The sequence below is a fragment of the Tasmannia lanceolata genome, unplaced genomic scaffold (genome assembly GCF_043159265.1).
Source record: "Tasmannia lanceolata isolate RefF3 unplaced genomic scaffold, GAP_Taslan_0.1 ptg000029l, whole genome shotgun sequence".
Lineage (NCBI taxonomy): Eukaryota > Viridiplantae > Streptophyta > Magnoliopsida > Canellales > Winteraceae > Tasmannia > Tasmannia lanceolata.
Window position 1 is genome coordinate 10113336 of NW_027518706.1, and position 72089 is coordinate 10185424.

Sequence of the window (72089 nt, forward strand, 5' to 3'; positions counted from 1 at the left end):
TTCAGGGCTAGCTTTTGCATGTGAGAACAGCCATACAGGTTGACTTTTTAACATTGTCTTATTCATTTAATTCATCTGAGGTGGCTATTCTCTCATTGAGAAGCCAGCTGTGAAATGGCTTTCCACGAAATTGCCTAGCAACTTCCATGTTATATTTATTTATTATGTTTAAGATGTTATAATAAAATATCAGCTAAAGGTTTCTGAGCGATAACTCTGATAGCTAGCTTATCTGAGCAAGGCACTATAAATAGGGTAGGCAGCTATGTTGTTTGGGTTATGTTACATATTGATTCTATAGGACCTAATATAGATAGGGTGTTCCTAGCTAAGAAATGATCTCCATAGGATCATGGTAAGCGTTGATTTGTGGAGGTTTAAAATGAATGGCTAGAAAATGGATCCATTTTCTGGTTCTACAGATCAAATGGTTAGGATGATTGTATGGAGATGGTTTGTTGGGAACACCCTATCTATGTGAAGTTCTATGGAATGAACAGGTTGGATGATTCAAACAACATGGGAGATGGTGTCTTTATAGCATGGTTTGAAATTTCGCCAAAATTCCAAAATTTCAGACCGAAACCGAAATTTGGCGAAATTTCAAATTTATCGTATGCGGTGACTATTATGTTTCTTTGATTTTTATGATGGCATTTATTGACTACTGATCTCTCTTTATATTTATATTTATATTGAGGGATTTGCTAGGCAATTTTGTGGCTAGCTTTTGCAGGAGAAAACAACCACCATAGATGAATTAAATGAAGGAAAAATTATTAAAAAAATGCAAAGTTTTGTCTAAATTGTGAATAAAGGGTAGTGAATTGAAAATTATAAAAATGGTGTTGTTAGGTGAGAGAATATGGCTTTTAGGACAAATATACTCATCCTACCTCTTTTTTCCCTCCACCTTTTTCACCTATCCCTATATACTTATTACCTTCTCACCTACCACATTCTTCTTCCTCAAGGCTTTTCTAACGTGGAAAACTCCATGAGAGGGTTTTTAAGGTTGCCATTTACCTACCACATTCTTCTTCCTCAAGGCTTCAAGGAAGGTTTTTGAAGCTTGCCATTGCCATTGTAGTTTTGGAAAAAAGCTCCATTGCCAACGTTTCCAAGCTCCATTACCATTGTAGTGTTGAAAAAAAACTCCATTTGCAACGTGATAAAGCTCCATTGCCATTGTACATTAGGAAAAAAGCCCATTGCCAACGTGATATAGCTCCATTGCCATTGTAGTTTGGAAAAAGATCTACATTGCTTATTTGGGTGATAAACATAGCTTCGGTTAGGTTTAACATCTTCTCTTCATGTTTTCATGTTTATTGTGCTTTGGTTTTTTCACCATATTTATGAGACTCTTTGTTTGGTTGCCATGTTTATCTTGACCTCTCTCTATCTCTCTCTATGTATACAATCATGTTTGGTTACATGTTAGAACCTAGTGGTTCCGGGGTATAAAATGTGATTCTGTAGTAGTTCCAGGGTAGAAAATCTGGTTCCCTAGTGGTTATGAGGTATAAAATGTGGTTCTGTAGTGGTTTCGGGGTAGAAAATCTGGTTCCCTAGTGGTTCTGAGGTATAAAATGTGGTTCTGTAGTGGTTATGGGGAATAAAATGTGGTTCCGTAGTGGTTCCGGGGTATAAAATGTGGTTCCCTAGTGGTTCCGGGTTATAAAATGTGGTTCCGGGTTATAAAATGTGGTTCCCTAGCTGTTCCGAGGTATAAAATGTGGTTCACTAGTGGTTGCTATGTATAAAATGTGGTTCCCTAGTGGTTCCGGGGTATAAAATGTGGTTCCCTAATGGTTCCGGGGTATAAAATGTTTTTCCCTAGTGGTTCCGAAGTAAAAATTGTGGTTCCCTGTAATTCCGAGGTATAAAATGTGGTTCCCTAGTGGTTCCGGGGTATAAAATGTGGTTCCCTAGTGGTTCCGAGGTAAAAAATGCGGTTCCGTAGTGGTTCCGGGGTAGAAAATGTGGTTCCCTAGTAGTTCCGGGGTATAAAATGTGGTTCCCTAGTGGTTTCGGGGTAGAAAATGTGGTTCCCTAGTGGTTCCGGGGTATAAAATGTGGTTCCCTAGTGGTTCCGGAGTAGAAAATGTAGTTCCCTAGTGGTTCCGGAGTAGAAAATGTGGTTCCCTAGTGGTTTCGGGGTATAAAATGTGGTTCCCTAGTGGTTCCGAGGTATAAAATGTGGTTCCGTAGTGGTTCCGTAGTGATTTCGGGGTAGAAAATGTGGTTCCCTAGTGTTTCCGGCGTATAAAATGTGGTTCCGTAATGGTTCCGGGGTATAAAGTGTGGTTCCCTAGTGGTTCCGGGGTATAAAATGTGGTTCCCTAGTGGTTCCGGGGTATAAAATGTGGTTCTGTAGTGGTTCTGGAGTATAGAATGTGGTTCCGTAGTGGTTCCGAGGTATAAAATGTGGTTCCCTAGTGGTTCCGGGGTATAAAGTGTGGTTCCCTAGTGGTTCCGGGGTAGAAAATGTGGTTCCCTAGTGGTCTTGGAGTAGAAAATGTGGTTCCCTAGTGGTTCCGGAGTAGAAAATGTGGTTCCTTAGTGGTTCCGAGGTATAAAATGTGTTTCCCTAGTGGTTTCGGGGTAGAGAATGTGCTTCCCTAGTGGTTCCAAGGCATAAAATGTGGTTTGGTAGTGGTTCGAGGGCATAAAATGTGGTTCCCTAGTGGTTCCGAGGTATAAAATGTGGTTCCATAGTGGTTCCGAGGTAGTTCCGTAATGGTTCTGGGGTATAAAATGTGGTTCCGAGGTATAAAATGTGGTTCTCTAGTGGTTCCGGCGTATAAAATGTGGTTCTCTAGTGGTTCCGGGGTAGAAAATGTGGTTCCCTAGTAGTTCTGGGGTATAAAATGTGATTCCCTAGTGGTTCAGAGGTATAAAATTTGGTTCCCTAGTGGTTCCGGGGTAGAAAATGTGGTTCCCGTACGGGCCGGGTCGACCCACGTGTCACCCGGATTTTTGCCGTATTATTTAAGATGTTTTTGGGAAATGTTATTGAAATTCCACTTAGCTACCCAAGAGGGGGTGAATTGGGTTTCTTTTCAAATTTTAAGAATTTGGAAAACTTAGGTTGCCCTAGTTTTAGATTGAATAGGAAATCAAAACTAGTATTTAAAGCAATAGTGAAAACTTACCACACAAGAAGAGGTGAAGAGGCAAAGAAGCTTTGACACAAAGATTTTTATAGTGGTTCGGTCTTAGCTCAAGACCTACTCCACTCTTCTCAAGTTACTCTCCTTGAGGATTCCACTATCTTCTCCAAGGAACTTAAATACGGCCTTCCTTTCGCCTTGTACAAATCGAGCTCCACGCTCCAAGGGTCTTCTAGGGCGCCCTTTGTGCCAAATACAAAGAAGATGAAATGAAAAAGCTTGCTTGCCTCTAGATAGGCTAATTTAAAGTAAAGCTCACACACTCTCACAAGAACAAGATGAACAATGAAGGTCCTAAGGTCTCTCAAGAATAATCTAAGGTAAATGGCACAAGAGAGAGATGGAGAGTGAAGATCTTCAAGAGAGGGAGAATAAATGACTTTTAGTGCTCTTGAAATCTTGGTAAACTCCTTTGGTGAAAAGCCCAAGAGTCCCTAGGTTCATATATATAGAGGGGACAAAAAATTTTTTTTTTTTTCGCTCCCCAACTGTCGTCTCGGACTCCGGGCTCGGAGCTCCGAGCGGCATTATTTTTTGAACCTGGAACATTTCTCGGAGCTCCGAGAAGCCTACGAACAGCAGAATTTCTTTATGTGTTTGCTGTTTTTGTTTGGGCTTTTGGAACTTTGATTTTTCAAGATAAATGGAATGTCATGAGGGTCCAACAATGTTGAGACACCACTATGAACATTCACAAACTCATTAAGTTCTACTTAGTTAAATTTTATCTCTCCTTTGTGCCATAGACCTAGACTAAACATTAAGGACCATTTACATTATAACTTTACTTGGTCTTCGATCTTGTTGGCACCTTATAGGGCTTTGACAAGTCTTCACTCAACTCCATTTGCTTGAGCCAAGCTTGAACTTTTAAGTTGATTTGCCATTCCTGAGCTTGAGTTGATGTTCCATTCTTGTGCTTGAGTTCAACCTTGTCATTGAATGCCATTGAGATGGTGATGCCTTCTTCATGCTTTTGATATCACTTTGAGCTTGAATGATTTGTCATTTGTCATGCACTCTTGAGGATGCTACACTGTGAACATAATAACTTTGCCAATGGAAATCATTAGTGTATAAAACCTTTATAACAAATTGAGTTTGTTAATCATCAAAACAATTCAATAGGAGTACTTGTTGAACCCTTGGGCTAACAGTTATCCGCACTACCGTATTTTGATGAGGACACTCCTCACTTTATTAAAAGTACGGTATGGCCCGCACCATAGGATGATCCAAACCGTCCATTAGATGGGCCACAGCCTAAATAGGTTGTGCCCCAAAAAGCATTTCCGTAGGTTTATCCTAACCCTCTGATCAGAATGTTAGAGGGTTGGTCCTAACCCTCTATAGATTGGAGGGTTAGGATCAACCTATGGAAATGATTTTTGGGACACAACCAATTTAGGCTGTGGCCCATCTAATTGATGCTTTGGATCATCCTATGGGTGGCCATAACGTACTTTTAATAAAATGAGGAGTGCCCTCATCAAAATACAGTAGTGTGGATAACATTTCCCTTTTTTGTATGGGAATTTGCTAGCTACCTTTGCCGAAGCAACTTCTCGGCTTGTGGCCCATCCTTTGATGCAAAGATTCGCAGAAGTAAAATGGGTGCAAAGGTGGCTAGCAAAAGCATAATTGCAAAAAATAGTAATCATTACTTGCAAAAAATAGTAATCATTACGGATTTGTGGCTGAAGTGCTAAGTTTTAAATGAGAAATTACGAAAAAATGGAAGCAAAGTATTAAAATTATGAAAAAAGTAACAAAAGGATGCACTAACATATGACAATTACCGAACTACAAAGTTTGACTGTCTTCTGTCGGAAGTTCGAACGTTTGTTCGGAAGTCCGACTCGGAAGTCCGAACAAACCTTCGGACTTCCGAATGGAACCAATATTTTGGTTATGTATACTGGCTTCCATTCGGAAGTCCGAAGTTTTGTTCGGACTTCCGATGGAAGCTAGTAGAATAGGGATAATTCCAAAGATTTTTATTTTCAAATTGAGTAAAAATTCGAAGGATGATAGGGATATACATTGTGATCTTAGTGTCATGCAGGAAACCATAAATTGAAGCTTGATTTTGGTGTTTTAGAATAAAAAAATACAAAGAAAATGGATTTATCTTGAAAATGGGGAAAACAACAAAATTCAGTTTTAAGCTCAAAATTCATTTTCTTTGCATTTTGTAACACTGCTTCGATAAGTTTATCATGAATAAACCCTCACGATTACCAAATCCTGTTGTAAATGGAAACCTTCAAAACCCTTCCATGGAGTTTTCCACGTTAGAAAAGTCTTGAGGAAGAAGAAGGTTAATAAGTGCATATGGATAGGTGCAAAAAGGTGGAGAGAAAAAAGAGGTAGGAGGGGTATATTTGTCCTAAAAGCCATCTTCTCTCACCTGACAACACGTTTTGTATAAATTTCAAATTAATACCCTTTATTCACAATTTAGATAAAACTTTGCATTTTTTTTATAATTTTCCCTTTTATAAAAGTAAGTGGATATCTCTATGTCACGTGAAAGGGGGTATCTCTATGTCTTGTGAGAGAGACATAAAGATGGGTCTATTCATTTCTTGTCAGTGAGATGACAAATACATGTAGTGTGGGGGTAAGGGGTGAAGGTTACAAGAGTTTGGTCTGATTTTATATATGAGAAATTATACGGTGTAAGCCCTTGATAGTCCCCGTATTTTTCAGAAAGTATTGTTTGGCCTGCACCATAGGATGATCAAACCCTCCATTTGAAGAGTCTATATAACAAACCATCTTACAGGAAGAAGCTTGCAAGATATCCTTGTGATTCTACTTGCTCTTTGCTCTAGAATTTTTTTTTTCTGTTACCAAGGAAATATGGCGGGTGCTATCGTCACTATACTGCTTAGGAATTTGAACTCTCTAATCCAAAACGAGGTTGATTTACTCGGGGGTGTTAAGGATGATTTGGAAGAGCTTAAGAAACAGTTAGGATTGATTGGTGATATACTCCCAAACGCAGAGGAGATGGCCATGAAGAATGGGCAGCTCAAGGGTTGGCTCTCAAATCTTATGGATGCGGCCTATGATGCTGATGACATCTTATCAGACTGGGCTGTGGAAGCTCAGGGATTACACTCAATTGGGTTTGGCAACATCCAGGTAAGTAATTCCTTCTTACCTAGTTTTCAATTCCAACGCCATAAGATAGCAACCAGGACCAAAAAGATCCTCACGAGAATACAAAATATTGCACAAGACAGGAACACGTTCAAATTGGATGTAACAACTACGAGTCCTGGGAGTCAAGAGAGAACACATACTGTGTCCGATGTGCATGAATCTGTGTCCGATGTAAATGAATTAGAAGTTTATGGGAGAGATAAGGATAAAGAAGAGATTGTGCGGCTATTGCAAGCCGATGTTAATAATAATGAAAATGAAGTCCCGGTTATTGCCCTAGTTGGCATGGCGGGTATGGGGAAAACCACATTAGCTAAATTGGCCTTCAATCATGAGATTGTAATAGGCCATTTTCAGCTAAGCAAGTGGATTTATGTGTCTCAAGATTTTGATGTTACTGGAATTGTAAAAAATATTTTAGAATCTGCAACTGGAACTAAAACAGATGTTACACAGTTAGAGGAGATGCGAATAAAACTACAAAATATAATATGTGAGAAGAGATTTTTGCTTGTACTTGATGACGTATGGAACGAAGATGAAGGAGCATGGGAGAAACTGAAGCAAATCTTAAAATGTAACGTTAAAGGGAGCAAAATCATTGTGACTACTCGTAAAGAAACGGTTGCATCGATGATGGGTGGGCTTCATGGATCCCTCCTCCACTTGACTGGTTTATCATTCAGTGATTGTTGGTCTCTGTTTGAACGTCAAGCATTTGGATCAGGGAGAAGTGAAGAGCATCAAAATTTGGTTCCAATTGGTGAACAGATTGTCGAAAAATGTGGGGGTGTGCCATTAGCAGCAAAGGCATTAGGAAGACTCCTGCGTGGCAAACAGGAAGCACGGTGGGAGTGGGTAAGAGACAGTCAGATATGGGAACTAGGAGAAAATGAAATTTTGCCGGCTCTAATATTGAGCTATATTAATTTGCCATCTCATCTAAGGCAATGCTTTTCGTTTTGCTCTGTATTCCCTAAAGGCTTTACCATTGAGAAAGAAGAACTTATTCTTATGTGGATAGCTAATGGCTTTGTTACCCCTAAGGTAGGAATGGAGTTGGAAGACATTGGAAATGAGATTTTCAATGATTTATTATGGAGGTCTTTCTTCCAAGACATAGAAAAAGACGATGCTGGAAATATAACAAGTTGCAAAATGCATGATTTGGTTCACGATCTTGCACGGTCTGTTATTGGGAACAAGTGTTATATTTTGGATCGGGAAAAAATTGTAGATATTCCTACATCGACCCGATATGTCTATTCTCATTTGGATTCACTATTAGAAGAGCAGAGGTTGTACGAGGCCAAAACCATACGAACAATACTATTGGGCCATGTTTATTATAATTCTGTCCCTAGCAACATAAAGAAACTTAGATACTTGCGATGCCTAGATCTTAGTTACATAAATGTTGCTGAGATCCCCCATTCAATATGCAATTTGAAACAGCTAAGATACCTCAACCTCTCCACTAATTATCGCATTGAAACATTACCTGAATCGATTACCAAGCTACAAAATTTGCAAACATTGAAACTGAGAGATTGTCTTAGCCTCTGTAATTTGCCTAGGGACATGAGAAAAATGAGGAGCCTCAGACATGTAGACGCTTATGGTTGTACGTCATTAACTTGTGTGCCCATTGGGATTGGGGAGCTGAGTTGTCTCCAGATGCTATCCATTTTCATTGTGGGTGACGAGGAAGGACGCCGCCTCAGTGAGTTGAGCAATTTAAAGCTTAGAGGTGAACTATCAATAAAACAACTTAACCTTGTGAGAAATGCAAGTGATGCGAAACAAGCCAACTTGAAACGCAAGAAAAATCTCAGAGAATTGAAGTTATCATGGTGGGGTGATCGTGGTGATGTTGAGATGCAGGAAAAAGTGTTAGAAGGCCTTGAACCACACTGTGATTTGAAAGATTTGTGGATAACAGCCTATGAGGGTATTCGATTTCCAGGATGGATACAGAATTCATTGCTCACAAATCTAGTTAATGTTTCTCTTTCAAATTGCCGGAGATGTGAAAATCTCCCACCACTTGGCCAACTTCCCTCGCTCGAGAATCTTGTGATATCTGGAATGTCTGCATTGAAGCAGATCAACAATGAGTTTTACGGTAATAGCACATTGAATGGATTTTCCTTTCCATCTTTGAAAAGCCTTTCGCTATGTGAAATGGAAAATTTAGAGATGTGGGCATCAGCGGAGGAAGAAGGAGCTTTTCCTTGCCTCAATGGATTGGTGATTAAACGCTGCCCAAAGTTGATTACCCTGCCATGTTTTCTGCATCTTACCTCCCTTTATATTGATCATCTTGTTGAGATGTCTTCCTTTCCAGAAAGCTTTCTTCGAGACGGCTGTCACGCCCCGAACCCATAATTCTAGGTAAGGCGCACGTGACAGCCGCCGCACGCCCATAGGGTCGCCCCCACAAGCATGCAAGGCTCCTTTTTCGATCAACTATTCTCAACAATCAGAGTAACTAATAAATGCGGAAATTTTAGTCTCATAATGAAATACAAATATAGATTAGGTCCATAAGTCTAAATCCAACAATAATTATTTCAAGACAATCACCTTAATAAAATATCAAAGGTTTCTAAATTGGAACAATGAAATAAAGAACAAATCTCCTAGGCTCCAATCCAAGTGCCTGATCTCAGCAAATCTACTGCCGCTCCTCTGTATCTGAAATTTGTTAAACCACATAATGAGCTAACAGCCCAGCCGGTTTTCCAAATCCAAGCCAGCTAATAGGAAAACAAAAACAAACTTGTGCGGAAAAGACGTAGCATGCCATAAAATTTAGCCAATGCAGAAATTGATAAGAATTAAAAAGATCATTTCTACATAAGCTATATAAGAAAAATACATGTTTTTACAAAACAGTTCCAACCACTCGGTTATGCAGTTTTTCACTTGGAAATCAATGACAAGAATATATATTTTCAAACACTTGATTTTTGCATTTTTCCACTTGGAAATCAAATACTTAACAGTAATATATTTTCAAACATAACAGTCTTCTCTGTGGCCAATTTCCAACCTTATTGGCAAGTAGCGTAACCCAAGGCGAACACTCGTTCGCAGGACTCACAGGTCCAAAAGTGCGCAATGTCACAATATCAATAGCCAGAGGACTCCCTACTGGCCGCCCGAGATCAACCTTACGGGTAGATAAAATTTGACCGGTCTACGTGATCACGTCCAGTGTACTCACCCACTGGTAGGTTGGGCACTAGATCCCCACCAGAGATCAACCTTACTGGCGGAATCCATTCCATACCAAGACTGTATGCAATTATAGAGAGAAGCAATTTTAATGTTTGCAATACCATGCCATAAATTTGTAACGCTTCAAGCCATAGGGAACTTCCCTCATTTCAAATCTACGAAAACATATCGTAAACAAAGTGCTTTTCAAATTGTTGCTTCATGAATTCTAGTTTTCTAAATCATGTTCTTCATAAAGCTTTTTATGTATAGGGATGAAAACATGTCAAGACTAAAGGATACCATGCATAATGATATTCAACTATGTAGAATGACATACTAAAAAAAACGTTCAGTAAAAATCTTCTCCAAAAGAAGTTCCAAGTCAAAGTAGATATGCAAAAATTGAAATAGAAAGCTTTCAACTTAGCTAATGTAATTATTTGATAATACACTGACATAGGGTAGGATCACCTACCTCTTGCACGAATTTCTGAATTTGTTTTGTTTTCTCTAGGACGACGTTGATCTGAAAAGAAAAGAAATTAGGACGCCTCTAAAAAGAAAAGAAATTAGGACGGCTCTAAAAACTCCTTTCTAACATATCGCACCTAAACTCCAATCCCATTTGCCCAACCAAATTTATTTAATTAAGACTACTCTTTTCCTCCTTTTTGTTCTTGGCAAGGAAGGGAATTTGCAAAGCTGAAACTAGAAGGGAACTGGGTAAGAATATGAACTTACAGAATTTTGGCAATTGTTCGTGATGAAGATCCACCCAAGATTTTGGCAATTGTTCGTGATGAAGATCCACCCAACCGTAGTTGATCTCAAGAATATGAGGTCTTGTAGGCCTTGATTCTTGGACACAAGGTTATGGCAACAAGATGGTGGAAAGTAGTTTATTTACCGGCCGCAATAACAGTTTGCAGAGGTTTCTAGGACTGTTTTGCAATGGCTTCTAGGACTGTTTTGCAATGGCTTCTAGGACTGTTTTGCAATGGTTCTAAAGTGGTGTAGAACTTGGTCTTGTAGGAGAGTTACAAGCATCCCAATGTAGGAGAGTTACAAGCATCTCAATGGCCTCAAACACCACCTATATTCCCTCTTTCTAAAGCCCACAACAACTACATCCAACACCTATATTTCTTCTTTCTAAAGCCCACAACAACTACATCCAACACCTATATTTCTTCTTTCTAAAGCCCACAACAACTAACCTTCATCAACACCACCCCTTTCTAAAGCCCACAACAACTAATCTTCATCAACACCACCCCTTTCTAAAGCCCACAACTACTAACCTTCATCAACACCACCCCTTTCTAAATCCCACAACAACTAACCTTCATCCAATGAGAGAAGAGAGTGGAGAGAAAAAGTTGTAGGCAAGAGAGTGGAGAGAAAAGGTTGTGGTGAGAAAGTTGTAGAGAAGAGAGTGGAGAGAAAAGGTTGTAGAGTGGAGAGAAAAGGTTGTAGCCTCGCAAGGTTCCAAACATCCTACACATTTCTTTCTTTTTCAATATTGAAATGATTGCTACCTTAAGATAAAATATTGAAAATGATTGCATATTTGATTCCTAATTTAACCAACTAACCTTCATCCAATGAGAGGAAGAGAGTGGAGAGAAAAAAAAGAAGAAGGTTGTAGTCTCGTAAGGTTCCAAACATCCCACACATTTCTTTCTTTTTCAATATTGAAATGATTGCTATCTTAAGATAGAATATTGAAAATGATTGCATATTTGATTCCTAATTTAACTTTAGTCATTGATGATAATAGCACATGATTGTTACCTTATGATTGAATATTGAAAATGATTGCATATTTGATTCCTAATTTAACTTTAGTCCATTTGATATTATTACCCATATCAAAGAAAATTCACAACTTTTATTTGATACTAACACCCATTTCTAACAATTAATCTTGGCTTAATTTTTTATAATGACACCCATTATAAAAAAAAATCATATGTTCACTTTGATAAGGATAATTACCCAAATACTTGGGACCGGGTATTACATCATACCCCCCTAAAAAGAATTTCGTCCTCGAATTTCACATACCTGGTGCTTGAAAAAGCTGGGGGTATTTTTCCTGCATCTCCTCCTCAAGCTCCCAAGTTGCCTCTCGCTCAGAGTGATTTCTCCACTGTACCTTGACATAGGGAATGGTGCGTTTTCTAAGAACTTGGTCCTTTCGATCAACGATACGCACCGGGTGTTCCTCATATGACATATCCTCTCTGAGTTGCAAAGGGGCCAATTCTACTACACGGTCCGGGTCCGGAACATACTTCCTCAGCATAGAGACATGGAAGACATTATGCACCCCAGCCAAACTGGGTGGTAGTGCAAGGCGATAGGCAACTGTCCCGACCCTTTTAAGAATTTCGTATGGCCCAACATACTTGGGATTCAACTTTCCTCTAATGCCAAATCTGACCACTCCTTTAGTGGGAGACACCCTCAAGAAAACACGATCTCCAACTTCAAATTCAAGCTCACGCCTCCTGACATCAGCGTAGCTCTTCTGCCTGCTTTGTGCTGCTCGGAGACGCTCTCTGATCAATTGAACCTTTTCTTCTGCCTGATGCACTAGCTCCGGGCCCAAAATTCTGCCTCTCACCAACCTCATCCCAATGGATGGGAGACCTGCACTTTCTACCATAGAGGGCCTCATAAGGGGCCATCTGAATGCTGGATTGGTAGCTATTGTTGTATGCGAACTCCACCAAAGGTAACTGCCGATCCCAAGAACCTCTAAAATCCAAGGCACATGCTCTCAGCATGTCTTCCAATATCTGGATCGTCCGTTCTGACTGGCCATCGGTTTGTGGATGATACGCTGTACTGAAGTTCAACCTAGTTCCCAAAGCCTTATGGAAACTCCTCCAGAACTGAGACACGAACCTTGGGTCTCTGTCAGACACAATCGACACTGGCACTCCATGTAGCCTGACAATCTCCTCCAAGTACCACTCTGCCATCTGATCCAATGTCGAACCCACTCTATAAGCCAAGAAGTGAGCCGACTTAGTCAACCTGTCGACTATAACCCAAATGGCATCATTTTTCTTCAATGTCTTTGGCAAACCGGTCACAAAATCCATAGTGATGTGCTCCCATTTCCACTCTGGAATAGGGAGGGGCTCTAACTTCCCGGCAGGTCTCTGATGCTCTATCTTGACCTGCTGGCAGATTATACAACGAGCCACAAACTCTGCAATCTCTCGCTTCATGTTATTCCACCAGAAAATTTCTCTGAGGTCCCTGTACATTTTGGTGCTTCCAGGGTGCACTGAATAAGTAGAACTATGGGCCTCATCCATAATCTCCCTCTTGAGATCCGCATCAGCAGGCACACACAACCGAGTTCCGAACCTCAAGGACCCATCCTCATGGACTCGAAAATCTAATTGGGATCCTGCCTCAACTTCTGCCCTGATCTTATGGAGTCTCTCATCAGTACTCTGAGAAATCTTTATTTTCTCTAACAAAGTGGGCTGAACTCTCAGGTTCGCAATTTGCAGACCAGGCTCGTGCTGTCTTACCTCAATACTCAACCTCCTCAAGTCCTCAATGATCTGCCTTTGATTAGTTATCAAAGATGCCATCTTACCCTGGGCCTTTCTGCTCAAAGCATCTGCTACTACATTAGCCTTCCCTGGATGATAGCTGATGGTCAGGTCATAGTCCTGTAGCAATTCAAGCCATCTCCTCTGACGCATATTTAGCTCCTTTTGCGTGAACAAGTACTTTAGGCTCTTATGGTCAGTGAAGACCTCACATGGCTCCCCATAAAGGTAGTGTCTCCAAATTTTCAATGCAAACACTACTGCTGCTAACTCTAGATCATGCGTCGGATAGTTCTGCTCATATGGCTTCAACTGCCTGGAGGCATAGGCCACTACCTTTCCGTGTTGCATCAACACACAACCTAAACCACTCTTAGAGGCATCACTATATATGGTGAATCCTCCACTCTCAGATGGTATAGTGAGGATTGGGGCCGATACTAACCTTCGTTTCAACTCTTGGAAGCTCTCCTCGCACTTATCAGACCATTCAAACTTGGTTCCCTTATGCGTTAGACGGGTCAGTGGTACGGCAATCCGTGAAAATCCCTCTACGAATTTCCTGTAATATCCCGCCAGACCTAAGAAACTGCGAATTTCGGCGACATTAGACGGCCTGCTCCAATCCACTACGGCCTCAATCTTTTGGGGGTCCACAGACACTCCATCCTTAGAAATCACATGCCCCAGAAAAGCCACTCTATCAAGCCAAAACTCACACTTCTTGAATTTCGCATATAGCTGCTCTGCTCTCAATACCTGCAACACCTGCCTTAAGTGATTTTCATGCTCTTCATGGCTCTTTGAGTAGATTAGGATGTCATCTATGAACACTACTACAAATCTGTCTAAGAATGGCTTGAACACCCTATTCATCAAATCCATAAATGCCGCGGGTGCGTTAGTCAAACCAAATGGCAACACTAAGAACTCGTAGTGTCCATATCTAGTCCTGAAAGCTGACTTGGGCACATCTTCTGGCTTGATCTTCAACTGATGGTAACCCGAGCGAAGATCGATCTTAGAGAATACTTTAGACCCCTGTAACTGATCAAATAGATCCTCGATCCTGGGCAATGGATACTTATTTCTCACAGTTACCTTGTTTAGCTCTCTATAATCGATGCACAACCGCATACTCCCATCTTTCTTCTTCACAAATAGCACTGGTGCACCCCAAGGAGAAACACTAGGTCTGATCAACCCCTTATCAAGAAGTTCTTGCAACTGCCCACTCAACTCCTTAAGCTCTACTGGAGCCATTCGATAGGGAGCCTTAGAAATGGGACCCGTGCTAGGTACAAGATCAATGGAGAATTCGATCTCTCTATCTGGAGGCAACCCCGGCAAGTCTTCAGGGAATACATCAGGGAAGTCTCGTACAATTGTGATGTCCTCTAGCCTGAGGGCCTCCTGACTGACTTCTGATATAGAGGCAAGAAATCCCTCACAACCCTTCCTTAACAATCTGCTAGCCTTGCAAGCCGAAATGATTTGGGTGGGCGCACCACCAGGACTACCAATAAAACTGAACCTTCGCTGTCCTGGCATCTGAAAAGTCACTAACTTACTGTGACAGTCTAGGCTGGCATGATTAGCAGCCAGCCAATCCATCCCAAGAATAACATCAAAATCCTTCATCTCCAAGACTACCAAATCAGCGGGTAACTCCCTGTCACCGATCTTCACTGCACACGACTTGCAAATCCTGTCGGTAATCAGGCTACCTCCTACAGGTGTGTCTACACATAACTCTACATCTAAAGGCTCATGAACTAATCCATGCTTCACAACAAACCGGGATGATATAAAAGAATGTGAGGCACCCGAATCAAATAATACACATGCATAGACCGAAGCTATTGGAAGGGTACCTGTCATAGGTTAACCCATTCCCACTATTAACTAAGCAAACATAGGTTAACCTATTCCCACTATTAACTAAGCAAACATCAAAATGCAATACGTTGAAATTTTATAGACATTTATATGAATAAGAATATCAACAACTAACTAATGACATACCTGTCACCACTGCATTAGAGGCCATAGCGTCCTGCTCGGTTAGTGCATAGACTCGGCTTGGGATCCTCTGCTTCTTATTCCATGCCTGATTCTCTCCTGTGGGCGGGACTCGCACCGCTGGAGGTGCCCGATTCTCTCCTGTGGGCGGAACTCGCGCTGCTGGGGGTGCTCCTGAAAACTGAAAATTTCTCTTCCGAGGACAATCTGCTACCTTGTGACCCAACTGGCCACACTCAAAACATGCCCCAGTGATCCATGGGCAATCCTTTTCTGCATGATGTTTCTTGCATTTGGCACACAAGCTAGACCTCTGACCAGCACTCTGATGCTGCGGGCGATGGTCGCCTGACCTCTGCTGTGATCCACCTCCCTGGCGGTAGGAATTAGGCCTCTTAGATGGCTCTCCTGAAATCTGGCCATCCTGCTGACCTCCTGCCCTGAATCTCTTCTTCTGCTGGTCCCTATGCTGTTGGGACCTGATGACTCCTTCCTCAACCTGTAAAGCCTTACTCAACACATCTGCATAGGTTTTAAGCTGGAAATCTTTTACTCGATGCCTGATAGGCTCCCTGAGTCCGTCTTGGAAACGGCGAGCAAGAAGCCCGTCGTCCTCCATGACCGATATGGGTGCAAACATCCCCAATCTCGTAAACTCTGCCTCATAATCTATGACAGATCTGTTCCCTTGCTTTAAATTGAAAAAATCATTTTCCTTAAGAATCCTCACACTATCAGGAAAATATTTGTCATAGAAAGCTGTAGAGAATTCATCCCATGCAATGATAGCGCTCCCCCTGACACGCTTCTCCATCTTCCACCAAGCATCTGCACTTCCTCTAAGCATGAACGTGGCAGCTACTACTTTGTCCGGCTCTGCCATCCCCAGAAATTCAAAGATTTTCTCGGTCTCTTGCAACCATTCATCAGCCACGAGAGGATCAGTGGTCCCTCCAAATGTATTGGCCATCCTCCGAAACTCGGTCATCCTATTCTGCTGACGAGGCTCGACCTGTGGCGGATGATGCTGAGGCTGCTGCTGCTGTTGGGTCACCACCCCAACCAAAGTCTCCATCATCCGCTCTAATCGGGGTAACCCTTGCTCTTCCTGATGAGTCCCTCCCTCTGCAGTATGGATGATAGGGGTGGGAGGCTCCTCCTCTTGCGCCTGATTTGGCTGCACTGGAGCCGGTATAGGGTTTCGCTGAAGTCGGGTCGTGCTACGAGCAAGGTCAGTCATTCTCTTGGTACGAGCCATACCTATCCCAACAATAGCAAACACTAGTAAGGCTCTAGATTATAAAATACCTACATCTAATCGGAAGGTAAGTAGTAAAAATTGTAAAAATACAATTTGCCTTTACCTAAGTAGTAAAAATACAATTTGCCTTTGCCTAAGGTCCTGTAGTAAAAATACAATTTGCCTTTGCCTAAGGTCCTACCGGTTCTTAAACCTATTGCTCTGATACCACTTTACTGTCACGCCCCGAACCCATAATTCTAGGTAAGGCGCACGTGACAGCCGCCGCACGCCCATAGGGTCGCCCCCACAAGCATGCAAGGCTCCTTTTTCGATCAACTATTCTCAACAATCAGAGTAACTAATAAATGCGGAAATTTTAGTCTCATAATGAAATACAAATATAGATTAGGTCCATAAGTCTAAATCCAACAATAATTATTTCAAGACAATCACCTTAATAAAATATCAAAGGTTTCTAAATTGGAACAATGAAATAAAGAACAAATCTCCTAGGCTCCAATCCAAGTGCCTGATCTCAGCAAATCTACTGCCGCTCCTCTGTATCTGAAATTTGTTAAACCACATAATGAGCTAACAGCCCAGCCGGTTTTCCAAATCCAAGCCAGCTAATAGGAAAACAAAAACAAACTTGTGCGGAAAAGACGTAGCATGCCATAAAATTTAGCCAATGCAGAAATTGATAAGAATTAAAAAGATCATTTCTACATAAGCTATATAAGAAAAATACATGTTTTTACAAAACAGTTCCAACCACTCGGTTATGCAGTTTTTCACTTGGAAATCAATGACAAGAATATATATTTTCAAACACTTGATTTTTGCATTTTTCCACTTGGAAATCAAATACTTAACAGTAATATATTTTCAAACATAACAGTCTTCTCTGTGGCCAATTTCCAACCTTATTGGCAAGTAGCGTAACCCAAGGCGAACACTCGTTCGCAGGACTCACAGGTCCAAAAGTGCGCAATGTCACAATATCAATAGCCAGAGGACTCCCTACTGGCCGCCCGAGATCAACCTTACGGGTAGATAAAATTTGACCGGTCTACGTGATCACGTCCAGTGTACTCACCCACTGGTAGGTTGGGCACTAGATCCCCACCAGAGATCAACCTTACTGGCGGAATCCATTCCATACCAAGACTGTATGCAATTATAGAGAGAAGCAATTTTAATGTTTGCAATACCATGCCATAAATTTGTAACGCTTCAAGCCATAGGGAACTTCCCTCATTTCAAATCTACGAAAACATATCGTAAACAAAGTGCTTTTCAAATTGTTGCTTCATGAATTCTAGTTTTCTAAATCATGTTCTTCATAAAGCTTTTTATGTATAGGGATGAAAACATGTCAAGACTAAAGGATACCATGCATAATGATATTCAACTATGTAGAATGACATACTAAAAAAAACGTTCAGTAAAAATCTTCTCCAAAAGAAGTTCCAAGTCAAAGTAGATATGCAAAAATTGAAATAGAAAGCTTTCAACTTAGCTAATGTAATTATTTGATAATACACTGACATAGGGTAGGATCACCTACCTCTTGCACGAATTTCTGAATTTGTTTTGTTTTCTCTAGGACGACGTTGATCTGAAAAGAAAAGAAATTAGGACGCCTCTAAAAAGAAAAGAAATTAGGACGGCTCTAAAAACTCCTTTCTAACATATCGCACCTAAACTCCAATCCCATTTGCCCAACCAAATTTATTTAATTAAGACTACTCTTTTCCTCCTTTTTGTTCTTGGCAAGGAAGGGAATTTGCAAAGCTGAAACTAGAAGGGAACTGGGTAAGAATATGAACTTACAGAATTTTGGCAATTGTTCGTGATGAAGATCCACCCAAGATTTTGGCAATTGTTCGTGATGAAGATCCACCCAACCGTAGTTGATCTCAAGAATATGAGGTCTTGTAGGCCTTGATTCTTGGACACAAGGTTATGGCAACAAGATGGTGGAAAGTAGTTTATTTACCGGCCGCAATAACAGTTTGCAGAGGTTTCTAGGACTGTTTTGCAATGGCTTCTAGGACTGTTTTGCAATGGCTTCTAGGACTGTTTTGCAATGGTTCTAAAGTGGTGTAGAACTTGGTCTTGTAGGAGAGTTACAAGCATCCCAATGTAGGAGAGTTACAAGCATCTCAATGGCCTCAAACACCACCTATATTCCCTCTTTCTAAAGCCCACAACAACTACATCCAACACCTATATTTCTTCTTTCTAAAGCCCACAACAACTACATCCAACACCTATATTTCTTCTTTCTAAAGCCCACAACAACTAACCTTCATCAACACCACCCCTTTCTAAAGCCCACAACAACTAATCTTCATCAACACCACCCCTTTCTAAAGCCCACAACTACTAACCTTCATCAACACCACCCCTTTCTAAATCCCACAACAACTAACCTTCATCCAATGAGAGAAGAGAGTGGAGAGAAAAAGTTGTAGGCAAGAGAGTGGAGAGAAAAGGTTGTGGTGAGAAAGTTGTAGAGAAGAGAGTGGAGAGAAAAGGTTGTAGAGTGGAGAGAAAAGGTTGTAGCCTCGCAAGGTTCCAAACATCCTACACATTTCTTTCTTTTTCAATATTGAAATGATTGCTACCTTAAGATAAAATATTGAAAATGATTGCATATTTGATTCCTAATTTAACCAACTAACCTTCATCCAATGAGAGGAAGAGAGTGGAGAGAAAAAAAAGAAGAAGGTTGTAGTCTCGTAAGGTTCCAAACATCCCACACATTTCTTTCTTTTTCAATATTGAAATGATTGCTATCTTAAGATAGAATATTGAAAATGATTGCATATTTGATTCCTAATTTAACTTTAGTCATTGATGATAATAGCACATGATTGTTACCTTATGATTGAATATTGAAAATGATTGCATATTTGATTCCTAATTTAACTTTAGTCCATTTGATATTATTACCCATATCAAAGAAAATTCACAACTTTTATTTGATACTAACACCCATTTCTAACAATTAATCTTGGCTTAATTTTTTATAATGACACCCATTATAAAAAAAAATCATATGTTCACTTTGATAAGGATAATTACCCAAATACTTGGGACCGGGTATTACAACGGCAATGCACTCCAACGTTTAGAAATTTCAGATTGCTACAAGTTGAGTAGTCTTCCTAGGGAGCTCGACAATTTCGTTGCTCTCGAGTCATTGATCATTGTGAGTTGTAATAACCTGGCATCATTACCCGAGAAGGAAGGGGTAGTAAGGGGCTTGAAATCTCTTCAATCATTGGTTATTGACAGCTGTAAAAAGATGGTTTCTTTGCCGGATGACTTGCGGTACCTTACTGCCCTAAAAAAACTGAAAATTGGTGGTTGTGATGAGTTGGCATCATCGCTAGATGGGCGGCGTTTGAAATCTCTTCAGTCATTGGAGATTTCTTGCTGTGAAAAGATGGTTTCTTTGCTGGATGACTTGCGGTACCTCACTGCCCTAAAAAAACTGAAAATTCGTGGTTGTGATGAGTTGGCATCATTGCCGGATGGGATGCGTTTGAAATCTCTTGAGTCATTGGAGATTGATGGCTGTAAAAAGATGGTTTCTTTGCCGGATGACTTGCGGTACCTTACTGCCCTAAAATCACTGCAAATTCGTGGTTGTGATGAGTTGGCATCATTGCCGGATGGGATGCGTTTGAAATCTCTTGAGTCATTGGAGATTGATGGCTGTAAAAAGATGGTTTCTTTGCCGGATGACTTGCAGTACCTTACTACCCTAAAAACACTGCAAATTCGTGATTGTGATGAGTTGGCATCATTGGCAGAGTGGGTCGAAAAGCTCACATCACTTGAATTTTTGTGGATCGATAATTGTGGTAAAATGACTTCATTGCCCGCCGGACTACAATGCCTCACCGCACTCCAAGAATTGTATATTTACAATTGTCCAAATTTGGGGAGACGATGCGAAAGGGAGAGAGGAGAGGATTGGCACAAGATTGCCCATGTACCACGTGTCATCATTTTTCCGCCACGTCCAACAAAAAGCAGATGCATCAATACCCTACTCCCATGCTACCGTGGCCACTGAAACGGAGATTTTATCTCTCAACCGTACTCTTCTCCGACTCACTCTACCATCCCAGGTTCGTTATTTCATAATCCCCTCTTTAGCTTTAATTATATAACGTACTTTCTTTCTTTAATTTTCCTTCATCTATCTAACCAATTACCAAATTTGGAGGATTTTCTGCAGATTTGTGGCTGAGTTTGGGGGTAGAATTCTCTGTTCGGGATTTGCTCTTTTCTATGGTGGTTTTTGTATGTTTCTTGAGGTTGTGGTCTGCTCTTGGGGCGCAGGGGATTGCTATTTGGTTTTTGCTTCTATTTTCAGTTATATGTACTAAGCCTCTGTTGTGGTAGTTTTAATAAGGGTTGCCTCTTTCTATCTGATTCTTGTCCTCTTGTAGTGTGTTTGCCCATGTTATGTCCGAGCCAAGCTGGCTAGTCCTCCTCCTCTTGGATTTTTCAATAGATTTCAGATGTGGATTCTAGTGTGGAGATTGTGATTTATGAAGGCTTTCTTCATCAAACTTTAGTGAAATGTATCTCTGATAAACATTATCTCTGTTTCAAATTATCACTAAATTATCTACTCTCTGTTGATGCCGATTATTATCACTAAATTATCTACTCTCTGTTGTCTCTCTATTTTTTGTGTGTGTTCCGAATTGTGTTGAATCCTATTATTGCTTTACCTAATTAAAATTTGTAATGAGTTGGAACTTTTAGTGTAGTTTTAGGCACTGTTTGGATTGCATGAATTGTTTGGAAAAGAAAAGATATTCCAAAATTTCTTGTTTTTTAAATCATTTGATTAAAAATAAAAACAATAACTTGAGCCACCGTAGTTCAATATATAGAGGGATGTTCAATTTATAGTGATATCCTTTTAAATAAGCCATAATCATACGATTTCCCTATGAATCAGGGAAATGGAAAAAAAATGAGGAAAAGAAATCCCATGAGAAATGTTTTTCCTGATATCCAATCAGGTTGATTTAATTCATTCTAATCAGATTTTATTTTAGGAGGAATGCTAGGCTCACAGGAGCCCTTGCAAAAAAACAGGGAAAGGGCGCCCTCATTGGTCAAAACCAATTTAAGATGCACAGAAAATCACAGTTTTGTCCAATGAGGACCCATTGTGAGTCTAGCATTCTTCTTATTTTAGTTATCTACGTATCTTCTTTTATTATTTAAACAGCTGTCAAAGGTTATTACAGTTCCCAAAATGCTCTCAAAACCAATTAAAACAGAAAAGACTAATCAATAGAAGGTACAAAAAATTACTAAAACATGGTAATGCCAATACCAGTGGCCTAAACAAAACATCTTGCTCTTACTATTCAATAGAAGGTACAAAAAATTAAGAAGACATAAGAATGTAAGTCTCCCATCAACAACAAAACGAACACACTATAATCAATAGTTTCCTCTTTGGATAGGCAATTCAGTGGTTTCAGGTTAATCACAAATTGGAGATGTGAATTAGAAGGGCCCAAGTGTATACTTTATCTGATCTCAATAAACGTGAGAGGGCCGACTGAGCTTCACCCCCGACCAGCCTCCAGCAAAGTCGGAGAGGATGTTAGAGGAGGGTTCAGGCGATGACACAAGCCTCGCGGAGCAATCTCCAGCTTTCAATTCCTTCCCATTGATGTATCTCTCAACACTAATTTCAAACTCGCCCTCTTCGTGGGTCTCATCATTTGCATAGTAAACCACTCTTCCCCGCTCATCCATGCATGTTAAGGCAACCCTGCAGCCTACATGTAATATACTTGTAATAATTTCGCAAGCTTAATTGATGGGTGTTATTAATGCAAATTTCGATGATCCATAACATTATTTTTGGTAAATTATAACCAGAGAATTGTTTTTTGAACGCATCATTGTTTTCGTTAGGCTTTGTTTCTTTCTACGTAAAATGGAGGTAAAACAAATTTTACATCCATTTTTCACTCAAGATTATAATCAGTTTCCAAATGAAAAAAATCCCAAACCCGGTGAAAATTCAAGAAGAATGAGTTCAAATTGAGTAGGGAGGGTTCCTCCAAAGGCAATCCTAGCTTATCGGTAGAGAAGAAATCATAAGAAAACATAGAGAAGAGATTTTTATTTGCTTCTTATTTTTATGACAATGGCACTAACTTGCAGATAGAGACTAGTAGTATGTTAGATAGGCTGAGGTACTATAAAGTATTTGGTCTATCTAACATGTTGCTTGAAGCATATGGTATAATCTTGATAGATATGGTCATTGACAATAAGGATCCTTCATGGTCCATTAAATATTATTGGGATGAGCTTAAGATTTGACTCTTTGGGCATCCCTCGTATTCCTTGTAAGTAATTTTTCTTATTTTTAGTTTTGAGGTAAGGTGGTATGAGCCCTCATGTACTTCTTTTATTCATTAATAAAATTTGAAGTGTGCAGGGTCCTATATAAATTCTGGGCATAAAAAATGACGAAAAAGAAAGAAAGAAGAAGAACAGAGAGTACCCTGGATAGGCCGGGTCCCATGGGCCCACTCGTTCCAGCCTTGGGTGCAGTCTTGGCACATCACCTTTCCTCCCACAAGGATAACTTTTATCTCATCTTTCCAAGCTTCCATGACTTTGCACCCCATCAAAAGAAATACAACAATAACAGGCAGAAATGAGCTTCCCATCTCTCTCTCTCGGGAGAATCTGCACATCTTATATAGGGAAATGGTATCTGCACTCCCTTCTCTTGATAATGACACTCCCTCACTTCATTGAATCCTTTTCAGATTGGCTGTTGATATGCAACCATGTTTTGATACTTGCATTAACTCATCTTGCCTTTTCTGTTTTAATTGGCTTATGAGTGCTTTTTGGGAATTGAAATAACCTTTGGCAGCTGTTTAAATACCAAAAGACAAGATGAGTTAGTGCAATTATCAAAATATGGTAGTGCTAACATCAGTTGCCTGCATAAATTTATGTAGGTAGAAGTGGGTTTAGAATCAAGGGGACAACGTGAAGAGGACTACTTTATGACGTGCAGTCCATTTCAAACACTACTTTCATAATCTCATGTGCCTTACTATGTATTGTTTCACATTGTGGGTTCCACCTTATATATCAAATGGTTCAAAGAACAGCATTTTAATCCAATTCTCTTAACTGCCCTCTTAAGAGAGCCTAAAAAAGAATGATCAAACAAATTAAATTTAGGCAATGGAATGCAGAACTCTACACCAAAGTTTTGGTGTAAATTAACTTATCTCAATCCTATCCAAAGTACAGAAACCTAGCGAGTTGACTCAGTTAACTAGGGGCCATCAACTTGACCTGAAACTCTGCTGAGTTGACTCAAATGGACCAAGAACTCCAGTTTTTTCTTTGAGTCACTCAATCAGTCAATTTGATTAGGCCCATTTTTGAGTTGAGTGATGCTTTCTAGTTTCCAAACAATAGTACCATACAATGATAGGTATGTGAGAATTGCATCCATAATTACAAATAGGGAAATGATATCTGCGCCAAGGTGTTCCGATAAACAAGCGCTCCACTTGTTTGTCGTGTAGTATTTGAAGGGATTTCAGAGGATTTTACGGTTCTCAAAAAGCTCGTTAAACCCTTTAAATACTACACGATAAACAAGTGGAGCGCTTGTTTATCGAAACACTTGGTGCAGATACCATTTCCCTACAACTATTCCCAACTTTTTCAAAATATCGCAACAAATATACGATATTATTTATTTTCCTTCCATTATATATTTTCAGATATTTTTAAATATTCCATTCTTTCCCACTATAAACACAAAAGTAACAAAAAAAATCAAAATCTACACCTGAGAAATTCCTGAGGCAAATATTTGTGACCATGATTGCATTTGCATCAAATCAGGTTGAGAACTGGAATAACCCGAAGGAAGCTTACAAGTATAAAATGCCAAGGTCATGGCATTCTTTTATTACTGAATTCTGAATTCTGATACTTGTTGTTCTAATCCACCTATAATTAATATTTCATCCCCCCATGAATGGTAGCATAAAATGAAACTCTACACTTGATCATCCACATATGCTTCCAAACATTGTCTGATCTTTAACCTTTCTTCGTTTGTGAGATCAGCACCATCATCCATCAAACGGTTCCTAACCTCCTTATTTAGATCACTAGAATCATTGCTATTAACCTGCAAAAAGCAAGAGCAAACAAGAAACATAAGTTGTTCAAGATTTGTCAAAGAAGGCCCTGTTTTTTTTCTCGTCTTTTTTAGAACCAATTGTGAGTCCAAAAGGGATCATTGGAACTGAAAATTAAACTTAAAATTGAGTCCAATAATCAGTTTTGGACTCACAATCGGTTCTCAAAATCCAAAACAAACAGGGCCTAAGTGAATTGGAGCTTTAGAAAGAAGATCTTACATAGACATAATTGTTGACATGGCCATCTTTGTTGGGACGCGTAATCAACTCGTATTTATTGCATGTCCATTCGCCATCTACAATATACTTGTATTCGTAGAGTCCTTCCTGTAAGAATGGGCTTCAGTGAAAACAGGCACTTTTTACTTTTATAGGATTTTTCCTATGTATAAATTTCCATTTTTGGAAGAAGAGTGACGTGTGTGCGCTTTAGGGAATAGCTGTGAAGAGTGACTGTTGGAGGTCCATAACCCATTTGAGTGGTAGAGCTCATTGTAAAATTTCTCAAGCATTATGATTTCTACCATGTAATTATATGACATAATTAATTTTGAGATCTAACATGCATAATGAAAAAGAATTTTACATTTTGATTTGTTGCACAATTTCTAGAATATCATTACATCTGATGTTTATCGGTAATTGCATCAGTAGGAGTATGAGTACGAGTGTCGGAATCCGACACGGAAATCAAGTGTCGAATTCAGCAAGCCTAAGAAAGAAAGGTTTGTGGCTTCATCAAAATATTTTAATCAATTCTGAGATTTTAATTTTTTTACATTATATTATGGTTATGACAATTAATATATTAAAATTTAGAAAGATTGAGTAAATATAATGTTTTATTTATGTGAAACAACCAATTACTCCAAAAGCTTAAGTCGTTAGAGATTGCGTTAATTAATCTTTTATACTTCAACAATTACCATATAAAACCTTACTATTTGGATGGTTAAAACTCAAAACATGTGGTAATTGTGAAGTTGTGGTAATACTCAGAAAAAGCATATAAAACTGAGATCTAGAAGTGTCGCAGAGAATGTTGAAGTATTGGAATCTGACACGTTCAGAAGAATCCATGTAACATAGCTGACAAACAATATATGTGCATGCACACAACACACTAATCATAGACAATTCCCTTTTTTAAAGATAATCATAGCATAATTTCAATGATGATATTATACCATTATACTCTATTCCACAATATAATCAAAACTATTTCTTAATGGTTTTAGGATTGTAGTTTTATAATGAACATTGATACTAGATATCACAATACTTTGCCCCGTAACAAAACCCTTTTCAACATTTCCAAGTCATGCTTTTTTGTTGGAGATTAAGATGGATCAATATGTATTAGAATATTGGGTTAATTGGGGCATTTCTAACATTGGAGATCTCTATGATTATTAGGTAATAGATATCTTCACACCCTTTCCAACTAGTCATGAATAAACAAAGCCATGATAGAGCGAAGTGCATGTGTATTGGCTAATCTGCCTAAAGGATGACTGGGTTGTAAAATCAGAATTAAAGCCTGTAAAAGATTAGCAGATTTGCACTACAAGGACACTCAAACAAAAAGGAAATTGAAGACTATAGATGTCATGTTGTGTCCATAGTGAGTTAAAAGTCTTGAGAATACAAACTCAACATCATTTTTCATAGGTTGTATTATAATCCAGGTTTACTTTTAATTGAAAGGTTTAATTATATTGTTGGTTTACTCCTATACCAGTTGACAACCAATGTAACCACATTCTCCAGTCCATGTTAAGGAAGTTGGGTCATTTTGTTTCAGTTAGAAAAGGCCCCTTAATCCTCATTAAGGGTATTTTAGTCATTTGAAACATGTAGTAAATAAGACATTCTACTCATATATTTTGTATGAATGATAATACACTCTCCCATATGTTTGGTCGTCTTTTCTCTTTTATTCTCTCCTAAAGACATTCTCTGTTATTCTACTCATAAAATTAGTATTTATCTATTTTTCATCTCTTAAACCCTAGGTCCTTTTTCTTTCCCCAAAATTTCATTACAAATTGTAGAAACCCCATTTTGACCGTGCCCTAATCCCTCCAAGTTTGAGCAAAACCCCACCAAATCAATCAATTAGGGTCCCAAACTTCACCCTAAGCTAGCTTAGGGTCCCAGCTAGGTCCCTGTAAAATTTCATCGAATTCTGAGCGTGTTTGCCTAACGAACGAGTCAAACAATGTCGTGGTGCAAGTTCGCAAAAAGGGGGGTGGATTATCCTGGATGGGACGTGCCCGATGTGAATAAGACAAGTATTGCGGGTGCGCATATCAATTTTTCCGCACGCTTTATCCACTTGGAGTGCGGATATCAACCTCCGATTTTTCTTTAAATATCGATTTTCTCATTTTTTAAGAAAAAAAAAGAGAAATTCGTTTAGAGAGAGAGAGAGAGCGAGAATTATAGAGAGAGAGAGAGAGTAGATCTCGCCATTTTTCTGTTTCTCTGGTCAAGATCCGGCGAGATTCCGATCAAATTTCCGGCCAATGTATCTTCTACGGCAAGCAGAAGTTCCAATCAATTCCGCAGCATCCTCTGCAATTTTGCCGAGATGGTGAATATGTCAAGAGGACGAGAAAGACATTCATCTTTTTTGTTTTGAAAGATCTGAAAACTACTTTCTTTACTCGAGTTCAGGTAAGCGATTATTGAATTTTAAATTGCTGATTTTGATCTAAATCATATGTTTAGATAAGTTTTATTTTATCTTATTGCTGGAATCAGTCATGTAGAATATTTGTTTGAGTTACTCTATGAGATCAAGATCAAAATCATGAGTTGCGATTTTTTGTTTTTGCAAATTAGTTTGATGAAGCAACCTGGATCCTAGTCTAATTTTTTTATATATATTTAATTATGCTAAATAATTGGATTCATATAAGTTCGCTAGGTTTTGGATTTCTAAAGATTTGGTGAGATCTAGTTTCAGAGATGAATAAAAAAATGAGTAATTAGAAGGTGTAAGCCTTGTATTTCTTTACCTCTATTTGTGAATTTTCTTAGCTAATATGCGAGTATATTAATCTTATCATTGCCACCTGTATGTTGATAAGAATAGTTGTCTGTGGAAAATTAGGCAAATTTATCTTGTATAAGCATAATATGCCCTATTTGGATGAAAGAATAAGAATTAGAGTCAGCTGATTCTTGCATTTTCTCGAGTTCAGAATCAGATGGATGTGAAGATACTTTTCAGAATTATGAGGGACCTGCCCTGGATTTATGTTTCTTGATCTGAAATTTTGAATAATATATATATATATATTTTTTTTAGAAAAAAGAAAGAAAGAATATAAGATAGAGCAGAGTAAAAGTGAAATATAGTCATGGAATTATAACTATTCTTGTAATTTGTATTGCCTGTGACTTTTGATTGAATTTTGTGTCTCTACAGCTTGATAACTCCCAATTTCTTTTGTTCATGAGAGTTAAAGGTTTTGCATAAGTTCTGTGGACCCATCTTGAATACGATTGCAAGTCTTACCTCTCCAAATTTTCTTCTTGATTAGATCCTACTATCTTAATGGATAGAATCTGATACTTGGTCATTCATTTTTAAATCAGTTTGGAGGTAGAATTATCAATGCTTTTGATATTTGGCATTACTTTATGACTCGATAACCCCTTATTTGTGTCATGGACAATTCGTATTGGATATACTATCATAATTGAGTGATTCCATCAACCTCAGTAGCTTTATCATTGCAAGGGCGATGAAGGCGCTAGCCCAAGCCCATCTTTAGGGGACTTGCTCAGTCCAAGTAGCACTCCCCTCTTCTTTTCAAAAGACTTGACCAGTCTTTTATATGTGTATCCCTTAGACATTAGTAAAACACATTCATTGCAAGGGCAATGAAAGAGATATCTGGAGCCCCTCTCTTTTGGAGACTTGCTTAGTCTCATTGACACCCCTCCTTGTCTCCCCTCTTATTTTACTCAATGTTTAGAGACCTTTAGAATTTGTCCTTACATTGCAAGGGCAATGAAAGAGTCATCTAGAGCCTACCCAATTTTAAAGAGACAAGCTATGTCTCAATATAAAATATAGAATCTTTTGAAGACAGGCTTTGTCTCATTGGTCATAATGTTCTCTGTGTTTAGGAGACTGGCCTAGTCTCACTAGCACCTTTCTTTATCCCTTCTTCTTTTAGAAGACTAACCTAGTCTCATTAGTACTCCTCTCTTAGGGTTGTGCACTAGGAGTCAATCATTTCTTAATTTCAGAGTCAGTCTTTAGCATATGAGTCAGTCTTTAGCTAGAGAGTCTGTCTTTAGTTAGAGAGTCCTTCAGTTGCAGGAGTCAGTCCTATCATCATAGGGGTGAGATTTCCGTCCAACCTCTCGTCAAGTCATTTGATTTTATCCAGTTCTTTGCAAGGTATAGGATGCTGTCCAACCCTTGCAGAGCTGTGTTTCTGTTCTTTTCCCCCGCAAAGCATAGGATGCTGTCCAACCTTTGCGGGATATCAGGAGTCTATCCTACCCTTATGATGATAGGATTCTGTTCTCTGGTGTCAAAAAATTCAAAAAAAATATATTTCAAAAACACTTAAAAATTCAAAAACAACAGAAATAAAAAACACTTGAAAATTCAAAAACATGTCAAAAACACTTGAAAACATGAAAATTCAAAAACAACAGAAATAAAAAACATTTAGAAATGTCAAAAACATAAAAAACATCTAAAAAACTGAAAATCTTAAAAATCTTGAGTCATTCAGAGTAGTTAGGAATTCTGTTCCGAACTACGTTGGCTTGATCCCTTTCAACAGGGTACGTAGTGCAGCTTGGGATCCACATCCCAGGTCCAGCCAAACCTTTAAAAATAAACATTTCAAATATTCCCAAAAACACAAAAAACTTCAAAATCTTTTCAAAAAGATCTTCCCCTAGAGTTAGGAGTCTGTCCTAGATATTTAGGGTGTTTTAGAGTTAGGAGTCGGTCTTGATTTGTATTGATGTGGTGTGTCCTGTCGTGTGAGTGTCCCTAGAGTAAGGAGGCCTCAAGTCGATCGATTAGACATTTAGTCAAACCGATGGCTAGACTAGGAAGCATATAGTCAGTCCATGGTTTTCATTAGGTTGCATAGCCTAGGTACACATAGGATGTAGGGCCCACCTGCATTAGCTTAAGGCTAACCAACTTGCATTAGTTAGGGCATATAGAGTCCTAAAAAAAATTATAATTCACTTGAATCTAAGCAATCGCACAAAAAGCTTTAAAAAATCAGTCGAGTCTAATGGATCGAGTCTAGGATAGCGGTTCTAGATGGTTAGGCATCGTAGTTTAGAATAGGTCAACAAACTACGTTGACTCTGATTCTTCCCGAGGCTGGGATACGTAGAGCAGCTGGGATGGACGGCCATCTTGGTCCTAGTCAAGTCCTGCATTAGAGTTTTAGGATTTGTCTTGTCCAGTCATGTATATAATTAATTTGTGTTGTGTGTTTTGCTGTGTTTTCTTACTTTCACGTACAGATCCTATACCTTTAGCTGTAGCATGCATGTGTTTGCACACCAGAACTCAGATACCAGTTAGGTTTGACACTCATAACCTAGCTACTTAGGCGACACCTCTTTTATTTCTTTTGTGTGTGCTTATTAATCATCTCCGAGACATGCATGATTAGATAGACGTCTTATCGGAGATATTCATTTCCATTTCATATGACTTTCGCTCAAAATTCCTCAAAATCAATAACAAATGGTATAAGAGACCAGGTGCTTGCACTTGGGCCGTTGAGGTGCTCTTCAGACCTTCCGAATTCGTAACCAGGCACGAACCCTATTTTATATCTCTGGTTATCCGTTGCAACAGAGCATAGTATGGGATCCTTGGCCCACTTTCCTTGGATGGCGACTCTTCTTTGTTTAAGGTACGCCTCGAATCTGGGCTAGTCCCCGAATCGAGAGGTATCTCCCTTTATATCGCCACTCATGCTGTGAGAGGCATATTTCTTTCGAGAGTTCCTTGGTAGAGCTCTCCATTCACGTGGATGATCCAGAGACTGCTAGCTCGTGTGGGGCACGTCCCTCACCGCCCCTCTCGGATCGGGGTCCACAGGCTGACGACTATGCTGGGGATCTCTTTTGAGATATTGCCTAACTCTGTTAAAATGCTATTTTAATTAATTTTGAAGAATTTTGAGCTAAAATCATTATAAATGGGAATTTAATCGCTTAGAATCCAGGGGCACCAAATAGGTGTTTAAAACAAGGGATTCACACACTGCACAACATACATCATTTTGTTTTTATTTTTTTCTTTTATTGATTTTATTATTATTGGCTCCACGGGATAGATATAATGCGTGCCTCATGGGATATCACTATCTAGATGGTGCTGTTGTATCTATTACCAAGCTATGCGCCGGTGCTGCAGCCGTAAACACTAGGCGTACTTGTGTTATACATATTAAGTATGTTTCATACGCATAGTACCCGATAGATTGAGTTTGGAGCCCTACTTTATTTTATATATTATGTATATACTTACTGACCTAGCAAAACCCAACTAGGAAGTACCCGTGTTTATATAAGTATATTGCATTCATATAGGGTCGAACATGTGTTGCTTACACATGTTGGAGCCTAGATTTAGGGGCCTTATCCTATTTTTAGACTAGGGTAGCTTACCTTATGTGGCTACAGCACGGTCCTACTGCATTCATATGTTTGTCTTGAGTCAAGCGTCTTGACTCTACTAGATTAGAATTAGGGCTGGTGCCCCTGGTTAGGGTGTATATATGTATATATACCTATTTATATTAATTATTAGATTAGGGCCTTCTTATTCAGTGAGGTTTCCTTATCTAATTCGATCAATTCTATCAATCCATCTTCAAGATTTAGACCCGGTCTATGACCTACTTCTGTCATTTTGTGGCTGTGGTCTTCTTTCTGATCTATTGATCATCTTTGATCATAGATGAAAAATTCAGTGTTGCCTATTATATCCTTCTCCTATGATTGATTCTGATCTGATTATGTTTCACTAGTTTGATTGCAAGTTTATCTTGCTGACATTCATTCGAGTGTATGTTCTTGCTGAGAGCCTTACTTTATCTTAACCCTGTTGGTATACCCTTTGTGATTAGCTGCTCCAGACCCTCCCTGCATAGCCGTTATGCTGTCGAATTTTCTCCAAATACCTTGGGTTTGGTCAGTATCCTTTTAGATTTGTTGACAAACTCTATGTGCTCATCTTATCTTATCACATCTCCTTGCATAGATGTTATGATGCCGGATTTTATACATGGGAAAGATATATTCGCATCATCTCTTGTCTCAGCTAACATATGGCATTTTCATTTGATTACCCTATGCTGAACTATACTGTTTGTCCATTCCATGGCAGGAGTCTAACCTTGTTGGCTTCACTCATTTATAGTACCTATTTCTATTCTACCCACACCAGAACCGATGGCTGAATCCGGAAATACTCTGGCTGAAATGAATGAATTGATGAAGACTATGCTCCAATAGATGAATAATATGAGTGAGGAGATAGTCCGTCTGAAAAGTGATAGAGGTTCTGCTTCTGAAGGACCTACACCTCAGCAAACTCCACTTATACCTCCTCCACCCCCGGTGGCAGCTAGGCCTGTTGTATTCCCAGTTGAGGATGACTTTGATGAAGAGCAGTACGCAGAGGAGAATTGTCTCCCCCATCTGAATAGAACTGATAAAAGCCAAGGGATTGTAGACAGGTTGGATAAGCTAACCCAAGAAGTAGAAAATATGAAGTTCCAAGGCCCTAAGAAGCTGAACATGTCTGACTTCATGATAGCCCCAGGTGTTGTTCTTCCTCCGAAGTTTACAGTACCTGATCTTGATAAGTATGATGGGACGGGATGCCCCACAAGCCATCTGAAATCCGTTATCCCACTATTACAACAACATGGACTTTCTCCAGAGCAGATTGCTCTTTTATTTCCTCGATCTCTGATCGGAGTGGCTAAGAAATGATTTTTGAGTCTGAAGTCTGATGAGATCCGAACCCTAGAAGACATCGCCAATAGGTTCGTTGAACAGTTCTCCATGGAGGAGGGGATCGACGTAACCAAGCGAGATCTCAAAGCGTTGAAGCAGGGCCACAATGAAACCTTCACTTCCTTCATCCGCAGATGGAGAAGGAAAACTGCGCAGATGACTCATCGTCTATCAGATGAGGACCAGATCAAGATTGTGGTTAAGAATCTGTCTCCACAGTATTACCATCATATGGCTATCCAGTATTTTCTTGATTTCAACCACCTCATCAAGACTGGAACTCAGGTAGAGGATGCACTGACCAAAGGCCTAAAGACAAGAATCTCTACTGATGTTAGAGATGAAAAGAGGGCTATGGTAGCAGCTGAAGATGTCAGCAATGTGGAGACCTCTCGTCAACCTTTCAAGAAGGTGGCCCAGAAAGAAAATAAGCCTATTCAGAAGCCAGATAAAGAGATTCCTCCATTGCCAAAGAATCTTGAAAAAGCTTTGAGAGAATTGGTCGAAGTGGGTAAACTTGAACTTCCTGAACCTTCTCCTCCTCCAAATCCTCTTCCTAACAACTTTTATGAACAAGACTTCTGTGAATATCATCGAGTTCATGGACATTCATCCAACAGTTGCCAAGCCTTGAAACATAAGATCCTAAAACTTATCAAGGATGGTAAGGTAGTTGTTGGAGAGCCCGGTGCTACCAGAAAACTAGTGCAAAGATAGTTGGCCCTTTACCGATGGTAGGAGCTATCTCTATGGATGAACCATTATTGGATCCTGCATCCCTTATTCGTCCTATCTCAGAAACACCACCTATTCCATCAAACTTTCGACCAATGGAGGAATCATTTGAAAGGTCGGCCCTCATCAGAATGGAAAACTGGATGGTTAAACTTTTTGGTCAGATAACCATGCTAACTGAAGAAGTGAGAGAGATGAAAACTCAGATACAATATCTGTCCACCGGATGTGATTCAGCTCCTAAGTAGTTTGCCGATATGAGTACTATGACAGAAGAAGCATCAGTTCAGAGTTTAATTCTTGACAGATATGTTGATTTGCATAGTGGGACAAAGCCTGTCATTGTTCCCAGTGAAGTTAAGAATGTTGGACCCTAACGTCAACCCTTTAAGAAGCCAATCACAGAAGTGGAAGAAAAGATGGGTCAGAAACTGAGGAGGGAATACGCTCAACTGCCATGTTCTCAGGAAGTTATCATGAAGAAATGGGTCAGTGAAGGTCGTTTGACACTTTTAGATCCGAAGCTTCTTCCTAACCCGGCCCCCAAACACTGGAGAAGAGATCAGTATTGCGAGTACCACGGAGGTATTGGTCATACAACAGAAAAGTGTTTGGTATTGAAACACAAAATTCAGGACGAGATAGATGGAAACTCTTCTCTTCTTCCTGAGCTTTATGCTTTCGTGAATTATGCACCGGTTAGACCTGTTCAACCCTTCAAATGTCCCACCACATTTGCGATGCCACCTCAGAGCAGAGAAATGAATCGAAAGGAAAAGGAAAAATGTCAGAATTTGAGCCTCCGAAGAATGTAAGGGCAGAGGGCATGATGCCACTAGCTGGTTTTCAAGGGCAGTTTGGGCCAGGTAGACAGAACTACATGGGACCGCCTCTTCCGAGATTCCTATACCAGGACCGAAACCACTAGCCGACAACATCATGGAGGAAGGCGTGCTACTCGCGAATTTCAGTGCCAAATCCTTGCCTCTGTTCAAAAGTCGTGTTCCAAGTGTCATATTTCAAGATGTTTCTATCAAGTGTATACCAACTCTTGTGTTGAAAGTTGGTGAGTTATAGTGTCAAAAAAAATATATGGGTGTCATGTCTGTCAGTCTTTCTCATTTAGAGTCAATGTTTTATTTTCTGTCAAGCAGATGTAAAGCCCATAGAGGCATTCCAAGAATCATTAATGTACTTGGAGTTTTCAATTCAATAAAGCATTTGCTTTTATATCTTCAATGTTTTATGATTCACTCTTGGATCTAATGTTTAAAATAACTAAAGATACCCTTCTCGGATGAGAATGCAGACGAAATTCCCCTCGAGATCTGAAACATGATCAAACGAGAGGAAGAGCGTCGAGCATAGCCACTCAAAGAAGAAATCGAAGCTATCGATAGTGGTATCGAAATTCAAAACTCGGGAAAGATGGATTGGCAAAACTTTATCTCCCAAGGAGAGTGAGGAATTGATAAACCTGTTTATGGGGGGTTTGAGGTAGTCTTGCTTGATCCTATAAGGATAAATCGGGTGAACGCCCTGTTGTTGTGCAAAGCAAGACTCCATCAGCTTTAGATATCAGTCTTAAAGCAAAATGCTAGAGAAATGAGCATCAGACATCCAGTCGAGCTGATGAGAAGACATTGAGAGACGACTTTAAAAAAAGAAAATCATAGACTTGATACCCAAGAAGAGCATTTGTGTTGTACATCTTGGTGGGATTCGAAGTCATTGTATTCAGAGAGTGGGATAGTTCTTATATCCAAAGAAAGGAAATATTCAAGAGAAAAAAAAAAGAATATGAAAGAAAGACAAGAAGGAGAAGGGAATGTGTCCCTTAAACAATATCTTAGAAAAATTAAAGACCCAAGTGATAGAGTCTATAAGATAGATTGAATATCAGAATTGTCTCCAACATTTGGAGACTATCGAGAGCTGCATAACCTTGAGCATAAATTCAAGATATTCGAGAATCGCACAAGTTTAAGTGGAGTACCGTGGTTGAAGTCTTGCTTGCAAATACCGCCAGACTCTTAAAAAAAAAAAAAAAAAAAAATTTCTAAGTCTTGAACCTTAAAACATTCAAAAGCTTGTACATCAAAACACCAGGAGGCCATCCTTGGACGTTTGAGCCTTTATAGCCAAAATCCCAACGTTTAAAAAAATCCTTTTGTGAGCCCCTTGAGCCAACGTTTTAAAACCAAACAATTCTTTCAACTACATTATAAACCAGGGGCATTTTATGCACCTGAACTACGTCATGACCTGATCCCCAACTCTTCGGGGGTACGTAGGCAACCTGATCAACTCAGGTTCGGTTAAATCCTTGGGGATAAAAGCTAAATCATCCCTCTTCTCAAAATTTTGAAGCTAAAAAGCTAAACCATTCTTTGTAAACCCCAAAGCGAACTACGCGGATCCGATCCTCCATTTTTGGGGTACGTAGGTAGTCTGGCAAGACCAGATTCGGTCCAAATCGTTTGAACTTTTGATATTTAACCCCTTTTGAACCCAAGCCTACCTATAAGGTTCTTCTGGTGAGACGAGCAAAGGTTCAAGGCAATTAAAAAATAAAAACAGAAAGAAATAAAAAGAACGAGAGTTTGAAGACCCACTAGGTTGAAAACCCGAAAGGGCAGCCTAGAGTCATGCGTTTGCTAAGTCGATAACCAAAAAGGTTGGCTTCTGCGAAAGTGAGGGTAGCGGTCTGATGGGTTGAAAATTGAAGAGACAATCCAGTCAAAGGCAAAGACTTCCCACAAAAAGTGGGCTGATAAGCATGGAAGGAGTTTCCTCGATTATGGAGAACTCTGAAGTTTGAGTAGTATGAGAATTCCAGACAAAAGCTGAAGCAAATGGTTTGCTAAACCAGAAACCTGGAATGCAATAATCATGAGTTCCCACCAGAGGAGACTCGAAGAAATGAAGAAGCAATCATTACACAGGGCAGGATCTTGGAATCCAAGTAGTGTCAGTAAGATTTACTTTGACTCCTTTTAAACTAGGGGCATTGAAACTGAGCAATCCAAAGGGGTAATAACCATGACAAAAATCCTGATGGAGGAAATTAGTGCCTCTTGACATGGTTTTCGAAATTATTCTGAGAGCGGCTAGCCTTACCATTTAAAAATACACATTAGGTTTAAGGGTGAATCAAAAGTGAGTCGAGTCCCTCGAACAATGTACCTCTTCTTTGGTAAGAGTCCTTGAAAGTCTATTCCTCATTCATATGCGTTTTCCTTCAAGGTCCAAGTTGTCTGGCACTGGAAGAATGGGTATATACCTTCCGAAGAAAAAAATGAAAGATCCCGGTTTAGGCATCCTGTTCAGACAGTTTGAATATGTCAAGTTTCAAGTAGATGGGGGTAGAAAGAATGAATCTCAAATAATAGTCAATGAAAAAGAGAAATTTTCTGGCTCAGTCATTATCCCATTTTTATTCCAAAGAAAGAACCTATGCGAACCCAAATTTTCCTACCTATCCTGGTTCTATTGTCCTTGAGACTCTTGTCATGGAAGTACAACACACTAGGGGCATCTTTTACGACTTGCGTCATAAAAGATATCAAGCATACAATAGACAATCAGTGCCAATGTCTATAGTAAGTTGAAATTAGAGAGGTACGAGTATATCTCGAACTAAACCTCTAAATTCCTTTGAGGAGTCCATTCTTTTGAAAAGTCAACTTCCCCAGAAAATCAGTTTCCCCAGTGGAGTCTAGAATTTGCTCCCGCAGTCTTCAACCCCAGCAGAATACAATTCTCTTAAAAAAAAAAAAGGTTAATACCCAAAACCCTGCAAGTTATCCGAGTCCGGTTCTCAGCAAGGAACCCGCACTACCATTGTTCTCGGCAAGAGACAATCAATCTCTCAGTGGAATCAATCAAACTTTTCGCGTCCAGAAGCAGAATTATTGTTCGTACCTCCTAACAGTTAGTATGAAGATCAGCCTTTCCACAGGTCCCTCTAACTGTTATTTTGGTGAAAGCCTTTTCACAGGCCCGTCATACCTTTGATTCTTGTACTATATCATGTAGACTTCGGCTTGATCAAGGTATCCTTGACCTTTTGGTTCATTCGCAACCAAGTCAAAATCTTAGGCTTCCGACTCATTCGCAGTCAGGCCTGCTTTCTAATTTCTTGACTCATTCGCAGTCAAGTTAATCTCTTTGACTTCGGTTCGTTCGCAACCAAGTCATCATCTCGGCCTTTTGGTTCATTCGCAATCGAGCCAAAATCTTAGGCTTCCGACTCATTCGCAGTCAGGTCTGTCTTCTAATTTCTTGACTCATTCGCAGTCAAATTAATCTCTTTGACTTCCGTTCGTTCGCAACCAAGTCATCGTCTCGGCCTTTTGGTTCATTTGCAACCAATCCAAAATCTTAGGCTTCCGACTCATTCGCAGTCAGGTCTGTTTTCTAATTTCTTGACTCATTCGCAGTCAAGTTAATCTCTTTGACTTCGGTTCGTTCGCAACCAAGTCATCATTCTGGCCTTTTTGGTTCATTCGCAACCGGGTCAAAATCTCAGACTCTTCGGCACGTTCGCTGCCAAGTTTATTGCCGATCTCTTGATTCATTCGCGATCAAGATAATATCCGTGACTTCGAATCATTTACAGTTGAGTCAATCTTCCAATTCTTAGCTTATTCGCAACTAAAATCAAATTTCTGACTTTCTGGTTCATTCGCAACCAAGTCAATTATCCGGTCTCATAGTTCATTCGCAACTAGGCCAGTATCCCTGACTTTGACTTCTTCGCAGTCAACTCAAACCCTTTGCTTTTCGGTTCGTTCGCAACCAAGCCAGTTCCCGTTTCTTCGACTCATTCGCAGTCAAGTCCATTATCCGATCTTTTGGTTCAATCACAACCAACCTAATATCCTTGATTCTCTGACTCTTTCGCAGTCAAGTCAATATCCGAGTTTTTGGTTTAATCACAACTATGCCAATATCATTCTTGGCTCTCTCGCAGCCAAATCAATCCTTTAAAGTTTCGCAAGAGAGGCTATCTCATCCATATATCCATTGTTGAGTTACGAGTTGGAGAGAGGCTATCTCACCGGCGTTTGCAGAGTCAGAGTCCGGTGAAAGGCTATTTCACTGTGTTATCTTTGCAAATATCATTCTCAAAACCAAAAATCAAAATATGATTTGCTTCTTTTTCGGGTCGGCCAAAATGGTTTGTCTGTTCAGCTTTGACATTCGCGCGACATGCACGCTCTGCCAAAGAGGGGCATCTGTAGACACCCCAATTTGACCGTGCCCTAATCCCTCCAAGTTTGAGTAAAACCCCACCAAATCAATCAATTAGGGTCCCAAACTTCACCCTAAGCTAGCTTAGGGTCCCAGCTAGGTTCCTGTAAAATTTCGTCGAATGCTGAGCGTGTTTGCCTAACGAACGAGTCAAACAAAGTCGTGGTGCAAGTTCGCAAAAAGGGGGGTGGATTATCCTGGATGGGACGTGCCGGATGCGAATAAGACAAGTATTGCGGGTGCGCATATCAATTTTTCCGCGCGCTTTATCCACTTGGAGTGCGGATAACAACCTCCGATTTTTCTTTAAATATCGATTTTCTCATTTTTTAAGAAAAAAAAGAAGAGAAATTCGTTTAGAGAGAGAGAGAGAGAGCGAGAATTATAGAGAGAGAGAGTAGATCTCGCCATTTTTCTGTTTCTCTGGTCAAGATCCGGCGAGATTCCGATCAAATTTCCGGCCAATGTATCTTCTACGGCAAGCAGAAGTTCCAATCAATTCCGCAGCATCCTCTGCAATTTTGCCGAGATGGTGAATATGTCATGAGGACGAGAAAGACATTCATCTTTTTTGTTTTGAAAGATCTGAAAGCTACTTTCTTTACTCGAGTTCAGGTAAGCGATTATTGAATTTTGAATTGCTGATTTTGATCTAAATCATATGTTTAGATAAGTTTTATTTTATCTTATTGCTGGAATCAGTCATGTAGAATATTTGTTTGAGTTACTCTATGAGATCAAGATCAAAATCATGAGTTGCGATTTTTTGTTTTTGCAAATTAGTTTGATGAAGCAACCTGGATCCTAGTCTAATTTTTTTATATATTTAATTATGCTAAATAATTGGATTCATATAAGTTCGCTAGGTTTTGGATTTCTAAAGATTTGGTGAGATCTAGTTTCAGAGATGAATAAAAAAATGAGTAATTAGAAGGTGTAAGCCTTGTATTTCTTTACCTCTATTTGTGAATTTTCTTAGCTAATATGCGAGTATATTAATCTTATCATTGCCACTTGTATGTTGATAAGAATAGTTGTCTGTGGAAAATTAGGCAAATTTATCTTGTATAGGCATAATATGCCCTGTTTGGATGAAAGAATAAGAATTAGAGTCAGCTGATTCTTGCATTTTCTCGAGTTCAGAATCAGATGGATGTGAAGATACTTTTCAGAATTATGAGGGACCTGCCCTGGATTTATGTTTCTTGATCTGAAATTTTGAATAATATATATATTTTTTTCAGAAAAAAGAAAGAAAGAATATAAGATAGAGCAGAGTAAAAGTGAAATATAGTCATGGAATTATAACTATTCTTGTAATTTGTATTGCCTGTGACTTTTGATTGAATTTTGTGTCTCTACATCTTGATAACTCCCAATTTCTTTTGTTCATGAGAGTTAAAGGTTTTGCATAAGTTCTGTGGACCCATCTTGAATACGATTGCAAGTCTTACCTCTCCAAATTTTCTTCTTGATTAGATCCTACTATCTTAATGGATAGAATCTGATACTTGGTCATTCATTTTTAAATCAGTTTGGAGGTAGAATTATCAATGCTTTTGATATTTGGCATTACTTTATGACTCGATAACCCCTTATTTGTGTCATGGACAATTCGTATTGGATATACTATCATAATTGAGTGATTCCATCAACCTCAGTAGCTTTATCATTGCAAGGGCGATGAAGGCGCTAGCCCAAGCCCATCTTTAGGGGACTTGCTCAGTCCAAGTAGCACTCCCCTCTTCTTTTCAAAAGACTTGACCAGTCTTTTATATGTGTATCCCTTAGACATTAGAAACCCATTCATTGCAAGTGCAATGAAAGAGATATCTGGAGCCCCTCTCTTTTGGAGACTTGCTTAGTCTCATTGACACCCCTCCTTGTCTCCTCTCTTATTTTACTCAATGTTTAGAGACCTTTAGAATTTGTCCTTACATTGCAAGGGCAATGAAAGAGTCATCTAGAGCCTACCCAATTTTAAAGAGACAAGCTATGTCTCAATATAAAAAATAGAATCTTTTGAAGACAGGCTTTGTCTCATTGGTCATAATGTTCTCTGTGTTTAGGAGACTGGCCTAGTCTCACTAGCACCTTTCTTTATCCCTTCTTCTTTTAGAAGACTAACCTAGTCTCATTAGTACTCCTCTCTTAGGGTTGTGCACTAGGAGTCAATCATTTCTTAATTTCAGAGACAGTCTTTAGCATATGAGTCAGTCTTTAGCTAGAGAGTCTGTCTTTAGTTAGAGAGTCCTTCAGTTGCAGGAGTCAGTCCTATCATCATAGGGGTGAGATTTCCATCCAACCTCTCGTCAAGTCATTTGATTTTATCCAGTTCTTTGCAAGGTATAGGATGCTGTCCAACCCTTGTAGAGCTGTGTTTCTGTTCTTTTCCCCCGCAAAGCATAGGATGCTGTCCAACCTTTGCGGGATATCAGGAGTCTATCCTACCCTTATGATAATAGGATTCTGTTCTCTGGTGTCAAAAAATTCAAAAAAAATATATTTCAAAAACACTTAAAAATTCAAAAATATTTCAAAAACAACAGAAATAAAAAACACTTGAAAATTCAAAAACATGTCAAAAACACTTGAAAACATGAAAATTCAAAAACAACAGAAATAAAAAACATTTAGAAATGTCAAAAACATAAAAAACATCTGAAAAACTGAAAATCTTAAAAATCTTGAGTCATTCAGAGTAGTTAGGAATTCTGTTCCGAACTACGTTGGCTTGATCCCTTTCAACAGGGTACGTAGTGCAGCTTGGGATGCACATCCCAGGTCCAGCCAAACCTTTAAAAATAAACATTTCAAATATTCCCAAAAACACAAAAACTTCAAAATCGTTTCAAAAAGATCTTCCCCTAGAGTTAGGAGTCTGTCCTAGATATTTAGGGTGTTTTAGAGTTAGGAGTCGGTCTTGATTTGTATTGATGTGGTGTGTCCTGTCGTGTGAGTGTCCCTAGAGTTAGGAGATCTCAAGTCGATCGATTAGACATTTAGTCAAACCGATGGCTAGACTAGGAAGCATATAGTCAGCCCATGGTTTTCATTAGGTTGCATAGCCTAGGTACACATAGGATGTAGGGCCCACCTGCATTAGCTTAAGGCTAACCAACTTGCATTAGTTAGGGCATATAGAGTCCTAAAAAAAATTACAATTCACTTGAATCTAAGCAATCGCACAAAAAGCTTTAAAAAATCAGTCGAGTCTAATGGATCGAGTCTAGGATAGCGGTTCTAGATGGTTAGGCATCGTAGTTTAGAATAGGTCATCGAACTACGTTGACTCTGATTCTTCCCGAGGCTGGGATACGTAGAGCAGCTGGGATGGACGGCCATCTTGGTCCGAGTCAAGTCCTGCATTAGAGTTTTAGGATTTGTCTTGTCCAGTCATGTATATAATTAATTTGTGTTGTGTGTTTTGCTGTGTTTTCTTACTTTCACGTACAGATCCTATACTTTTAGCTGTAGCATGCATGTGTTTGCACACCAGAACTCAGACACCAGTTAGGTTTTACACTCATAACGTAGCTACTTAGGCGACACCTCTTTTATTTCTTTTGTGTGTGCTTATTAATCATCTCCGAGACATGCATGATTAGATAGACGTCTTCTCGGAGATATTCATTTCCATTTCATATGACTTTCGCTCAAAATTCCTCAAAATCAATAACAAATGGTATAAGAGACCAGGTGGTTGCACTTGGGCGGATGAGGTGCTCTTCAGACCTTCCGAATTCGTAACCAGGCACGAACCCTATTTTATATCTCTGGTTATCCGTTGCAACAGAGCATAGTATGGGATCCTTGGCCCACTTTCCTTGGATGGTGACTCTTCTTTGTTTAAGGTACGCCTCGAATCTGGGCTGGTCCCCGAATCGAGAGGTATCTCCCTTTATATCGCCACTCATGCTGTGAGAGGCATATTTCTTTCGAGAGTTCCTTGGTAGAGCTCTCCATTCACGTGGATGATCCAGAGACTGCTAGCTCGTGTGGGACACGTCCCTCACCGCCCCTCTCGGATCGGGGTCCACACAAATCATCCCCAACTCCAACCCTATGAATTTTCTCTAGGACATCTCTTTCTTTTCTTATTAGGAAAATTTGTTATGAAAATGCAAAGTTATAGTTATATTGTTAAGTAAGGGTAGAGTTGCCGAATTTGTAAAAGAGGGGTTGTCAGAATTTTAAAAGACTGAAATACCCCTCTTTAGTTTTACTTTTACTGACCCATGAGTTTTTACTTTCAACCCTTAGTTTTTACGTTTTTACTTTCTCTCTGTTTCTCTCTTCCCAAACGACTCGCCGGAGAAACTCGCCGTCGACCTCTTCTCTGACGTTGCTCCCGACGGCCGTTGTACTTGCCGGAAGCAGGAGACCCATAAACTTTCACCGTTTGTCACTTTTCTCATTCTCTCTTCCGAAACGACGGTTTATCTCGCCGGAGAAACTCGCCGTCGACCTCGTACGTCTCTCCCGAAGCCCGTTCTACTCGCCGGAAGCACGACATAGTCGGCGGAAACAACCCCCTCTCGCCGGAATTCAGTTTCCTCCCTACACGAAGGTAATTTTCAAATATTTCTTCTAGGGTTTAGTTTATTTTGGGTATTTTTTTAGGGGTTGGATCTCACACACTTTCAACAACGTATGTTGCTCTACATTGCTCTCTGAAGCTCTTTTAAGTGCCTGTTGACAAGTGTGTGAAACGGATATGCATTACTATGTAATTTTTAAGGCTTTGAAATGGTTTCGAAGGGGTTTCATTTGGAGGGTTTTGGAATTTTGAGGGTTTCAATGGGCTGGAACTATTAATTGTTAGGAAGAAATTTTTTTGATATAGGGTTTGTAGGTTTTCAATGATTGGGCATTGATTTTTGGTTTGAAAGGGTTTGATTTAGGGCTTTAAATGGTTTCAATGATCTCATTTAGGGTTTCAATGGGTTTGAATGGTTTAGGGTTTGTTGTAGGGTTTTTCAAAGCTTTAATTTAGGGTTTCAATGGTTTCAGTGGTTTGAATGGGTTAATTTAGGGTTTGGTTTCAATGGTTTGAAAGGGTTTCATTTAGGGTTTCAAACAGCATGTTGGGATTGAAAGGGTTTCATGTAGGGTTTCATTATTTTCATTTTGGGTTTCAAAGTATTTCAATGGTTTAGGGTAAAATTTAGGATTTAGGTTTTAGGATTTCAATAGTTGTCAATGGTTTGAGTTAGGGTTTTAGTTGGGGTTTCAATTCTTTCATTTAGGGTTTCAGTTAGGATTTCAATGGGTTTCAATGGTTTGAAAAGGTTTCATTTAGGTTTTAAATGGTTTCGGCATATTTCATGTTGGATTTCACTCTAGTTCATAGGGTTTCATTTAAGGTTTGAAAAGGTTTCAATGGTTTATGGTTGCATTTATGCTCTGTATGGTTGCCGGGTTTTTTTTGTTCCTGGGAGTTATGTGGGAGAAAAAAATACCCTGGGAGATATGGTGGGAAAAAAAAAACCTTTCTTTGGTTGGTTGAAATGTTGGGTAGAAAAAAAATCTTCTGAAGCTTACTTTTTGGTTCCTGAGTTTATTTATGTTCGTGGGGTTATCTTGGGATGGGATGAAAAGGCAATCATTACAAAAGTGGGATTAAAAAATTCACCCCACAAGTAATCATTACAAGAGTGGGATTAAAATAAACCTAGTGCTAAAAGGCAACCAAACATGGGATGGGACCAAAATTTAACTAACTCTCCCACATAACTCCCACGAAAAAAAAAAACCCGGCAACCAAACAGAGCATTAGGGTTTCATTGGTTGCATTGGGGTTTGAAAGGGTTTTATTTAGGGCTTATGAAATTGGAACCAGTATTCCATGGAAGTTGGATCCATGGAACCAAATATTAGAAAGTTGGAAGCAGTATTCGATGGATCCTCTATCTAGTAATATTGGTTCCAACTGTGTAATTTAAGGTTCCCTGGATGCGCTAATCAGTAATCTGTTCCAACAGTCTAATATGTGGTTCCAACTGTCGAAATTGTTGTTCGAAAGGGTTTCATTTGACTTGGTATTTCAGCATTTTTGATTTTCGGTGTGAAAGGGTTTCATTCAATGCGTTTCATTCACTTGGGGTTTCAATGGTATGCATGGATCTTCTCTGCGGTAAAGAGTGGTTTTGTTTGAAGTTTGTAAATGTTTTTAAATTCAAGTATCTATATAGTGTTCCATGTGTGTAATAGTAATTAAATGTGGTTTGAAGTGTGTTATACTGCATCGTACTTTTGTGAATGGAATAATAGTGTGTTTGAAGTTTGTTTTCGTTCAAGTATCTTGTCTTGGTTTCTGCAGAGAAGAAGTGGAAGTGGTTCCCTTTTTCGTATTTGCAACCCCCTAAAAGCGTAACCCAAAACCCCAATATAGAGATCATGCCGCGCACGAAGAACGTGAACAAGACTCGCACTGTGCCCCAAGGCTCTTCCAGCCGCAAACGGAAAGGGAAGGCTGCCCGTGAGCCCTCCCCTCCCTCACCTTCCTCTGAGGAAGCCGAATATGTGGGAGAAGGAGAGGAGGATGTCGAGGTCGGCTCCGTAAAGGCGGCATCCTCCGTCCTTCGTATAGAAAGGAAGGGCATATTGCGAGGTAGGAAAATCGTCTTTGAAGATCTTGCCGGATATGATGTTCGATCCCTTTTTGTGGCCTTTGGATGGGTCAATTTTCTCGGAGTACATTGCGATTCATACCCGACTCTTGTGAAACAATTCTATGCCAATTATAGAGTCGACGAAGATTATCAGTTCTTCCAGTCCACAGTCAATAATAAAACCTTTCGCATGACCATGGAGAAGTTTTGTGAAGTTGCCTCTCTTCCCACCACAGGCGACCAGAGTTTCTTTTGGCCCGGTACCATGGATGACTTTGATCGTTATATGGTTGATCCTGTCACTGCTTATGGGGAGCTTGGTTGCAGACCCCCACCTAATGACGGGTCAACCAACGTGTCCTACAATTCCCTTAGCCGTAGGTGCAAAGTCCTACACAAGATTCTGATCAGCAATATCACGCCTCGCGGAGGTAATAGTGACATGGTCCGGCCTTTTGAGGCGTTTATTATGTATCGACTTCTAAAGGGCCAGCCCCTTCACCTTGGCTATATCATACTTAGCTTCATGGAGGACACGAGGACAAAGGCCTTGGCTAGTCTACCATTTGGGATGCTTCTGACACGTATCTTCCAACATGAGAAGCTGATCCAAGGTAGCGAAGAACGCGTTCGTCCTTCTAATCCAATGAATCGTACAACTATAAAGGCAATGCGACTTGATGACCAGAGGCCCGCTCCACCACCTCGTCCGCAGGGTCAGCGTGTATCGGCAGAGGCACATCGTCAGTACTTTGACGAGAAGTTTGCTGCGCTTTCTCAGCTCCTTGCATCTCATCATGAGGACCATGTTGCGACACAACAGGCTGTGAGCGCCCTACGCACCGAGGTCTCCACCCTCCGGCAGGAGTATGAGACGTCATTCACCTCCCTCACTGAGCAGGTTTCTTCACTCAGCGAGTTCGTCCGCCGCCTTCTGCCCCCAGATCATTAGGTTGTTGCTGCCGATGAGAACTGTACATGATCCCTATGCAGTTATTTACTTTTTGGTTTACTTTTTCTGGCATGTATATGGATGGTATGTAATTATGGTTGATATTATGGATGGATGGATGGTAGGTATGTTATATTTGGGTTTGATATGTTATTATGGATGGATGAATGGATGATATGTTATTATGGTTGTTCAATTTCTCTGTCTTGGATGAATGGTATGTTTTCATGGTTTTTATGAATAGCAATGGTCCTACTAATCCAATGAATGGTACAACTCTAAAGTGACTTGGGGATATTTGTGAGGCCTTTATGGATAATTTTGATTCTGTTTACCTGTGCATGGGACTAACACTGTGTTTGAAGTGGTTGTTGCTGCTTTGTACAGGCTGATAGAAACTTAAGGATACAAAGGTTCCCATTTCCTTCGTTGCGGCTTCGTCATGGTGATTAACTTCTCCATTTCCATTTACATCTCCTTAACTTTCTACCTCAACTGTTTCCTAATAGCTTTTTTTGCAGGCGAAATATGTCTTCTCTAGATGCTGTCCTTCCCGCTTCCAGGAGTCCTTCAAAACGTTCCGGTTACATGATGCGCATAAGAATTTGATAAATGAGACCCCATTCAGAGATTTGCTACTACACAAGAACCTCGAGGATGTGGAGTTGCGCAAGAGGATTTTGTCGACATTGGTGAGAAAGTGGGATCCGAAGCGGAAAGCATTTAGATTGGGGAGCATTGTAGTTCCTTTTCTAGTTAGTGATGTAGCCAAAATATTAGGCTTAACTATGAGAGGAGAGAGGGTGCAACTAGATTGGGATAGCATCACAATGGTGGATGGTTGGAGGTTTGGGCTTCCAACAGCCACCTTCGAAGAGGTCGTAAATGTTATTCATGCAGAAATGGATTCAAATGAAGAAGAGTCGATAAAGTCCACAGTGAAACATATGATATTGTTATTTTGCAGTACTGTGTTGTTCGCACAGAGGGATCACAAGGCATATTCTTGCCTGTTCCCTTATATTGATATGGGGACTATAGGAGATGTTGCGTGGGCTTATCTCGTTCATGAATTCTTGGTCCTGTCCTTAAATTCACATGCTGCACTTGGTGGGAAGGGGCATATATTGGGTTGCTCTATCATTTTACAGGTTAGTATCCATTCATGCCTTATAGTTACTTGTTTCTAAATTATTAGGAGTGCGTAAATAACGTAGCCGCATTTCAGGTATGGGTATTTGAGCATACCACGTTCTGGGTACCTGATTACCCTGATGCTTATCCACGTCTATTTAAGTGGATCGGTGAGGATACGAAGAAGACGGAGCATAGAAAGTTGATTGACCGTGTTCGTGATGAGATGGTAAAACCAACAGAGGTGAGAGATTAATGTTAATTGGTCGTTGTATGTATGTCTTGCGTGTTGTTTTCTTACATTCGTATTTGTAATTAAAAAAATATGACATTTATTTCAGGTGGTTCTGATGGTTAAAACTATGGCGAGAGAGGAAGCCCTACTGCTCGGCCAGGTTGAGGACGACGTTGTTAGTGCTGTAGAGGATGCAGTGGGGGATTCGAGTGGGGCAATTGCGCCTACAGTGGGGGATGCGATCGGGCCAATTGTGGCATGTAAGGGGAGAGAACGAAGAAGGAGAGGGATGAAAGTAAGAGAGGGACTTCTTAATGCGATCGGGCCAATTGTGGCATGTAAGGGGAGAGAACGAAGAAGGAGAGGGATGAAAGTAAGAGAGGGACTTATGAAAGAAGTAGAGGAATCTGCATCTCATAGTTCTTCGTTGGAGAGGATAGAGAAACTTGAACGTGAAGTGATGGAGCTAAAAAGTGAAGTGAGGGAGCTAAAAAGTGAAGTGGGGGAGCTAAAAAGTGAGTTCAGTTAGTTGAAAGGGACAGATTCATTGAAGAAGAAAGGTGTACAGTTATCGAGTGAAGAGGAGAAGGTAGTGAAGGATAAAAAGAAATATAGTCGAAGAAAGAAGAAGCAAACAAATGATGATGAAGAAATGGATAAAACAGGACATATTGAAAAGAAAGATGGGGACGTTGGGATAGGGAGTGATAAGGGACGTTCGGAGGGTGGATTAGTAGAAGATCAGAAGACGATGGATATTGTAGAGTTTGGGTATGATGTTGGGAAAGATGTGGTTGTTGATCGAATAGACGAGATCTATATTAATAGTCAAATTACAGAGGATGACCGAGAGGCTGCAGCTAATATAGTTGCTATCTTGCTTGACACTCCCGAAATGAAGAGTAAACAATGGAGCATTGAAAAAAATGTAAAGCAACGTCGAAGGCGAACAAAACCTAGTAGAGCAATGAGATCACCATATTACATAGGCCAGCGGAAATTCAAGGATGCTCTTGCCAAGGTCACCGGGCCTGCAGCGACCAAGGTGGACGCATTGGCAGCGCTACAACCTTGGTAAATTCCTTATAAGTTAGATTCTGTTGGAAAGCCCGTTTTCCACTTTTTGGAACTCTATCTTCTCCGATCAAATTCATAGATAGGTTACCTTAGTAGAATAATCTGAGCTAAGGTCCATAGAGGGAGATGACTTTTTACTTGATTTGCAGTGACAAAGTCATTGAAAGTGATGGGTACTACATGTGTAAAGAAGACTTGCTTCTACTAAGCGATCGTAGAGGTTGGTTATCATCTCCGGTAAGATTTTATGTTATTTCTTAGATATGGTTCATTGAGTAACGTAAAGAGTGAGCGCACATTTCTTATTAAGTTCCTTCTCGTCGACCAATGGTCTGTTTTGTAGATCGTTAATGTATATACGGACTACTTGAACTCGCGGGACGAATGTTTGCGAAAAGAACAAAAGGGAGCATGCATTTCCCTGACTACCCATCTAGCTGTGAGATTCATGTGACTTACATTACAAGTAATGATTTCTATATTTGAAGCTGTCGGCAATTATAACATTTCTTTTTCGTGGTTGCAGCAACTTATAATAACCGATAGATGTGAAAATCCCGAAGCATGTTCCCCATACGTACAGCGTCTAGAGCATATCTCAGTTAAAGAGCTAAGAAAAGTACTAATTCCAGTCAACATAGATTTGGTTCATTGGGTTCTTCTACTCTTGGATATGGGTCAGTGTACCTTCGCTCTTTACGACTCGCTAGTCGCTCGCACGGATCCTACAAGGGTGCAACCCCTTGTGAGTACTACCCTAAGTCCAATTTCGTTTGTGGAATATTAATTTCTGCTGACTACTGGCATAACGTACTGAATTATTGATTTGTAGGTTGATTACCTTGTTCAATGGTTCAAAAGGGTGAAAGACATTGATATCAGTGCATTCCCCATTGATGAAGTCGTTGTTCGGCCCATACAAAATCAGTAACAAGGTTCCCAAAATCATTGCCACTTTTTACAATTTTACCAACAACTCCATCCCTAAGTAAAGAAAGGAGGTGCGAAGGACACTCCGGACCTACAAGAGAAAGTTGGTACAATCAATAACAATTATGGGTTTAATATGAAAATCATATCGAGTGCGTAATAATGAAACATACCTGTTCTGTGTAGGTGCGGATGGGCCGATGGGAGTCATATTTAACTGACGATTTACGAGGGGAGGATTTTTACACGTTCTTTTGTTATGTCCAGGTTCCCCACATGATTTGCAGTTGTGATGTTTTCCAAATTGCAGCCCTCTCTCTATTTGTACTTTTTTGGGTCGTCCGGGCTGTCGTCTTACTCGCGGTGGCAATAGTACTACTAAATCATAGGATGGCTCGGGCCATTGTGTTCGATCTAAAGTTGGATGAATCACCTCCTCATACGTACTCCGATATGTTGAAGCCAAAAACCAATCCTGGCAGTACTTATATCGGTCAAGCTTATTTAATCCCATAGCTGCTATGGCATGGCCACACGGCAATCCCATCGTTTGGAAAAGACCACACGTACATGTTTTCTTCTCTAAATCCACACTATCCGTATGAGTGGATGAGAGCACTTCATATTCATTCCAACTACACGCGCGGGGTAGAAACTTACTGCCAAACGAACATGATCTGTCCAACCACTTTTCTGCTCTATGAGTTAACTGCGTTTTCCATGTAGCTGCAGCTTTTCGGCAAAACTGGAAGAAGTCTTGTACTTTCCATCTAGTGTGATCGACTAGAGCAGCAATCGTCAACTCCCTTGCGCCCTTCAATACGTTGTTGAAGCACTCTGCTGCATTAGTGGTGAGCACATTCCACCTGGCCCCTTTAAAATGAACATTAGCCCAATTTTCTTTAGGAATCTCAGATATCCATTTCTCTGCTTTTTCATTCTTTGCTTTTATGAGTTCCATCGCCTCCTTATGGTCACTCTCCCTTAAGGCATATGCCGCTCTCGAAAATAGTTTACAAAGTTTTTGACTCTTAAAGGTCTTCAACAGATTGGCATTGAGGTGACAAATACAGTAGCTATGGTATGATCCCGGTAATGCTTCAGCAACAGCTCTAAGCAGACCCTTCATCCGATCGGAGGAAATCGTAAATTCATTGTTGTTTTTTTCTACTGGCATCACCCTCTGACGGAGTAAAAGAAGAAAATATAGCCAACTGTCAAAGTTCTTGTTCTCAACCACAGCAAAAGCTAACAGAAATAATCCACCATCACCATCTAGAGTTGTCGCAGCTAATAAGATTCCTTTATATTTCCCCCGCAAATGTGTCCCATCAATTAGTATCAGGGGTCTAACTGTTCGACTGAACGCACGGATGTTGGGGCCGAATGACCAAAATAAATGACCAAATGTGTCATCTCCACTAGCCCATAGCTGCCGGGTTCGGTATACACGCATAATGGTGCCGGGATTACATCTCTCCATCTCCTGAGCATATGCAGGAAGGATGCGGTAAGAAGCCTCCGCATTTCCACACATAATTTCGTGTATAATGACCTTCGCATTGAAAGCCTTTGTATAGCTTAAGGTTATACTCCACTTATCCTTGACGTATGCTCTTATCAAACTAGGTGTCACGTCTCCTGGACGGGGAAATAACCCTAGGCAGGCCCAAGATGCTGTGGCAAGGGGATGATCATTACCACTCATCGTACTTGAGCATGTATGCTCTGGCACAAACCTGGTCACCCTGACAGAATCCACGTAATTTGTCCCAGTAATTCTGAAAGGACAACTTCCATTCTTGCATCTAACAGCATACTTTGTAGGTTTTGAGTCTACTGGGACGAATACAAAACGCCTATCAATTGCATACTCTCTAACTTTTTCTTAAATACTTTAAAATTTGGGAAGATTCCCCCCACCTTCAACTCCTCAAGTCCTATTCTCCCCACATTTAATTCATCCACAACCATTTCATCTACTTCCATCGGCTCCCTTGTATACGTATTACCGAACGGGTCGCCGATAATGTTATGTACACCATCCTGGTCTCCGATAATGTTATCTACACCATCCTCGTCCCTGATAATGTTATCTACACTATCCTGATCATCTACACCATCCTGCTCTACACCTTGGTGTAGACACCCCATTTTGACCGGACCCTTTTCCTCAAAATCAAATAAATTCCTGAAATCGATTGAATTCCTGAAGTCAAATAAGGTCCTAGATCTGAATTCTAGGATGTTCTGAAACTAATCCTGAATTTTCCGAAAAACTAAGCCCCTAACGTGAAAGAACTTGAAGAACCCGAAAAATGCTCATCTGCAGATCATTTTCAAAACCTTTTGAAAGTCTGAGTGATCCCCGAACCCTATTGATATTCTCCGTTCAATCGCCCCCACCTTCCCTTTCAATTTTTCCGGAATTTACAAAGAATTGCAAGCTACCCCTGAGTTTTTGGTATTGGCGCTCCTCTTTTTGAACCCCTAGGCTCCAATGTATATCGGCACAGTCGTATTTTGATATTTACACTAACTCATTTCGTCTTAGTGTTTAAGGTGTTGTTAAGAGGTTATTACATTTTCCAAGATGGTTGTGCAAAACATGGTTATGCTAACATCATTTCAAAAGAAAGGAGTGTATTTTTCCCTTCTTACCTAGCCCCCCATGATATAGTAAATGCACTATCAAGGGCTGTCCATGGGAGAAATGGAGGCAAAATATATCATAGAGTGGGCTGTCTAAGGAAGAAAAGGAAGCAAGCATGCTATTTTTTTATTTTATTAATATACCCCTCTTCTTACTTAGACCCCTCCCCTATGGAAAGAAAATTAAAACAAACATGTGTAAAGGGGTTGTCCTAGAGAAGAAAGGGGTGAGATATATCATTGTTTTTTGTGTTGGATCTCAACTTCACCAAGGCACCCCCTTTTTAGTAAAGGAGTAGTCATAAATACATAAGATGGGGGCTGCCCATGGAGCAAAAGGGGGCGAAAATATCATTTCCCTCTTCATAGCCATCGAATGATGGCAAAATGGAGGGAGGCTTCATCTGCTGTTGAGGGAGAAAAACCTAGAAAAAGGCAAAAAGAGAGTGAGGGAAGAGGAAGAAAGGGGGCTGCAGAGAGAGAGAGAGAGAGAGAGAGAGAGAGAGAGAGAGAGAGAGAGAGAGAGAGACCACTCCGGTCATCTTCTCCGGCGGTCTCGCCGGAGATCTAACCTCCATATTCGCCCAAACCCTCCTCCATTGCAACCTCCACCTCCAAGATCAAACCCATCTCTTCCCCAACTCTAATCCCATCCCACCTTCTTTTCCACCGACCACTTTTCTTCCCTTTGCCATTGATTCCGGCAAGCACCACCGGAATCCGGCGAGCTCCATTAAATCCGACCACCCTCATCATCTCACCCTCATCCCTCTCAATACAACCTCACAACCATTGAATCCAAACTCCTTTTTATCAAACCCCATCTCTGCAAACCCACTTTCTTCATTTTCATTCCCAAAACCCACCTCACTCTAAAACCCATCTCCGGCCCCCACTCTTCTCGGCCATTTGCTCCGGCCGTGCCCCCTCCACATTTCCACCATCCTCTCCTTCCTCACAACCTAATAAAACCCATCCCCATCCCAACCACCGTTAAAACCCTCCATTACAGCCATCACCAAACCCTCCTCCATTTTCAGCCACCGTCCCACCATTATCGCCTCTGTGCCGCTCGCGGCCTTCGCCTTTCATCATCAAATCCGCGGCCCTCCACCTCGCAGCTCGGATTCAAGAAGAGGATAGTAATATCTTGTTACTGTAAGTCGATCCAAACTCAAATCCATATTTTATTTTATGTTCTTTCTTGTTCAAGTAAATGGCTGCTTCATAGGTTTTATATCCAATGGGGTGTGATGGGTTTTCCTTTTAGAATCACATATTGCTGCTACTTGTTAATTTTCTATGGCTTAGCTGGGGGAATGAAATGGGTTTTATGGATGAGCAGTAACATGGGTGGAGATGAGTTTGGTGTGAATATCAAAACAGGGGAGTGGCCATACTTATGACTCATCCCATTTCAGTTGGCATGTTATGCCTCTTTTCATTTAGAGGATGAACTCTCAGTCATGATGTGATTTGGATAAGCAGTGAGTTATGAAAATTTTGCTAGAATATGATCACCATTGCCATGATGTTTCGTTTTCTTATTCTTTGGCAGGGGCATCATAGACGATAAATTGTATTACCCTCTCATACATCATCAATCTGTTTAAATTTAGATAACTTCTGTTTGAGCCGAATTGTAAAGTGCAACCTAAGCAACACAAAGTCGGAGCTTGGGTTCCTTTCGATTTAACATTAATCAAATGTCGATTTACAGTTTAATTTCCTAGGAGGGAGTTATGGGCTATGATGAGGTTACTCGGAGCCCACCTTAGCTTTCTCTTTCTTTTCCTTTTGAGGCTTCTCTTAGTCTTAGGATTTTCCTTAGATCTCAGGGTTCCTATATCGTCCATTGATTTCAGAAGTTTTCTGTCGGGTCTCAGGGCGATGACGGAATTTTTCTTGAGCCAACCCCTCGCCCTTCCCATCATTTTCCCTATCTTAGGGTCTTCACAGGGTTTGAGGGGTTTTCCTTTATTTTTCGGGACTACCCTCCTCATGTTCATAGGGATCCCACTCGGGCTTCGGGATTCTTTCGGCTATAGGGCCATTTCCTGGGGTTTCTTCTCCATTCGGAGTCATTCTCCTCACGTTCCTCGGGATCCTTTTCGAGCTTCAGGATTCCCTCGATTACAGGAGTACTCCTCTCGGGTCAAGGCGATGACGGACGGCAACCTCTTGAGCCAAAACCCCCCTTTTTTAATCAAAAGGGATAAACAAAAACACATAAAATCAAATAACCAAAAATCCAAAAACAATCAAAAATTCAAAAAACAACAAAAGCGTTTTTCGAAAAGCTGTTTCGAACTACGTTGGCTTGATCCCTTTTCACAGGGTACGTAGGCAGCTTGGGACCATCATCCCAAGTTCAGTCAAACTTTTCAATAAAAATCATTTAAACCCTTCAAAGAAATATCTTTCAAGCTTTCTCAAAAATACAAAAACCAAAATGGGCAAGGATGGTGATTGCCAGGTCACTCGGAGCCTTATTTTCATTTCATTTCCGATTTTGATCGTGGTTTGCCGGTTTTATCGGTTTTCTGACGTTTTATCGGGTTTTGGGACGGGCAACGACGTAGCGTGGCCCCTTCACAGGGATTGTCCTCGCTGACCCCAACGATAGGTTATGACGATCGTGAGACTTATCCGATCTTCAGCGGATCAGGATCGCTGAGCTTGATTCATCAGAATCGCTCCCTGAGCCTATCGTACGCTCCCTTTTATCTTCCCTGGCATTCTCGGTCCTCATGTACCGTTGATTTTTCGATTCATTTCTTTCCTCGCATCTTTTAGCTTATCGTGTGTTTGTCTTTGGTTCATTGTGTGTTTATTTGCAGCTTGCTTATTCCTTGTGTGTTTAGCTTCACATGCTTAGCTGTAGATATTTACTACTTTTCTGCTTATCCTATCTGCTATTACTTGCTTAGATGTTGCCGTGCATGCGGATGTTATTGCTTTCCTCGATGTGATGGGTTGGGAGTAGATGAGGTGAGTTAGGATTTGGATGTTATTTCCTTTTGCCCATCCCCGGGTCATGCATGCTTAGATAGACGTTTTCTCGGGGATACTCGTTCCCATTTCATCTGATTTTAGCCCAAAACTCTTCAAAATTAATTAAAAATGGCATAAGAGACCATGTGCTTGCACTTGGGCGAATTGGGGGCGCTTAACACCTTCCCCATTCGTCATCAGGCACGGACTTTTGTATCTCTGGTTATCCGTTGCAACAGAGTATTTCATGGGATCCAGGGCCTACTTCCTTGGATGGCGACTCTTCTTTGTTATAGGTACATCTTGGTTCCGGGCTAGTCCTTGAATCGAGAGGTATCTCATTTATATCGCCACCCATGCTGTGAGTGACACCATTTCGAGAGTTCCTTGGTAGAGCTCTCCTTCACATTGTGGAGATCTTAGAGGATCGGTGCGGGGATCTCGTGTCTCTCGCCCATTCGTCCTCGGGATCGGGGTCCACACTTGGCTGTCATCGTCCTCATCAAAGTCCTAATTGTCCTCATCAAAGTCCTCATTACCATCCTCGCAAATGGCATCATTAACATGCATATCACTATGAAAATTCCTACTGAATCGTGCATCGTGCCTGTATGGTAAGGAAAGGACTAGGTTAGAATGAAATTCAATGAGACAAAAATATTACCTCCCAACTAAATATAATTTCTTTAATTTATTACATGGAAGTGCTCTTATGTTCAGTTGTATCTTCCTCTGTGTCATTAAAAATTGGATCCTCATAATCTTCATCCAAGTCTACTGAATATCTGCCAACCCGATCAACATTAGAGTAACAATAATGGAATCATAAATTCATCAATGGAATCACAATTCAATACACGGATAATACCTATTCTTGGTATGTCCTTCGCCATGTCGTCTTCGTTTGCTGGGAGCTTCAGCTGCAATAGGTGTTGCTGACACTGCACGAACGGAATTATTTTTGGGACTCAAAGCAGGTTCGATTGGAGTAGAAGCTTCATAATGTTCATTTATCTGAACTACATTTCTGAGCAATGAAAATTTCCATATAAGATAATATTCTAATGGAATGAGAATTTAAAGAATGCCAAAGTCCAGCTGAGTTAATATTTTACCTCTTCATGGGTGCAGATATAATTTCTCCAACTCTGTACTCTTTACGTATGTACAGGCTGATAGAATTAAAGAGGCTATTCTCAAAAACCATCATCACCATACCTAGGTCATGATCATTTCGAATGTCGCATAACACGATTTGATATGGATCCATGACATATCGACATTTTATAGATAATGACATGCGACATCCAATGGTCCCAATCCTTTGGTGAATTAGAGACTGAAATTCCAGAAAATTTATATGGCGATTCACAGTTAAACACATTTTCGTCCCGCCAATATATTCGAATGATACTTCATCCTTCAAGTACCCATCAACGTGTAACATAAAAGAAGCCCTGTTTTCCATTTCAATTTTTGCACACCCTGTTTCGATCAGAACCATTATTAGTACACTTATCATATTAATTGGACCAAAACATAACTATTACACTTTTCGAAATACATTTTATAAGCCGAAACCAGTACGGAACCACATTTTCTAAGTCGGAACCATTACGGAACCACATTTTTCATCCCGAAACCATTAGGGAAGCACATTTTTCAACCCGGAACCAGTAGGGATGCACATTTTATAAGCCGAAACCACTACGGAACCACATTTTCTAAGTCGGAACCATCACGGAAGCACATTTTTCACAACGGAACCAGTAGGTAAGCACATTTTATAAGCCGAAACCACTACGGAACCACATTTTCTATGGCGGAACCATTACGGAACCACATTTTATACCTCGAAACCATTAGGGAACCACATTTTTCAACCCGGAACCAGTAGGGATGCTCATTTTATAAGCCGAAACCACTACGGAACCACATTTTCTATGTCGGAACCATTACGGAAACACATTTTTCACCCCGAAACCATTAGGGATCCACATTTTTCACCCCGCAACAACTAGGGAAGCACAATTTATAAGCCGAAACCACTACGGAACCACATTTTCTATGGCGGAACCATTACGGAACCACATTTTATACCTCGAAACCATTATGCTCTGTTTGGTTGCCGGGTTTTTTTTGTGCCTGGGAGTTTTGTGGGAGAGTAAGTTAAATTTTGGTCCCATCCCATGTTTGGTTGCCTTTTAGCACTAGGTTTATTTTAATCCCACTCTTGTAATGATTACTTGTGGGGTGAATTTTTTAATCCCACTTTTGTAATGATTGCCTTTTCATCCCATCCCAAGATAACCCCAGGAACCAAAATAAACTCAGGAACCAAAAATAAGCTTGAGAAGAATTTTTTTCTACCCAACAGTTCAAGCAACCAAACAAAGGTTTTTTTTCCTCCCACCATATCTCCCAGGGTATTTTTTTCTCCCACATAACCAAACATGGGATTTTTATTTTACCAGGATATACTTCCAGGACTTTTTTTTTTCCCACCTATCTCCCAGGGTATTTTTTTCTCCCACATAACTCCCGGGAACAAAAAAAACCCGGCAACCAAACAGAGCATTAGGGAACCACATTTTTCAACCCGGAACCAGTAGGGAAGCACAATTTATAAGCCGAAACCACTACGGAACCACATTTTCTATGGCGGAACCATTACGGAACCACATTTTATACCTCGAAACCATTAGGGAAGCACATTTTTCAACCCGGAACCAGTAGGGATGCACATTTTATAAGCCGAAACCACTACGGAACCACATTTTCTAAGTCGGAACCATCACGGAACCACATTTTTCATCCCGAAACCATTAGGGAAGCACATTTTTCACAACGGAACCAGTAGGTAAGCACATTTTATATGCTGAAACCACTACGGAACCACATTTTCTATGGCGGAACCATTACGGAACCACATTTTATAACTCGAAACCATTAGGGAACCACATTTTTCAACCCGGAACCAGTAGGGATGCTCATTTTATAAGCCGAAACCACTACGGAACCACATTTTTATGTCGGAACCATTACGGAAACACATTTTTCACCCCGAAACCATTAGGGATCCACATTTTTCACCCCGCAACCACTAGGGAAGCACAATTTATAAGCCGAAACCACTACGGAACCACATTTTCTATGGCGGAACCATTACGGAACCACATTTTATACCTCGAAACCATTAGGGAACCACATTTTTCAACCCGGAACCAGTTGGGAAGCACAATTTATAAGCCGAAACCACTACGGAACAACATTTTCTATGGCGGAACCATTACAGAACCACATTTTATACCTCGAAATCATTAGGGAAGCACATTTTTCAACCCGGAACCAGTAGGGATGCACATTTTCTAAGCCGAAACCACTACGGAACCACATTTTCTAAGTCGGAACCATCACGGAACCACATTTTTCATCCCGAAACCATTACGGAAGCACATTTTTCACAACGGAACCAGTAGGTAAGCACATTTTATATGCCGAAACCACTACGGAACCACATTTTCTATGGCGGAACCATTACGGAACCACATTTTATACCTCGAAACCATTAGGGAACCACATTTTTCAACCCGGAACCAGTAGGGATGCTCATTTTATAAGCCGAAACCACTACGAAACCACATTTTCTATGTCGGAACCATTACGGAAACACATTTTTCACCTCGAAACCATTAGGGATCCACATTTTTCACCCCGCAACCACTAGGGAAGCACAATTTATAAGCCGAAACTACTACGGAACCACATTTTCTATGGCGGAACCATTACCGAACCACATTTTATACCTCGAAACCATTAGGGAACCACATTTTTCAACCCGGAACCAGTAGGGAAGCACAATTTATAAGCCGAAACCACTACGGAACCACATTTTCTATGGCGGAACCATTAAGGAACCACATTTTATACCTCGAAACCATTAGGGAAGCACATTTTTCAACCCGGAACCAGTAGGGATGCACATTTTATAAGCCGAAACCAGTACGGAACCACATTTTCTAAGTCGGAACCATCACGGAACCACATTTTTCATCCCGAAACCATTAGGGAAGCACATTTTTCACAACGGAACAAGTAGGTAAGCACATTTTATATGCCGAAAGCACTACGGAACCACATTTTCTATGGCGGAACCATTACGGAACCACATTTTATACCTCGAAACCATTAGGGAACCACATTTTTCAACCCGGAACCAGTAGGGATGCTCATTTTATAAGCCGAAACCACTACGGAACCACATTTTCTATGTCGGAACCATTACGGAAACACATTTTTCACCCCGAAACCATTAGGGATCCACATTTTTCACCCCGCAACCACTAGGGAAGCACAATTTATAAGCCGAAACCACTACGGAACCACATTTTCTATGGTGGAACCATTACGGAACCACATTTTATACCTCGAAACCATTAGGGAACCACATTTTTCAACCCGGAACCAGTAGGGAAGCACAATTTATAAGCCGAAACCACTACGGAACCACATTTTCTATGGCGGAACCATTACGGAACCACATTTTATACCTCGAAACCATTAGGAAAGCACATTTTTCAACCCGGAACCAGTAGGGATGCACATTTTATAAGCCGAAACCACTACGGAACCACATTTTCTAAGTCGGAACCATCACGGAACCACATTTTTCATCCCGAAACCATTAGGGAAGCACATTTTTCACAACGGAACCAGTAGGTAAGCACATTTTATATGCCGAAACCACTACGGAACCACATTTTCTATGGCGGAACCATTACGGAACCACATTTTATACCTCGAAACCATTAGGGAACCACATTTTTCAACCCGGAACCAGTAGGGATGCTCATTTTATAAGCCGAAACCACTACGGAACCACATTTTCTTAGTCGGAACCATCACGGAACCACATTTTTCATCCCGAAACCATTAGGGAAGCACATTTTTCACAACGGAACCAGTAGGTATGCACATTTTATATGTCGAAACCACTACGGAACCACATTTTCTATGGCGGAACCATTACGGAACCACATTTTATACCTCGAAACCATTAGGGAACCACATTTTTCAACCCGGAATCAGTAGGGATGCTCATTTTATAAGCCGAAACCACTACGGAACCACATTTTCTATGTCGGAACCATTACAGAAACACATTTTTCACCCCGAAACCATTAGGGATCCACATTTTTCACCCCGCAACCACTAGGGAATCACAATTTATAAGCCGAAACCACTACGGAACCACATTTTCTATGGCGGAACCATTACGGAACCACATTTTATACCTCGAAACCATTAGGGAACCACATTTTCAACCCGGAACCAGTAGGGATGCCCATTTTATAAACCGAAACCACTACGGAACCACATTTTCTAAGTCGGAACCATCACGGAACCACATTTTTCACCCCCAAACCATTAGGGAAGCACATTTTTCACAACGGAACCAGTAGGTAAGCACATTTTATAAGCCGAAACCAATACGGAACCACATTTTCTATGGCGGAACCATTACGGAACCACATTTTATACCTCGAAACCATTAGGGAACCACATTTTTCAACCCGGAACCAGTAGGGATGCCCATTTTATAAGCCGAAACCACTACGGAACCACATTTTCTAATTCGGAATCATCACGGAACCACATTTTTCACCCCGAAACCATTAGGGAAGCACATTTTTCACAACGGAACCAGTAGGTAAGCACATTTTATAACCCGAAACCACCAGGGAACCACATTTTCTATGGCGGAACCATTACTGAACCACATTTTATACCTCGAAACCATTAGGGAACCACATTTTTCAACCCGGAACCAATAGGGATGCTCATTTTATAAGCCGAAACCACTACGGAACCACATTTTCTAACTCCGAACCATTACGGAAACACATTTTTCAACCCAAAACCATTAGGGAACCACATTTTTTCCCCGCAACCACTAGGGAACCACATTTTATAAGCCGAAACCACTACGGAACCACATTTGCTATGGCGGAACCATTACGGAACCACATTTTATACCTCGAAACCATTAGGGAACCACATTTTTCAACCCGGAACTGGAACCAGTAGGGATGCTCATTTTATAAGCCGAAACCACTACGGAACCACATTTTCTAACTCGGAACCATTACGGAAACACATTTTTCACCCCGAAACCATTACGGAACCACATTTTTCACCCCGCAACCACTAGGGAAGCACATTTTATAAGCCGAAACCACTACCGAACCACATTTTCTATGGCGAAACCATTACGGAACCACATTTTATACCTCGAAACCATTAGGGAACCACATTTTTCAACCCGAGACCACCAGAGAACCACATTTTTCACCCCGAAACCATTAGGGAACCACATGTTTCACAACGGAAGCAGTAGGGAACCACATTTTGTAAGCCGAAACCAATACGAAATCACATTTTCTATGTCGGAACCATTACATTACTACATTTTTCCCCTCAAACCCTTAGGGAACCACATTTTCACCCCGGAACCACTAGGGAACCACATTTTATAAGCCGAAACCAGTACGGAACCACATATTGTACGTCGGAACCATTACAGAACTACATTTTCACCCCGAAACCATTAGGGAACCACAGTTTTCACCCCGGAACCACTAGGGAACCACATTTTAGAAGCCGAAACCAGTACGGAACCACATTTTCTACGTCGGAACCATTACAAAACTACATTTTTCACCCCGAAACCATTAGGGAACCACAGTTTTCACCCCATTAGGGAACCACATTTTATACCTTGAACCCATTAGGGAACCACATTTTTCAGCCCGGAACCAGTAGGGAACCACATTTTATAAGCCCAAACCACTACGGAATCACATTTTCTAAGGCGGAACCATTACGGAACCACATTATTCACAACGGAACCAGTAGGGGACCACATTTTATAAGCCGAAACCACTACGGAACCACATTTTCTATGGCGGAACCATTACGGAACCACATTTTATATGGCGGAACCATTACGGGACCAAGGCCTAAGTAATAGTTCCAATAAGTTTTAAACACAAATGATAGGTCTATGATGACTTCTAAAACCACTAAAATACTGTAATAATATATCAAACAATAGTTCGACTATTGGAACTACAATTTTTAGTCTTGGAACCACTATGTAACCTCTCGAAACCACTAAATTGTGGTTCCAAGGCCTACGTAATGGTTCCAATATGTTCCAAACACTAATGATACAGTCATGAAGTACTCATACAATATACCAACCACTTGGGAACCATAATTTACAGTAATGAAACCACTATTTAACGTCCGAGGAACCACTAAATTGTGGTTCCGAAGCCTAACTATTGGTTCCAAGAGTCCAACTATACATACGAATCCAATCAGGCTTCTCTCTACACACACACAGAGAGAGAGAGAGAGTTATAGAGAGAGAGAGAGAAACATGGTAATATCCAAACAAATAAGCTGCTACACCATGAGAACATGAAAAAACCTCACAAATAATATGAAAAAAATGAAAACCCAAGAAATCATGAAAACATGAAAGCATGAAAACAAAAGAATATGTAAACCCTTTTCAACTAGAGGAGAATGGCCATACTTGGAGTTTGATTATCAACCAAGAAGAAATAATGGTGTTTTCTTCCCAAACGACTGTCTGTTATTCACGTTGGAAGACCTACCAAGGTATCCAACAATGGTGGTATTTCACGTTGGAACTCCATTTGGGAAGAAGAAAGAAAACGTATTCGGTGGTAGGTGAAATAGCATAGGGAAAAGGGTGTTTTCTTCCCAAACGACTGTCTGTTATTCACGTTGGAAGACCTACCAAGGTATCCAACAATGGTGGTATTTCACGTTGGAACTCCATTTGGGAAGAAGAAAGAAAACGTATTCGGTGGTAGGTGAAATAGCATAGGGAAAAGGGTGTTTTCTTCCCAAACGACTGTCTGTTATTCACGTTGGAAGACCTACCAAGGTATCCAACAATGGTGGTATTTCATGTTGGAACTCCATTTGGGAAGAAGAAAGAAAACGTATTCGGTGGTAGGTGAAATAGGGAAACGAGCTTCTCAAATGGGTGGGAAAAACCAAGGGGTATATATGTCCTAAAGACCTAATTTCGTACCCTGACAGCCCCTTTCCTATAATTTTGAAAACTCTACCCTTACTTCACAATATTTTGAATTTTTTGCATTTTCGTCAGAAATTTTCCTTCTTATTATTCTCTACCTTCCATGCTCACATTAGTATCTTACTACTCAATGCTCACGTTAGTATCTGCCTATGTAAGGAGCTTACAAACAAAGGTATGCCCCATCTTCATTAAGCTAGGTCCACTTTAGCTCTCCTTTGCACTTGAATCTCTATCTATCTTCTCTCATCATCGCAAATCAGTCCACCCTCCTCCTATCATGTCATGCATCATTATTTAGTTTCTTTTCTACTTCAAAATTCTATGACTTCTCATCTCAAGAAAATGTGGTAAACAATATCCATATAATGTTTAAAGTAAAAAGCTGAAGGCTGACACCAAGAATTTAGAATTAAAATCTACATATGCCAAGTGGTCATTTAGAAGCAAAAACAAATTGTACAGTTGTAATAAACATATAAAAATGAAGTAGCAAGCTCATTGATATCAGAAATAAAATGCAGCAACAAATATTTCTACAAATACCAACAAAATATACTTACCGGTAATTCCCTCTCAAGATTCCACAATCCTTGCTCTTCATCAAATCTCAAAGGAATTCTCTACAAGAAAGTGGGAAAATTATTAACAGGCATAAAAATGGAACCATGAAATCAAATGACAATAATTTTCATGTGAAAATATTTCAAAGTTGGTTATGATGGGGATCCACGGCGTAGAAGGAAGAAGACAGTCTGGACAGAGCCCTGGTTATGACAAATGGATGCGGAGATTTGGAGAGAAAGTCAATCTCTCTCTCTGTTTTTTTTTTTTTGACAATCTTCTCCAGAGCAGTGATTGCTGAGAAGTACAGGTTGAGCATTGGGGGCTAGGAATCTATGAAAAATTATAGGTGGATGGGATTAACAGTTTGGAGAGATACAATGAAAAATTTCTACATTGTTCCAAAACCTCATTTTATTCAGAGTTGGACGTGGGAGGACAATTAGATTCTTGATGGACTGTTGGTCGGGGTCGAATGCCGTTCTTGCTGATTTCCCCGACTTGTCCAGAGTGTGGCTTCTAATCGGAATGCCTGTGTGATTGTTTCGATAGCCGGAATGGGAAGGTTGAATGGAAAATTCAATTTTTTTGGAACTTGTTTGATAGAGGTGCACCATGACGGTTATTTATAGTAGGATTGACTCAAATCTACATTTGAAGAAGCGATATTGACTGGAGAATCTGGATATGGGAGTTGAATGAGAAGTTCTCAATTCAATCCTTCTGCCAACACCTTGTTATGTTTGCTTCTTCATCCTCTGCCAGAAAAGCTTGGAAGATTCATGAACCACATGGTCTGTGTGTTTTGTTGGACTACCTGGCTCAACAAAATCTTGATGGTGGACCACCTCTGTAGTCGAAACCAAGGTTTCCAAAGCGGGAATCGAAAGCGGGAATCAAAGGCTCCTAGGGAAGAATCCTACTCAAGGTTGCCAGAGCGGGAATCGAAACGGGAATCGAAGTGGGAATCGAAGGCTCCCAGGGAAGAATCCGGCTTCCTTGGTCGAAACCAATTAGTTGTTAATCATTGTGCCTTATGCATGGGGGATGGAAGATCTATTTATCATCACTTTATTCATTGTTGAGTTGCTAGAGAATTGTGGTCTTTAAATTTGGGATTAATTGGATCTTTCCTTCTCGTATTGTGGATTTGTTTGAGCAAGAGTTCTGTAAATATGATTTCCCCCAGCCTGCCACTTGACCGAGAGTAATGCAAATCAGCACATGCACCTCAACACGAGACCCCGTGGAGTCGCCTTCTAGCAAACGGACCCCACCAAATATGCCTTTGAATAATTACCTTCTCTAAGGCAAACTCAACTCCATCTTCTAATGAGTGAGCTCCTTCTCTGTCGACCATCGACTTCATCAATATGGCAAAACACTTCCTTGCACTCAAAGCACAATACACGTCAACTCATCCAACATACCTCCATGTTTGGTCCCCACTAGAGTCGTCTCTCTTGGCCTCTTGCCATGTTAGGGTCACCTTGCACAAGGATTCCCATCTCTTTTGTTTATGTACATTTCTCTAGCGTTGAAATGTTCAACACTATTTCTTAGGGAAAGGCCTCTCCATAAAGCTTACTATCTAATCATCTCTAAGCCCCTTTGCCATATGATAATCCCATCATTCAACTGCAGGACCACGTCCAACTTCGCATCTGCCAATTCCAAACTATATCAGAACCATAGGTTGCATGGCATGTACCAACCAATCCTCTGAAGGTCTCTTCTCTTTCACTTCTTCAAGCATACTCAACAATGTTAGCACCGTCGTTGGAAGGAAAAAAATCCGCTCATGCCACTTCAAGTAAGAAGTACATTGTTCACATAGAACCATTCTCTTTGTAGCACTAACACAATAGCACTAGGAATTCTTGACATTTTGCCTCCACCATATCAACTTTGATAAGATCTCCAAGCTTCTGCTCTTAACTACCCTGCTCTCCAAGCAGCCCAGGGCAAATGCACAGTTCAATGATGCCTCACACAACAGTTAGAAATCTTTCATTTACGCTTCGAAGGAATCCCACATTACCTATGTCCAACCCACTGGCCTTCCTAGGTGTCAAACACTTTTCTCAATCAAGATTACAAAGCTGGCAGAACTTGGCCAACATTTAGGTCAACTCAACTTTGCTACAAAGCTGATAAGGTTCCTGATCTCTTGTGCCTCTGCACTTGAAATGAACGAACCATAGACATAACCACTTCAACAATTTTACCAAGTACCGACACATTTTATATAATCACCTGCCACCAAAGTGCCGAATACACACAGTTCTACCTCGTAATTCTATGATTCACTGTTTGAGTCGAACGCGCATTGGAGACAGAGGAGGAAGTTGATGACTTGTCCAATGATGACTCGGTGTCTCCTTCCACCTCTATTGCTCCTCCATCTAGTAGTGATTTTCTATTGATCCTTACCCCAATAAGAATGACAATGGTGTCTAAAGGAGGTTGAAGTTGGATGCATAAAAATCGAGATAAGACGCATGTCCCAATGGTTCAAGAGGCAGTTCATCAACTTCAAAAAGGAAGGGGTTGGAAATTAAGGTTGTGATGTGGAATCTTGATACTTAATTTTGGTTGAAAATGAGTTTTCATTGAGTTAACTTTGTAGCCATGGAAGACCAAAGAATTGATTTGTTGAACTAGTTGGATCTAAAGGACATGGTAGAGAGTTTTTTTTTGTTAAAGATAAAATGTTTCAGGTAGAAGTAATGGTAAGAGAGAATAAAAGTTAAAACACTTGGCTTCTAATGAAAATTATAATGGGAAGAAAAATTGATGAAAATTATGATGGGAAGAAAAATTATATAAAAGAGTGGAGGCAAAAAAATATGTTCCTAGTGAAGGTTGTTGCTTGTCATATAAGAGAATTAGGGGTTAGGAAGAAGAAAAAAGCTCTATGATAAATAGGTTGCCAGAGAAAATTGGACCTCCGTATTATCCTAGAATCCAAGTTGAAGTCTATTGAAAGCAATATTGTTTGTCAAACTTGGGAGAAGGAACAATGGTTGAGAGTACCATGTTTCTGTAAATTTTTTTAACAGTTGAGAGTGATATCCAGTTGGTATTATCAGGGATGTATGTACCCCAATATTCGTTAGAGATTTTAAGCTGATATGGATGAGGCCAACGGAGGAGTGTTTGTCCATTCAATGGTGTTTGGGTGGAGATTTCAACACCCTTGGTTTTTCCCAAGAAAAGATTGGGCAGAATAAAATCAACATACTGCGCAATTTCTCCTATCTTACCCTTAGGTACAAATTTCTTGACCTTCCTTGGGAACACATTTCACTTGGTCTAATAGCTAAGAAAGCCCACTAAGTTTTAGGTTTTATAGATTGATCATTTCTAAAGATTGGGAAGACCCTTATCCAAGACTGTGTTAAAGCCCTCTTAAAGCTGGTCTCCAACCTTAGTTCTTTGGTGGTTCAATTTTTAGACTGGGTTCCAGAACCAAAACCTAGGGCTGAAGAAAACAAGACATTTAATGAAGAAAATCCCGGATGAAAGTAAAACAAAGATTGTTGGAGATTTGAAAGTCACATAGATGGCTAACAAGTGTTTTAGGAGAGTCAAACATTTGACTTAAAATGCTGCCAGCAGTACAGAAGGATTATTTTCTTTCATGTAATCCTGAGATTTTGCTAGTGATGAGGATTTCTGTCAAGAATTCAAGCCCAAACAGTCTGAGGCCATAAGTAATTAAGAATAGATACATTCTTAATTTATTTTTGATGAATATATACATTCTTAATTTTAGAAGATGGTAATTATTACGCGGCTTCACTATACCTTGGAGTTATCAAGGACATGGACTTGATAAAGTTTAGAAGCCATTAGATGCCTACCTTTATTTTATCCACTGACCTTATCATTGAACCAATTAAATAATTGAAATACAGAGGTACCTATAGGCTATAATTTATTGTTATATATGATGAAGCTAATATACACAGAACCATTTTTGAAAATTTAAAATACAGCATCTGTTTATTTTGAAAGGCAAGTAATCCCATAAAAAAGTTGGTGTTGTTTTTTAAAAACTTCATTACCTGGCCCCATCCAATATCAAGCCCAGAGATTTCCACCGAAGAGCAGTTCTGACCTTTCCACGTCAAAGTAACATGGTTCCTGGCTAGGCCTGTTAGCTGTAAATTAGAAGTTAATTCATTCAAGTGAGACAAATGAATGACATGAAAGCCAAAATAAAAGGGGATCTTAGACAAGGAAAAATTCATGCTAAGTGAATTATAAAAATAACTGATCATGCATAACCTCAAGCACTATGAGAATCCATATCCATGACTTGCTAGTTTGGATTTAGAGTTGAAATTCAGGGATTTGGATTGAAAAGGAAGATGATCAACTACAGAAATTTCCACAATTTATTTTAGTAGACACACCAAAACCATGGAGCCAAACATAAATAAACTTTATTAATCCCAAAAAAACAGCCAAACCCAAAGAATCTACAAATAAAAATCTAATACATCCATAGCTAGCCTTCCTTTGCAATTAAAGATGAATGATGAATTGTGTATAACTGGACATGATAAATTCTTAATTGTCATCATACTTTAGAAAACCGCTCGTTAAACTAGTGGAGAAGCATATCTGAGGGAAAAAAAGGATGTTACTATTCCATGGCCTTTATTACAGATCTATGTTTGCTCCAGTGGAGAAGCTTGCTTCCGTCGGTCTCTTCACTAGCTAGACGTGAAGATTGCTTTTCTTCACGGCACTTTCAGAGAGGAGGTTTTTTTTTAAAACTATTTCACAGAGGAAGTTTATATAACTCCTCTTGGTTAGGTGCTTCAGGTGAAAGAAGGGACATAGGAAGTGACAAGCGACTTTCTTATCTGATTCATGGTGACATGGAAGTATATATATTCAATAGTAGCATAATTTCTATATTAACCACAATGGATGGGAATAAAATGCTCCATATCTTAGTTCTTAATTCTATTCCGATGAGCGTTCTATTTTGCTCATTGGAATGGAATGCTCCGATGTTTTGCCTATTCTAGTTGTTCTGTTCCAGAAAAGACACTAAAACTGGTGGAATTTATTTTAAATAGTTAAAAAACTCAGAGAAATGAGATCTACAGAAGTGTAAAAATGAGAGGTTTTGAGTGTTTTTTAACACTCCCATTCAAGGTTAAAAGACATTAAATATGCCTCAAACGACTATAAAACTATCACTACAGAGGCGGTGGAAGGGAAAACCCAAAAAATGTATTTTTGGAATTTTTGTAGAATTTTCGGAACAAAACAAGGTAGAATGTTTCGTTATGCATTTTGTAGCAGAATGTTCCACACAAAACGAAGCAAGATTCATAACATCCTTTTGTTTCCAAGAGATGATCTCTTACTCCACCACCTCCAGAGATCCTTCAGGAAAGGGCAATTCTCTAGGTTACTTGGAATCTTTTAAAAAGATTATGAAGTACTTCCATTTTTGGGTAAACTAGGGGCAATTAATAAATATGTGAAGTATTTTCCCTGATGAATCGGCAGAAAGGGAAATTCATTGGATCGTAGAACTTACTGTTAGATCATAGATAACTCGTAAGGATTTTACCATTCATTTCACACTGGAGAAATGCAATGGCTCTATGAAAAGCAGGTTCGCTGCAGGTATTTGGGGAATTCCTCTCCAAGTGTTGAGATGAAAAAGTGTACAAAGACTTGATTGAAAAAAGATCAAGGGCATTTTGTTGGAAATATCTAGAATAAGACCGAGTGTTTGTAATCCATGTGCACAATACTATTGCAAACATTTCCTCAAATCCATATTCATCATTTAATATAGATCTCCCATAACCAACACAAAAAATTAAATGTTATCATCCAAAACTATATTTAACATAATGAAAACATTTAATTCAAATCACGAGTCATGAAGAACAAGGGAGGTACCAATAGTAACCCATTTGCTTCTCTAAGTTGACAGCCTTGTAGCCAGAACATGTGCGCCAACTGTATTTAAAAAAAAGAAGCCAAGACATTAACATTTCTTTCAATATGAAACATGAAATACTAGTGCAAGGAAAATAGTATGTGATGGGAAAGTACAAGTTTCAAATTAAAATTCTTCTTCTTTTTCCTTCATTCCTTATAATCAAGGGAAAATCTTTTATAGTTTTATTTAAAAATATTCCATATGAAATCATTCACATTCTATCCCCATTGGTTGACATTCTATTATATAATATGACCAATTAGTGTGAACAAAATAAATAAATATGAGTACCAAATTAATCCCCATCATTTTTCTTCATTTCTTTTAATCAAGATAAGATTTTGGCTTTTGCAACTAACATATAAGAATAAAAAAATATACAATTTAAATTAATTAGCACTTTATCCTCTAAGGTTGACATTCTATTTTTGTAAGTGTTTGAATATGTAGCCCTGCACATTAAAGAAAATTATAAATTAATTCATTTCAAACATCTAATGGGTGAAGGGGCCAATTTTTGCTACCAACCACCAATAAAAATACTCAAGCACAGTTGAGCTTAGACATAAGTGTCAGGTCTCCAAATAATCCACTCTAAATGTTTGCGTGGAATTGTGAATCCTCTCGCAACTAGGAGAGCTTCATAATATTCAACTGAGCCATTAACCTTAAAATTTAACATGAAGACTGTTAAAGTATAAAAGATCATTTGGAGAAGTTGGTAAGTTAACATGGTATCAAAGCTAAACGTCTCGACTTCAAACCTCTGGATAGCAAAAATTCACATGCGATGGTCGGCCCAATGTGGGACCACATGTGTCACGTGTTTTCCAAGTGGGCCACATGTGCAGGGGAGTGTTAAAGTACAAAAGATAAATAACGCCTTTCTCCAACAGCTTAAGCTTTTGGAGAAGTTGGTAAGTTAACAAAGACCAAGTTGCAAGTTGCAACCTACTACCCATTGCTTTTCTTAGTATTTTGTTCCCTTACAAAACCCAATGTTGCATCTATCTTGCATGTTATGCATTGTGTTGGTGTTTTCTTTTTTGTGATTGAATTGTCCTTACGGGTGTGTTTGGTTGTACAAAAGCAATGCAGACCTACGGATTTTGCTTGGCATTTGTGTGCCACATCAGTACAATTCCTTGTTTGGTTGCCAATATAGCATTGAAATCCCCGGAGACTCCCTGGGATGTCTCTTGGGTAATTATTGCATGTCTGCTGATGTGGCATCCGTGTCTCCTCCTTATAACATCCAAGCCAAAATCCACAAAAAAGGTGGAATTTTGCTTGAAATTTCTTGGTGTTGAAAAAGTTGCATCAGGAGTTTTGTGCGACCGTAAAATCCTAACCAAGTTGAAGGGAAAGTTTTATAAGATAGCGGTGAGGCCAGCCATGCTGTACGGCTCAGAATGTTGGGCCACCAAGAAGCAGCATGTGCATAAGATGAGTGTAGCGGAGATGTGAATGCTTAGATGGATGTGCGGCCACACAAGGCTAGATAGAATTAAAAATGAAGACATTCGTAAAAAGGTGGGGGTGGCTCCAATTGAGGAGAAGATGAGAGAGCACCGCTTAAGATGGTTTGGACATATCCAACGTAGGCCTTTGGATGCTTCGGTGAGAAGAGGCGATTCGTGCCAAATTGATGGAGTAAAAAGAGGTAGAGGCAGACCGAAAACAACTTGGGTAGAAACATTGAGGAAAGACTTGATAGCTAGGAACATAACAAAGAACATGACCTTGGATAGGATAGAATGGAAGAAAATGATCCACGTAAAAGAACCCAACTAGAACTAGAATTAGAGCCGGGTAGATTCCTAAAGGATTCATTTAGCCAACCCCAACTAGTTTGGGACAAAGGCTTTGTTGAGTTGAGTTGATTCTCTAGGGGTTTTCTCTTGGGTTACTCTCTTGTACGGTCTTGGGTTGAGAAGGAAATTTTTCTGAAGGATTCATTTAGCCAATCCCAACTAGTTTCGGACAAAGGCTTTGTTGAATTGAGTTGAGTTGATTCTCTAAGGGTTTTCTCTTGGGTTACTCTCTTGTACGGTCTTGGGTTGAGAAGAAAGGAAAGGGTTGCAGGTTGAGAATTTAATCCATTGTAATCCATTGTAATCCTTGTATATTGTTT

General features: G+C 40.0%; 2 protein-coding genes and 2 long non-coding RNA genes across 4 annotated transcripts; 2 read left to right on the top strand and 2 right to left on the bottom strand.

The window, feature by feature from the left end:
- Nucleotides 1-6022: 6022 nt before the first annotated feature.
- LOC143859033 (putative disease resistance protein RGA1) lies at nucleotides 6023-20436 on the top strand (the record flags this gene model as incomplete). Its single annotated transcript, XM_077369706.1, has 3 exons — nucleotides 6023-8597; nucleotides 16103-16302; nucleotides 19497-20436. Coding segments are annotated over exons 1-3 (3696 nt in total), but the record flags the coding sequence as incomplete, so codon positions are not given.
- Nucleotides 8847-16036, bottom strand: LOC143859088 (uncharacterized). The gene is made up of 2 exons (XM_077369771.1): nucleotides 15176-16036; nucleotides 8847-9044 (listed from the first exon to the last, which is right to left on the bottom strand). The coding sequence occupies exons 1-2, from the start codon at nucleotides 16017-16019 to the stop codon at nucleotides 9025-9027; spliced, it is 864 nt and encodes a 287-aa protein (XP_077225886.1). The 5' UTR covers nucleotides 16020-16036; the 3' UTR covers nucleotides 8847-9024.
- On the bottom strand, nucleotides 16065-19450 carry LOC143859089 (uncharacterized). Its single transcript, XR_013239138.1, has 3 exons — nucleotides 18249-19450; nucleotides 17983-18033; nucleotides 16065-16979 (listed from the first exon to the last, which is right to left on the bottom strand). It is a non-coding gene; the product is annotated as an uncharacterized LOC143859089 (long non-coding RNA).
- Nucleotides 20437-20451: 15 nt separating the features above from the next.
- LOC143859090 (uncharacterized) lies at nucleotides 20452-20975 on the top strand. The gene is made up of 2 exons (XR_013239139.1): nucleotides 20452-20560; nucleotides 20671-20975. It is a non-coding gene; the product is annotated as an uncharacterized LOC143859090 (long non-coding RNA).
- The last annotated feature ends 51114 nt before the right edge of the window (nucleotides 20976-72089 follow it).

What these genes read in the sequence shown, in the direction of transcription:
- LOC143859088 (XM_077369771.1), bottom strand. Translation starts at nt 16,019, where the DNA reads ATGCTTAGAGGAAGTGCAGATGCTTGGTGGAAGATGGAGAAGCGTGTC. An exon ending in CTCTAATGCAGTGGTGACAG is followed by an intron (nt 9,045 to 15,175) that starts GTATGTCATTAG and finishes AACAAATTTCAG; the next exon opens with ATACAGAGGAGCGGCAGTAG.